The sequence below is a fragment of the Petaurus breviceps genome, unplaced genomic scaffold (assembly GCF_028583685.1).
Source record: "Petaurus breviceps papuanus isolate PSGF00001 unplaced genomic scaffold, PetGlider_PUasm1.0 47, whole genome shotgun sequence".
Lineage (NCBI taxonomy): Eukaryota > Metazoa > Chordata > Mammalia > Diprotodontia > Petauridae > Petaurus > Petaurus breviceps.
In genome coordinates, this window is record NW_027186349.1 from 13992962 (window position 1) to 14065050 (window position 72089).

Consider the following 72089-nt stretch of genomic DNA (forward strand, 5'->3'; position numbering starts at 1 on the left):
TTGTTTTTAATTATTGCAATTCAATTTCTTTTATTATTTTTCATTTACATTTTAAATTACTGTGTATGTTGTTTTAACTACAGAAGTTGATATGTCTTCCCAACTGTAATGTAATGCTAAGCAAAGGCAACTTCCCAAGGTTCAGAATACCAGCATAGGTGCTCTCCATTTTATTCAGTGACAAATTAAGAACAGAGAAGATCAAAATATGACATCATTCAAAATACAGCATTGACTAAGTATGATTAAATAATCTCCAAGTACTACTCCACCCCAGGACCTTACATTCATTCAATCAATTACAAAGTCCCTGTTCTAAATACTACTCCACCCCTAGGCTGTACCTTCATTTGGTCCATCACAAAGCCCCTCCTCTCAAATGGAGATTAGTTTGCAAACATAAGTAAAGTACATTCATTTGTTCAACCATAGAACACAAAAAGGTCAAAAGTTCCCCACCCTTGGATCACAATTGAATCTACCCCAGAGTTACATAAAGTTTAAGGACAGCACTTAATACCCAAATGGAAGTCTTTTCTTCATCTTGACATGAGGCAAGTTCTCAGCAATCTTTGTTCCTGGGGAGACAAAGCTTAGGAAGGCCACAAGATACATTGCCATTCCCTTCATTAATTCATCCTCTGTCTGCAGAACAGTCCTAGGACCCCTGAAAACATTAGCAAAACCCTCTACCAGGATTTCTGTAAACATACAACAAGAAAATTCTTCTTCAGGGCTTCTGAACCAACAGAAAGGTTCCCAGACCCCTGCAACAACAGCACTGTCCTTCACCAGTGGACAGTTTTCACTCTCTATCTGCAGGACAGTCTCAGGAGCTCTTAGCCAACAGCCAGGTTCCAGGACTTCTGCAACAACAGGACTGTCTTTCCCCAGTGGACAAATCTGGCAAAACAACATCAAAACAGACAAAGTACCAGCAAAACAGCCATGTCTCCTCAGTCCTTGGCAGCTCCAGGGGCAGGTCTCAAAAGTCCAGGGCAATTCAAAGTGGCCCTTAGCAATCCTCTCAGTCTCTCTCTGCCTCCACGAGGGTGCTGCTTCCAAAAAGTTCTTCTGCCTCTCTCTTGTCTCTCCAAATCTACATCACCAGCTCCTCCCAGTTCGTGTCTCTCTTTTCAAGTCAATCCCACAGGTGGGAATAACAAGCTCTGGGTTTTAACACAATCAATTTGAAAACCAAGCCAATACAGGGGAATCTTTATATTCCATTACTATCACACCAACCTTCTCCAAATTCTTCCTATCCATCCTATAAATGATTAGTCTTTCTAATTCTCCACATTACCTTCTAAGACAGCACAATTCTATAGGGACATAGCTCCTTTCTGATATTAGAATATAAGTCCTCTATCATTATTTAACTTCTCCCCATTGCTCAAATCTATTGCTATTTCTAGGTATTGTTTTCCCCTGGTTTTTATATTTCTCAAATCTATTCAGATATTGTTGTTTTTGTCCTCAGGAATAAATCAATGTCCTGTTTTCCATGAAAAATTTCTCCCTCTCTGTCTCTCTGTTTCTGTATGTCTCTGTCTCTCCCACTCTTACATGCATTAAAATTCTATTTTTCTTATAAGATCATATTCATTTTTTACAGATATATTATTTTTGGTGTAAGACTTTATCTTTTATATCACCTTTTCAAATATCCTGTCACAATAAATTCATTCTTTTATAGTAATCTATGGCATAGAACTTGTATTATCCCAGCAGTAATACCTTGGTGTTTTATTGCTTTCCTCCTGGGCTTTATGCAGTAATTTCTTCTTTGAGCTGAATTATCTGGATCTAAGATTTTTCAATCTGTGATTACTTTTACAATATAACTTCTTTCTATCATTCACTTCATTCTCTCCAATAATTCTGGGTAAATTAATTTTGTGATTTCTTGAAATACTGTCTTGCATTATTTGACCAAGATTTTTAGGAATTCTAATAAATTCATTCTCCTCAAACTGTTTTCTACTTAAACATTTTTAATACTAGATACACAACATTTTTATATTTTGTTCAATATTTAGTCTTTATTTTAATGTTGCTTATTGTATCATGGAATCTTTAAGCTTTTTTTGCTTCATTTTATTTATTTATTTATTTTGGGGGAAAGATCTTCTAAGTAAATATTCTTTTCAATCTCCTGTTCTGATCTATTCATTCTCCTTCTATATATTTTCCCAAAATCTCTAATTCCTTTATCCCATCTTAAGAAAATATCTGACTTCATTTTCTTCACTGACTCTTAGAGTCTTTGTAGCCAAGGACGTTTCTTTACTTGTGACTTCTCTTAAACCATAGGATTTTAACAAATCATTTTCAGTTTTCTTTTTACTCATATTTCCAGTCATATTAACTAGACTGGGAGTTTGTCCTTGTCACAGACTCTTCTCCCTTCTGCTTTATCAGATAAGATAGGAAGAACCTATTTTGACCTGTCCACTCTGTTGAAAGAAATTTTCTGGTGCTAGAATTCTTGAAATGCATATCTGAGAGCAACACTTGACCATAATCCCTAGAACCTGTATATTTTTTCCTTGTGGGCAAGTATAGGTACTGGTCTAAGTTCAACCTATGTCTCCTTTTTCCTATACAGTCCCCACTCAAGAGTTGATTTGATTGTACCACATGACTCTTATTAGCCTTGATTGATTAGATGGTTTCCACATTATAGATCTTCCCCTCTTTTTGACTTCCCAAATGCTATGTTTGCAGTGTTTTCTTCTGTGTCTCTGGCAGAAGGGCTGAACGTTTTGAAGAAGACACTTAAATGATTTTTGAGGTCTGTGTTTTATGAGATTTGATTTGTTGTATAATAGCAAAACAGAGACAGACTCTGTCCTCTTCTCCTGCCTCAACAGACTAAAAACATTCTTCTGGTGTCAGCCTCCTTTTAGCAGAAATTATCTTAACTTCTAATGTCACCTCACACACTCCCCCATTTATAGTTCCATTCTGAAAACATACAGCCTTTATGATGTCTTTTTGTGCAATCTTGTTACTTTTGGTCTAGTCCTAGAAAAGATTTTTTTTTTCTTTTTGATCGTATGAGAAGTGGTATAGAGTTGGTGTCAAATCCAATAATACTTTTTTTTGTAATTAAATTCTTTATTTAGTTTTAGTTTACATCATTCACTTCCTCAAGATATTGAGCTATAAATATTCTCTCCAACTTTCCCCTACCCAACACCCCAAAACAGTGCTCCCACTGAATATCCCCTACCCCAATCTGCTCTCTTCTGTATCTTCCCACATTGCCCCTCTGACTTTCCAGTAGGGCACAGTGGATCTGTATGCCCCAGTGCCTGTATATCTTATTTCCCAGGTACATGTAAAATAATAATAATAAATTTTTAAACATTTTATTTTAAAATTTTGAATTCCAGATTCTTTCCCTTCCTCCTTTGTCACCCATACATACTGGGAAGATAAACACTTCAATATAGGTTGTACATGTGTAGCTGTGCAAAACTTTTCCATGGTGGATATATTGTGAAAGACTGACTATATTTTCCTCCATTGTATCCCAACCCCTACTTGGTCTACTCTCTACTTTGTTTTGTTTTTATCAAATGCTTTACTAAATTCTAATTTACATAATTCATTTCCACAAGATTTTGAGTTACAAATTTACTCCCATTTTTCTCCCTGCCTACCACCCCAAAATAGCAATCCCACTGGATATCCACTCCTCCAATCTGCTCTCTCCTATATCTTCTCCCATACAACCTATGACTTTCCAGTGGGGCACAGTGGATTTCTATGCCCCTGTACCTGTATATCTTATTTCCTAGTTATATGTAAAATAATATTAATAATAGTACATACATACATATATATGTAGATTTTAAAGCTTTGAATTCCATATTAATTCCCTTCCTCCATTGTCACCCACCCTTACTGGGAAGATAAGCAATTCAGTATAGATTGTATATGTGTAGCTATGCAAAACAATTCCATAGTGTATATGTTGTAAAAGACGTACCATAATTTGCTCTCTCCTATCCCACCTCCCACTTGTTCTATTCTCTCCTTTGATCCCATCCCTTTTCAAAAATGGGTGCTTCCAAATTCCCTCCCCCCCAGCCTGCCCTCCCTTCCATCATCCCCACTCAAATCCCCTTCCCCCTACTCTCCTGTAGGGTGAGATAGCATATTTAGTGTGTATGACATTCTGTCCCTAAGTCAAATTCAATGCGAATAAGGTTGACCCATTCCCTTTTGCCTTCCTCTTCTTCCCCTCCATTGTAACTATTTTTCCTTGTCTCTTCTGTATGAGATAGTTTACCCCATTCTGTCTCTCCCGATCATCTCTCATTATATTCCTCTCTCACCTCTGAATTTTACCTTTAAAGTATCATCCCTTCCTATTAAATTGGTCCTGTGCCCTCTATCTATGTATACCCATATACATATAAACACATTCACATATGTATTCATATGCTCATATAACCTCCTATATTGACATATATATATATATATATATGTATGTACATACACACACATTTGTATTCCCTTCAACTATTCTCATACTAAGAAAAGTTTCCTAAGTTACAACTATCATTTTTCCATGTAGTATTATAAATATTTCAACTTTGATAAGTTCCTTATGATTTTTTTTCCCTGTTTACCTTCTCATGCTTCTCTTGCTTCTTGTATCGGAATGGCAAATTTTCTATTCTACTCTTGTTTTTTCATCAAGAATGCTTGAAAGTCCTCTTTTCCATTGAATGACCATATTTTCCCTTGAAATATTATACTCAGTTGTGCTTGGTAGGTGATTCTTTGTTTTAATCCCAGCTCCTTTGACCTCTGGGATATCATATTCCAAGCCCTTCATTCCCTCATTGTACAAGCTCCCAGATCCCGTGTTTTCCTTGATATGCTACAGTCTGCAGACCAGGAACTCTGAAGCAGCCACACGGTGGTGGCTGCATGGCAACCATGCCTCAGACACTTCTCCTTCTAGGTGTCAAAAGGCCAGACCACACTCCCGAACTCCATGTTCCCAAAGTGTCCACACTTCAATGACCTCTCACTTTGTCCTTAGCATCTATGGGTTGATAATTCTGGAAACTGCCACAGCTCTTGGTGATATGAAGTCCCTCCAGCTGTCAGCTGGTTTTGGCCACTCTGAGGCTAAAACCTCTGGCTCACACGGAGCTGGGCTAGGCTCCCAGGATGCTGTGCTTGCCCCTTCCTGTCAGCCTGCCAGACTGTCATCAGCATCAGGTTTGCTTTCTGTGTCATTTTCTGGGTTCTGCAACTCCAAAGTTTGTTTAGAGTCATTTTTTTACATGAATTGGAGGAGGTGGAAATAGGAGCCGTGCAGAAGCCCTGCTTCTACCCTGCTATCTTCCAATAATACTTTTTTCTAGGTCTACTTTGGAAACATCCTGTTTGCATAGCCCTGTGCAAGTCAGTTAGATAGTCAGTTTTTTGCACCTGGTATGGTACTTTGGAGAGAAGATGCTCACCTGAATTAGTAAAAGGATTTTCATTCTCCATTAGTTCCCTATAACAATATATTATGGGACTAGTCCTGATCTCCTTTTTTAAATGAATGTTTCTTCTGGTGTTCTGTTAAATTTAATTCTGCTTTTTTGTTGTAACTACCATTTTTGGGAACTCTACCCCAACCCCCTTCCCTCTCAAGCTCCCCTAAGAAATCAGCCTGTACCCCTGATAACCTAGGAAACTCAACAACAAAACAGAACTAGACTACCAGAAAGGCCTGCCAAGTCAAGCCTTTCCAAGCCTACCACAAAAACACACCAAGCAGAGCAACAAAGCCCCTCAGCCTTACCAAGGAACCAATCAAGGGATTTTAACTATTTGGGTAACTGATGTGTCATTAAGCAACACTATCCTTTGGCTTCTGTATTTTCCCTGCTTGTTCCCCTTGGCAACAGTTATGTTGTGGCTTTTGTCTATAAAAAACCTGAGAATATGCATCTCAGGGCTGCCTGATTTGGGTACATGACCCTAGGCAGTCTCTGGGTTCATTATGCTCCACTATTAAAACTTTACTTTAAATGATTAATGTTCTCACATGCAATTTCTCATTACAATGTTTTGAAGGGGAGATGGCAGGGCAGTCGGGGATAAGTGACTTGCCCAAAGTCACATGGCTAGGAAGTGTTACATGCTTGAGGTCAGATTTGAAGTCAGGTCCTCCTGACTCAAATGCCAGTCTTGTCACCACCTCTGCTAAATCTTAACTGGGAATTTATTTGGAGGTGGGGGAGAGCTTGACCTTTATAGGATATTTCATATCATTAAACTAATCATAAGTTGATGACAGTGTCCTCTTTCAACATTGAATTCTCAAGTTCCAGGATGGGGCAGAGTCAAGATAGAGGAGTAGAAACAGGACCTCCACACAACTCTGGCTCCCACCACCTCCAATCCATGTAAAAGAGAATTCTGTAATAACTTTGGAGCTAAAAACCCCACAAAATGACAAAGAGAAGCTAACCTCCTGCTGAAGACAGCCTGGCAGGCTGACAGGAATAGGCCAGCACAGTACTCTGGAAGCTGAGCCCAGGCCTACACCAAGGTTTTAGCCGTAGAGTGGGCCTGAACAGCTGCTGACTGGAGGGACTCCAAATCACCAGCAACTGTGGTGGTCCAGAATTATCAACACATAGATGCTGAGGACAAAGTGAGAGGTCAAAGCAGTGTGGACTTTGGGATCTAGTAGTTGAAACGAAGTGTGTCATCTTTTGCCCCTGGGGCAAGAAGCTGGTGAGCACTGTGGCCCAGCTGCCACCATGTGGAAGCTTCACCTCCTGCCATGAAGAGTGTACGGGGAACAAGCAACCATTCAGAGGGGTAATTACTCTTGTTTTAAGCTCCTTGTATCTGGATTGCCATCGAGGATGGAGGTGCTGGAATGTGTAACCAGCTTGCCAGAGCATGTGGAGGATTATAGAGGGCACTCAACTAAATTCTCCAGCAGCTGAGAAAAACGCATCATTTGGAACAAAGCTCTCCTGTCTGGTGGCAGAGTCATACTGTGGCAAAAAGCCCAAAAGTCAAGTAATTAAGTGGCAACATGACCAGGCAAAGGAAGCAAAACAAGCAAAGCAATCCAAAAGTAGACTCCGATTTGGGGGACAAAAAGGATCAAAGTATGGAACAGGAGGAATACAGTGAAGTCCAAACTCCTGAACCAAATGCTTCAAATAAAATATGATCTAGTTACAGGACATAGAGAACTTTAAGAAGCAGATAAGAGAAGTGGAGGAAAAACTGGGAAGAGAAGTGAGAATGATGCAAGAAAATTATGAAATGAGAGTCAACAGCCTGACTGAGAAAAATACTACCTTAAAAAATAGACTAAATCAAATGACAAAAGAGGCTCAAAAAGGCAATGAGGAGAAGAATGCCTTAAAAAGGTGATTTTTCCAGATGGAAAAAGTATCTCCAAAGCACACTGAGGCGAATCATTTCTTCAGAATTAGATTGGAGCAAATGGAAGCCAATGACTTTATGAGAAATCAAGATGCTTTTAAACAGATTGAAAAAATAAAAGAATAGAAGGCAGTGTGAAATATCTCATTGGAAAAACCACTGACTTGGAAAATAGGTCCAGGAGAGATAATTTAAAAATTATTGGACTATCTGAAAGCCACGATCAAAGAAAGAACCTAGAAATCATCCTCCAAGAAATTCTCAAGGAAAACTGCCCTGATGTTTTAGAACCAGAGGGCAAAACAGAGGTTGAAAGAATCCACCAATCACCTCCTGAAAAATATCCCAAAAAGAAAACTTCTAGGAGTTTTGTAGCCAGGTTCCAAATTTCCCAAATCAAGGAGAGAATATTATAAGCAGGCAGGAAGAAACAATTTGAATATTGTGGAAACACAATAAGGATAACTCAAGATCTGGCAGCTTCTACACTGAGGGATTGAGGGGCTTGGAATATGATATTCTGGAGGGCAAAGGAGCTGGGATTAAAAGCAAGAATCATCTACCCAGCAAAACTGATTATCATGTTTCAGGGGAAAACATGGTAAGTCAGTGAAATAGAGAACTTTCAAGCATTCTTTTTTTTTTTAAGCAATCGGGGTTAAGTAACTTGCTCAAGGTTACACGGCCAGTTATTTCTGGGTGTGGTGCTAAGAATCTGAGCTCAGATTCGATCCCCAGGTTATCCCAACACTGGAGCTCGTGCTCTTACTCGCTGTGCTACCTGGCGGCCCAATTTCAAGCATTCTTGATGGAAAAAGCAGAGTTGAATAGAAAATTTGCCATTCACATACAAGAAGCAAGAGAAACTGAGAAGGTAAACTGGGAAAATAAATTATAAGGAACTTATCAAAGTTGAACTATTAACATTCCTTCATGGGAAAATGTTCGTTGTAATTGATGAAACTTTTCTCAGTATCAAAATAGTTGAAGGGAATATATATATATATATATATATATATATGTGTGTGTGTGTGTGTGTAGGAGGGTATATGGGCATATGAATACATATATGAATGTGTGTATATATGTTTATAGGTATACATAGATAGAGGGCACAGAACCAATTTAATAGGAAGGGATGATACTTAAAAGGTGAAATTAAGAGGTGAGAGAGGAAGATAAGGAGAGAAGATGGGGAGAGAAAGAATGTGTAAACTATTTCATATAGAAGAGGCAAGGGAAAATGGTTACAATGGAGGGAAAGAATAGGAAGGTGAAAAGGAATGGGTCAACCTTATTGTCATTGAATTTGGCTCTGGGAGGGAATAAAATACACACTAAATAGGGTATGTCATCCTGCAGAAGAGTAGGAGGGAAGGGGATGAGAGGGGGTATAATGGAAGGGAGGGCAGCCTGGGGCGGAGGGAATTTGGAAACACCTACTTTTGAAAAGGGATGGCATCAAAGTAGAGAAAAGAATAAGTGGGAGGTGGTATAGGAGGGAGGGAAATATAATCAGTCTTTTACAATATATCTATTATGTTAATGTTTTGCATTAGCTACACATGTACAACCTATAATGAACTGCTTATTTTCCCAGTAAGGGTGGGTGACAAAGGATGAAGGGAATTAATTTGGAATTCAAAGTTTTAAAATAAAATGTTTATATATATAATATGTTATATGTTACACACACACACACACACACACACACACACACACACACACACACATATATATATGCTATTATTTAAAAAAAGAATTGGAAAATTTCAGAAAAAGTGTATACTACATTCAAGTGCTGAAAAAGTGTACTATTAGAGCTTATATTCTAGAAGATCTTGTCAGTCTAGAATATTGGGTCAGTTCTAGTGATATACAGTTTAAAATGGTAGTAAATGTACATGTAATAATTTAGACTTGGCTTAAAATCATCATAAATTCAGTATGGTCATATTATAACTCACCATAAATTCATCTGAAAATGCATGGGTTTTTGAAAGGATTATAAACACATTCATTCAAAAATGTGATATGTAATCCATGAAAGCCAAGGGAAAATGTTTCTAGAACTAATTTTTGGATAAAATTGCTGTATTCCCTGGATTCCCTCCCATGAAATGAAAGAATTTATTTAAAGTATTCTAAATATTCCTTCTATAGTTAAAGCCTATTGTTTTTATTGTTCTAGTGGTTGAAACAGAAATTTACTTACATTGGAAACCCTCCTTTTATAATTCCTCATTGAAAGACTTAGGGTTTTTATTTTTAAATATAAATGAGTTATTATTATTTTCTTCCTAGGTGTCTCCTGTCTGTTCAAAAAGAAAACATTGGAGAAGCATTCTTCTGGAAGGTTTCCTAATGTTTCTCAACAGAGTTATAACTGGCTTTCATGAAAAAGTCCTAGGATCCAAAGGTAATTCAATAATTGGCAGCAATATTTTGCAGGTGTAAGTTAGCAGAGAAGAAGAATAGCAGTGGATCACAGCAGCAGGTTTTCATACAAAAGGGATCAACAGCTATTAAGCTCAATCATAGACCAACAATGAGGCATATCTAGTGCTGAGAGATGACATGATGAAAGGTGTTCTAGATTGTTCTAATCCCAGGGAGGTCAAGTTGTTTTCTGAGTTTTCTCTCTTACATCAACAGTGTAATGACATCTAAGTGATTATATCTGTTCAGGAATGGAAAGACTTTCTTTTGTCATTTATTTTATTATCGTGTTTTAAAATCAACCCTTCATATATGATATATAATTTGTTGTTGAAGAATGAACTGGAAATATATGATCAACACTAGCATAATCATGCTTAACCAAACAGCTGTTACTTTCCACTTGAGTAGAGACATGATCTAGAGTTGTTTAAAAGCTATGCTACATAATAGTATGGCATTTGATTTTACAAGCACACTATGAAATCATGTTATATTCAGTTTTCCAGTGGAAGAAAGGAAAGGAGGAAGGATGGATGGAAGGAAGGTGTATTTGTGTGTGTATAGCAAATCTATACATTTTATGCATAATTATGGTTATGTAATATATATACTATTTTCTTTTATTGTATTGGTGTCTATTTAATTAGTGTAATTTTCCTTGTACAATGAACACCATGATATTTCTTGAATTTCATAAGATTCCCAATCCATCACTGGGTCATAAGGAAGAGGTTTGCATTCATTTATGACAGATATTATTTTGGGAGGCAACCACACAGTAAATATATGATTAGTATGGGGGATTAGTCTGAGTAATAACATTTTTATAAAGATATTGTAGCCTCTCCACATCAGTGCCACTATATATTCATGATGAAAACTCTGTAGGGCAATGTGACTATACGTTTTGACTGTAATAAAACCAAGTTAATTTTCTTAAAGTGTAAAAAAAATACTATAAAACAACTAATCTCCCACCCCCAAATCATTCAAATGATAATTGGAATATCTTGAATAATGAACATATTATTGAAATTAATGTTTCCTAAGGTGTTTAATTTGAAATCTAATATCCATTACTTGAATATATATATTCCCTTACACTGGCTCCAAGAAATCAGGTCTATCCCTCTATATCTATAATCTGTCTCTCTGTCTCTCTCTCTTTCTTTCTCCATACACACACACACACACATAATGTATATATAATATATGTATACATACACATGCATATAAATAGTATGTGCACTTTGCACATGTGTGTATGTATATATCTATATATGTCTCTATCCCTATCTATTAATCAAGAACCACACCTTCACTAAAATATACATTTTCTGGTAGATATTTATCTATCACTTTTCCCCCTCCTAGTGAAATTAGCATATTTGAAATACTTGATTAACACTTTTTCCCACTTTATAATGATTATAATTATCAATAGGAGTGATTATGGTATTAATTATTTTATTTTTTTCTGTGTAAGCATACTTCCCAGTATTACAAATGAGAATAAAGACATTAGTAGGAAGAATTCCCAGCTTGTACCTCCCTCTTCCTTATATCTAGTACTTTTTTTAAATTTCTATAGAATCAATAAGATAATTAAACACACACTCACACCCACACACACACAAAGGAATATATGTCTTTTTTTTCCCTGCTTTGGAATGAATTGGTTGTTGCTACTGATATTGTGAGAAGAATTAAAAATGAAAAGAAGAAAAGAATTAATTCCCCAAATGCATGTAGGACCAAGAACTAGTAGTTTGTAACCTGGAATGGACTAGTCAGAGAAGTATCATAATTGCCCTAGATGTCCTTTTATGTCCCTTTAAGTCAGCTTAACAATAGAATTAAAAATATATTGACAAAACTGAAGTATCTGATACAGTTATTCTCAGTAAAATAGCAATGACATTGCTTTGAAGCAGCAATGATGGACATTAGGTCATGACACTAGTGTGTGGTCTCAGTATATGGAAACTGATGAGTCAAATCAAGTCAAGATGAAAAAGACCTTTCCTTGGGTATTTAATGCAAACTGAAAAATCATGACTTACTATGGCTTAGGAGTGGAGAACTCTGACTTTTATATTTAGATGATTGAGTTCAGGACTTCTCCAAGTAAGAAGAAAGAGGAATTTTTGATTGAAGAGATTGACAATGTGACCTCAGGGTGAATGACTTTGACCTTTGTACTTTGTGTCAATTAAGGAGGCTTGCCTCCTTAAAGATGAATTAAGGACTTACTAAATTATTTAGTTTTTATTAAATGAATGTTATCTTTTGCTTAAAGCTATGTGACCACTTTGGTGAGAACTATGTGTCTATTTTAGTGATAAGTTGTTAAACCATAATATTGTGAATGCTGTTTTTTAATATCTGTGAACATTTTGTCTTAGTTTGCTACTGAATAAATAGAGAGTTCACTATACTGTGTAATCAGAACCTTGAAAGCTGTTCACAGCAGCAGTCTTCTGGAAAGCTGCTCATGCTTGGCTTTTAGTACCAAGGTTAGAGTCAGGAAGATTCACCTTCTTGAGTTAAAATCTGCTCTCGGACACTAGTTATGAGATTTTAGGCAAGTTTAAAATTTTAAAAAAAGTTTAAAAACAAATTTAAAATTGTTGCCTTAGTTTCCTCATTGGTAAAATGAGATGGAGAGAGAAATTGGAAACCACTCTAGTATTTTTGCCAATAAAGCCCCAAATACGTTATAAAGAGTTGGACATGACTGAAAAAAAAATGACGGGACAACAACACACTTAAATACATTGCTATTTGCTCTATGGTTTTAGGTAGACATATTGATAGATAATTTTATCAATTGCTAATTAAAAGGCAGACCCCATCAATGGTCTTCTGGAGCTGTTATATGAAGTATTGAAGAAACCTTCTGGATAGAAATTTTTCTACACCATGGCAAATTAAATCCATTCTAGAAGTGTGCAGTCACAAAACAAATAGCTTACCTGGTTTTGCCATTAATAAACTCACATTTATACCTCTATGCCTGAAACATCAACTCATAAAATGTTAATCATGCCAGTGACTTTGGAGTTCATCCAATCCAATGTCCTAATTTAATATTTTTAAATAGGTTAAATCTGGTGTCATTTTAATATTGAGTGAAATTTTGTGTAACTGGTTTACATCATCAAATCTATTCATCTTTTGTTATTTAAAAGACAGCATTATTATCTATCTGATATCCATATAGCTAATAATGTACCCATCTGATTCTCCCTCAATCATCCACCGCATGGAAGCAATCTATCCCCACTTTTCACTCCTTATTCCCTCATCAGTGCTCTACTCTAAGCTACTCCTATCCTGACCACTCTTTCCCCAGTGCCTTTGGTAATTTGCTTCCCAGAGTGAGTAAACTTTTTTTCTTGGATGTTGTTATCTCAAATTTATTCTATTTATTTGGCTTAACTGAGACCTAGCTTCTCCCAGACCTCTATAATCTGGCATCTCTAGACATCATCTGCAGCATCAGATATTGATTCATTTGTAAGCTTGCTTCATTGGTTAAGGAGATGAAGTTGAAATTATCTTTTCTCCCTATTGTCACTTCAGAGTCTCTCTTTGTTCCCTTCACTCTGCAAGTTTTGAAATGAATTAAAATTTTGTGCCCTATTCAAATCATTGTAGTTGTTGTATTTCCAATACAATCATTCTTCCTCCTTTCTCAAAGAATCAGCTGCCTATCTCACTGCTTTCTTTTAACTCAGGAAAACAACAACAACAAAGTTATGGTGCTAATGTTTTCTGTTTGAAATGTTGAGTGAATTTATACAAAGTCACATATGGAAAATTAATACATAAAAAGACATTAATTATGTTGGTGTAAGCTGCACCAGAACGTACAAACTTCTATCCATTTTTTTAAATTTTTTTTTTTTTTGCTTTTTGGAGGGCAATTGGGGTTATGTGATTTGCCCACGATCACATGGATACTTTGTGTGTATGTGTTATGTGTCTAAGGCCAGATCTGAACCCAGGTCCTCCTGACTCCAGGGCCAGTGCTCTATTTACTGTGCCACCTAACCACCCCTATCCATTTTCTTGCCTTTTGTTTTGCTCCCTTTTAGGTCAAACCAAGTAACATAATGAATGGAGTGCTAGATTTTAAGTCAATAATTTAGTGATTTTAGTTCAAATGCTATTTCACAGACTCACTAACTGTGTAACCATCATCAAGTTCCTTAATCTCTGCTGCCTAAATTTACTTCTTTATATATAAGGAATAATAATTATATTTCCCTCACAAAGTTCTTCTGAGGGTCGAATGAGACAATAACACAAAGTACTTTGAACAATTTAAAAGGCATTATACACTTTAGTCATAATAATAATGATATATTACTTAATGTCATAATATATATGATATGTGTGCCATTTGTTATTATTATTATTTGACATTGTGTGAGGGGCAGGCATGAGAATATGGAATATGCATAAATGAGGTTGGTAGAAAAATATACTGAAGAAATACAGTCATGGAAAAATCAACTTCCAGGGATCATAATGGTTAGGGAACATAAATTCACCCCATGTAGGAATTACTTTTATATGCACCCTACTATGTGGTGATGTATTCTCTACTTACACATCCCTAATATCAGAGACTTAATTAACATTTTGGTTAAGCCTCCTATGTGTATTTTTACATGTACAGGTAAATAAATGGGTGTGCATGTATATATAATAAGCATATATTTAAATGAATATATTAGATTTATATCATATACACATGCAATATATATTTCAAACAATAAATACACAAATAAAAAACACCATCTTGATGAAAGCATTCACATATACGTTGTACAGCAGAAGGAAAGGATCATACATGAAGATAAAGAATTTGGTCTTCTTTTCAAGCATATAATAATTTCACCACTGAGCATGCAGTTTACAAAGACTTACTCTTTCTTTGTGATTCCTTCTGGACTTTTTTGTTTCCAATTTGTTGTTGTTCTTTTCAAATCATATACCTAACCACTGCTGCCCCACTTTGAATAAAAATTGAATAAATAAAAAAATAAAAGCAAATCACTTATAATAAATATTAATATTTAAGCTAAGTGAATACATGCATTGACAATATAAAAAAGTATGTCTTTTCTGCATTCTGAGCCCATCATTATTATTTTTTAGTGCTTTATTAACTTCTGATTTACATCATTCTTTTCCACGAGATTTTGAGTTATAAATTTTCTCCCAGATTTTTTGCTACCCACCACCCCAAAATAGCAATCCCACGGATATCCCCTCCTCCAATCTGCTCTCTCCCATATTTTCTCCCATACCCCTTTAGACTTTTGCAGTGGATCTCTATGCCTCAGTGCCTGTATATCTTATTTCCCAGTTACATGTAAGATGGTATTAATCATAGTGTATATATATGTGTGTATATATATATATATATATATATATATATAATTTGAATATTTGATTTTAAAACTATCAATTCCAGATTCATTCCCTTCCTTCCTTGTCACCCACCCTTACTGGGAAGAAAAGCAGTTCAGTATAGGTTGTGCATGTGTGGCTAATGCAAAACAACCTGGTAGATATATTGTAAAAGACGGACTATATTTCCCTCCCTCCTATCCCATCTCCCACTTGTTCTATTCTCTACTTTGATCCTGTCCCTTTTCAAAAGTGGGTGCTTCCAACTTCCCTCCCCCCTGCCACCTACCCTCCCTTCCATCATCCCCCCTCTCATCCCCTTCCCCCCTATTCTCCTGGAGGGTGAGATACCCTATTTAGTGTGTATTTCATTCCCTCCTGAAGCCAAATTCAATGGGAATAAGGTTGACCCATTCCATTTTGCCTTCGTATTCTTCCCCTCCATTGTAACCATTTTCCCTTGCCTCTTCTGTATGAGATAGTTTACCCCAATCTATCTCTCCCCATCTCCTCTCATTATATTCCTCTAGCCTCTTAATTTCACCTTTTAAGTATCATCCTTTCCTGTTAATATGGTCCTGTGCCCTCTATCTATGTATACCTGTAAACATATATACACACATTCACATATGTATTCATATGCCCATATACCCTCATATATATATTTCTAATCCCTTCAACTACTGAAAAAAGTTTCATAAGTTACAATTATTGTTTTTCCATGTAGGAATGTTAATAGTTCAACTTTGATAAGTTCCTTATGATTTATTTTCCCTGTTTAGGGATTTTTCCCATGCTTCTCTTGCTTCTTGTATCTGAATGTCAAATTTTCTATTCAACTAGGGTTTTTCAGCAAGAATGCTTGAAAGTCCTCTATTCCACTGAATGACCATATTTTCCACTGAAACATGTAACTCAGTTTTGCTGGGTAGGTGATTCTTGCTTTTAATCCCAGCTCCTTCGATCTCTGGAATATCATATTCCAATCCCTTTGATCCCTCGGTGTAGAAGCTGACAGATCCTAGGTTTTCCTGATTGTGTTTCCACAATATTCAAATTGTTTCTTCCTGGCTGCTTGTGATATTCTCTCCTTAATCTGGGAATTCCAGAATCTGGCTATAATATTCCTAGGAGTTTTCTTTTTGGGATCTTTTTCAGCAGGTGATTGGTGGATTCTTTCAACCTCTGTTTTGCCCTCTATTTCTAAAACATCAGGGAAGTTTTCTTTGAGAACTTCCTGGAGGATGATTTCTAGGTTCTTACTTTGGTCATGGCTTTCAAGTAGTCCAATGATTTTTAAATTATCTCTCCTGGATCTATTTTCTAGGTCAGTGGTTTTTCCCATGAGATATTTCACATTGCCTTTTATTCTTTCATTTGTTTGGATCCGTTTAACAGCATCTTGATTTCTCATAAAGTCATTAGCTTCCATTTGCTCCAATCTAATTCTGAAGCAGTGATTCTCCTCATTGAGCTTCTGAGATTCTTTTTCCATTGGGAAAATTTGGCTTTTTAAGGCATTCTTCTCCTCATTGCCTTTTTGAGCCTCCTTTGCCATTTGAGTCAGTCTGTTTTTTAAAGTATTATTTTCCTCAGTCAGCCTGTTAACTCTCATTTCATAATTTTCTTGCATCATTCTCATTTCTCTTCCCAATTATTCCTCCACTTCTGTAATTTGCTTCTTAACGTCCTCTATGACCTGTAACTAGCTTGTATTTTCCTTTGAAGCTTTTGGTGCAGGAGTTCCGACTTCACTGTTATTCTCCTGTTCCATGCTTTGCTCCTTTTTGTCCCGAAAATAGGACACTAATGTTACAATCTTCTTTCTGCTTTGTTTCCTTTGGCTGCTCATTTTGCCACTCAATTACTTGACTTTTGGGCTTTTTGCCACAGTAGGACTCTGCCTCCAGAGAGGGGAGCTTTCATCCCAAATGCTGGGGTTTTCTCAACTGCCAGAGGTATTAGATGGGTGCCCTCTCTGAGGTCTTCACACGCTCTGGCAAGCTGGACACACCCCAGGACCTCCACCCTAGACTGCAATCCAGATCCAAGCAGGTTAAAGCAAGAGTGATTACCCCTCAGACTGGAGCTTGGTCCCCCTACACTCTGCAGGCCAGGAGATGAAGCTGCCAAGTGGAACTGGCAGGCTCTGTGCTGTCTCAGCTGCTTCTTACCCCGGGGGGAAAAGCCATGCACTCCCACTTACTGGTCCCAAAGTCGAGACTGCACTGACCTCTCACTTTGTCCTTCACATCTATGACAAAGCTGGAAACAGCCACAGCTGCTGCTCATCTCGAGTCCCTCTGGCTGAAGGCTGGTCAGGCTCACCCTGGGGCTAAAGCCTTGTCGAGTGGCTGGGCTCTGCTCCCAGAGCACTGAGTTCTCAGTTGGAGGTTAACTTCTCTGTGTCATTTTGTGGATTCTGCAGGTCCAAAGTTTGTTTAGAGTCCCCATTTTACATGTATTGAGAAAGGTGGAAGCAGGAGCAGCGGAAAGGTCACGCTTCTACTCCGCCATCTTGGCTCCACCCCACCACCATTATTCTTTTAGGACACAGGCAGTTTACTTTTTTCTTGTACTCTGGAAGCCAGAATGGTCTTTAGGTTGATGGAAACATATTTAAGGTTTTCAAAGTTTCACCTTTTATGCTATTGTATAAAGATTTTACAGATTTGTTAGAGATTTTATCTTATATATTGAAAAAAGTCACCCATCTATTGATATTATTATATCTTCAAGGGGGAAAAAGACAGTCTCCTTTTCTGTAGTACCTTGCTCAATCAATCACCTCTCTAACAATCATGCTTTCTCTTCAAACTAAAGTCTGTCTTTACTACTTAGTTTCTTTGTCTTCAGTTACAAGCATGATCATTTGTCCTATCTTATAAAAATTAAACCGTAATAATTACTTGGACCTCCTCAAGATGTTATACATTTTTTATTTAATTACACAATGTTTAGAAGACATAATATGAGTCACATACAAACTACATGTATGAATTGGAAAGTTATTTAATCTCTATTAGTTTTCTTATCTGTAATATTTATAAATAATAATAATATAATGTTGCTGTTTTATAACATCTTCCAGCACAAGAACATGCCACTCACAAACTCTATGCAGCATCTGACACTCTGGGCAGCTCCTTCCTGCTGTGTCATATACTATCTCATAATTTTTATTTTGTCTTATCTTCTTTCTGAAAACACCATACCTATATTTCTCACTGCAAACTTTATTTCTTATTTTCCCTCTAGTAGACAAATTTTCTCTGCTTTTGTTTTTGACTCCCTTCTCTTGAGATGAAACTAAAATAATTATTCTTTCGTTTCCATTTGTAATCACAATCATTTTCATGGATGCTTCCATCCCTTCTTTTTTAAGTACTCCAAAATCTATATCTCTATTATGATCATATCTTTTGCCCTATAATTCCAACTGATATTTGCACTTTGTAGCCTGCATATTCACCTATGTCTTTAATACAGACTAAAAAAAAATGAATTTATTGCTTTTTTTTTTTCCAGGCGAAGCACCTTTACCTGAATCATTTTCATTGCTAATTCTATTTTTTGCCATTGCCATGATTCAAAAATCTATAAAATATTTTCTTAACCAACATCTGACAAAGTTTGATCTAATAAAGTTAAATTCAGTTGGTTTGAATGTGAAGTCAATTGCTTGAGTATTTAAAAAATCCATTCCACAAACATAAAAGAGAAAAGATGAATTGGCAGAAAATTCTCATAATTTCACTGTATTTGGACTTTATTAGACTACATTTATGAGATACCATTCAATTTTAGTTTACCTGTTTTAAGAAGGATATTAATAAAATGGAGAATGGCAAAATGAGGTCAGCCAGAATGGTAAAAGAGCTTGAATTCTAAAATATGAATATTGGTTGAAAAAACTGAGTACATTTTGGGGTGGGTGAGAAAAGATTGATGGATGCAATAACATAGCTCAAGTATTGTAAGAACCCTCAGGTAAATGAGGAGTTGAATAAAGAAGCTGGAACAATGGGTGGAAGTTTCAAAGCTTTTTGAACCTAGGAAAATCTTCTTAATGATTAAATCTGTCTAGTAGTGGAACAGATTTATGGAAGGGGTCTTTCCCTTGAAGTCTTGAAGCACAAGGTGGATGACCACTTGCCAAGTGTGTTATAGTCATCATCTGACTATGGACCACTTGGTTTCTGTAAGCAAATTTACTTGACTTAGGTTCATTGATACTTTTTTTTTCCCTCAAGATATTTTTTGTTGAACTTATCTGAACTCACTTAGGAAGATTTTTTTTTTTTGGTTCCTTTGTTAAAGCTGTGCCATATCATGGGGTCCATTCAGTGGTAAACTGTTATCAATTGATATTAGTAAATCCATTAACATATATCTACTATCATTCTTCCTCATTGCTTCATGAAATTGTGTATATTCAAGAAGTATTTCTACACACTTTAATTTATTTGAGCTTCTACAAGTACTTCAAACTTTTTGAAAAGAATTCTTAATCTATCTATCTATTTATCTATCTATCTATCTATCTATCTATCTATCTATCTATCTATCTATCTAGTTGCTCTGGCGTGGTGGGCTTTGTGCTTTTTAAGTATTATAAATAGCTCCCAAATCCATTGATAGTATATATTGATTGGGACTGTAAAAATTTTGTGATCATACTATTGCCATATAGCTTTGACTTACAGATGCTGGTGACTATCTTGATGTTAGTGATTAATACTTGGTACATAGTCTTTTCTTTCCTCCTTGATAACTTTATTAGGTATTCTATAGGAAAAAAAATAAGCTTACCAACTTTACTTTTTACATTTTTCCTTGCAATAGCTGCCATGTTTAATAAATCTTGGGTCCTTAAGAATAAGCTGTTTTGGAAGCAATAACTTGAATTGACACCATAAATCCTTTTCTTTCTATTAACAACACTCTATGATGTTGACATGATTATTTTCCTTTTAAATTTTACTTATTGAGTTCTAAAACATGACACCCATGGGAGGTATTTTTAATTCTCTTTTTTATTTCAGTTGTTTCATAAACACCATCCTTAGAAAAACGAAGTTTTTTTTACAATAAAAAAATTCAATGGTATTATAAACTGTCAGCTTATACTTTCACTAATCTATATCTATAATCCATAAAGTTATTTCTGTACATATTAAACCTATTACCACACCCTTTCAGTATATCTGCCAATAATCTTGCTCCTTTTTGGTAAGGAATTATTGATATTTCAATTTCTAGCTTGGGTCATAAACTCTACATATTATGCCCATTATACTGCTTTTTGTTAGGATAATACAAACCTATTGTTAAGACAAATCAAACAGTTCAGAAAGGATAAGTTAAGATTAATATTGTATAGATGTTAGTTGTCTTAAACTAGGTCTTTCCAAATAGTTTGATTTTAGGACAAACCAAATCTCTTGGCACACATAGAACCATGAATTTCTTCCATATATATTTATGTGTATTTATCCCCTAAACATTTTGGTGTCAATTATCCAAGTAATTATTTTTTTGTCTTTTGGAGGGGGGAAGGCAGGGAAATTGGCTTGCCCAATGCCATACAGTTAGTAGGGGTTAAGTGTCTGAGGTAGGATTTGAATGGCAGATCCTCCTGACTCCAGGAACAGTGCTTTATTAACTGCACCACCTAGCAGTCCCCAATCCAAGTAATTCTTAAACACACTTCTGAAAGTAGGAAATGGACTTTTAGAGCAGGACAATAACTTTCATAATATTTGTACTTTGGAGATAAAATAATGTATATACACATATACAATAGAATCTCAGCTTTAGTGAACTCACACAAAGCATATTTTACTCCAGTTCTTTGAGAGAAAAATTAAGTGGAGATTTTACTGTGTTTATGTTTCTCTACCTCAGAAACCAAATCTATAAACACATCTATCACCTTAAATCTTTACTACCTTTATACAGGGTTTAGAACAATTTTATAGATGAAAAGCCTAAGGAAGATATAATTACTGTACAAGTTCTAACAGACAAAACAGCTTCCCCAAAGTATCACTTCCCCAAATTCTACCCTTAACTCACAGAGACCTAGTGTTGCTTATTTGTCAAATCAATAATTCTGATACACTTACTCCCAGTCTAAAGCCTGCCAATGAGTGCTTATGTCTATAAATTCTGTTAATAAGATATCGACACTGTATTTTTCCTTCTGGTTCTTACCGTTCTCAGTCGTAAATAATGTGCCATTTTCTAATGGAATACCACATCTGTGGCAGATATAAATTCAAAGTGATGTCAACCTTTTGGAGCTTAAGTGAAGATCTAAAGCACAGCACTCTGACCTATTATCTCCAATCTACTTGTTTACACATTTATTTGGCCTATTCCTTGGGATCTTCCCACCCCAATTCTTTGAGTTCAATACAGAGGAGAAGAAAATGGTGGATAGCAGATTTAATGGGGTGATGGTGCTTTAATTGTTGATTTAGAGCAGAAGCTGATACCATTAGTGCAAGAGGGATCCTTAGAGTACATATAGCAAAAATCCTATCTTTCTGTAGTTGAAGAAACTGGAGATTTACTGCAATTGAGCTGCCTAACATAAATGTAGCAAATGGCAAAGGCAGAATGCCACTGAAAGTCCAAGATTTGTCTAATACACTGATGATCTGATTTATTTTACTTATATCCACTATATATTAATATAAAAACAAAACTACCTGGCAACTATTTTGTTATGTTATGTTGATACAAAATCATTCATTAAAATATTTTCTTTTTGGGAGACAGATATTTCCTTTTTCAGGGAAGAAAATTCATATCCTGCAAAATGGAAGTGGAGAGTAAAAATAATCACTATGAAGTGATCATTGTATTACTGGAGAGCATCATGTATTTACCAAGGACAATTTTTTTTTGTAATTTCATCCCATACATACACACATGCACAAGCACACAAAACACACACGTATTAATATAATGTAATATGTTCATACATCACATATCTGTATACATAATGCATTGTGTATGTTGCAGTTTAAATCCAGGGATGCCAAAAACTATTGAGGTGGGGGCTCTGCCCACCGTAAAAATGTTGGGGTTTCATGATATGCTGTGGTGGAACTATCTGAGAGAATTCAGAGTCAGACCACCTCTAATCTCAGTATAGGCATTTATTGAAATTGAAACCTCTCATGAAGTGGGTTAAGTTCCATGAAGAACCAGAAACTTCAGAGAACACAAGATGAATTTTTATAGGCTAAAGATATAATTGTATAACAGAAATCATGAATATTAAAAAGACAGGAGGGGTTTGTTAAGGGATTAGGTAATGGAGGAAGGATCCCATCTATGGTTCAGTGGTTAAACATTCTGGTCATACTGCTCTCCAATTGACTAACAATTGTTCTCCTGTCCGGTCAAGACAGATAGTTTGCTATTGTGGTCCAGTCTTGTGCTAGATGGATGATGTGATTGTGATTGACTACAAGAATGCACCAATTTCTGGGGGAATGGGTCTGGTAGTAGAGACTACAAAAAAATACCTCTTTCTGTGGGAATAGGTCTGGGAGCACTGACTAGGTAGAGGCAGTAGCTTGGTTCCCAACACTGTAATGTAATGCCAAGCAAAGGCAACTTCCCAAGGTTCAGAATACCAGCATAGGTGCTCTCCATTTTATTCAGTGACCAACCAAGAACAGAGAAGATCAAAACATGACATCATTCCAAATACAGCATTTACTAAATGTGATTAAATAATCTCCAAGGACTACCCCACCCCAGGACCTTCCAATCATTCAATTAATTACAAAGTCTCTGTTCTGAATACTTCTCCACCCCTAGGCTATACCTTAATTAAGTCCACCACAAAGCCCCTCTTCTCAAATGGAGATTAGTTTCCAAACATAAGGTCAAAAGTTCCCCACCCCTGGATCACAATTGAATCTACCCCAGAGTTACATCAAGTTTAAACACAGTACTTAATACCCAAATGGAGGTCTTTTCTTCATCTTGACATGAGGCAAGTTCTCAGCAATCTTAGTTCCTGGGGAGACAAGGCTTAGCAAGGCCATAAGATACATTGCCAGTCCCTTCATGAATTCATCCTCTGTCTGTAGAACAGTCCTAGAACCCCTGAACACATTAGCAAAGCCCTCTCCCAGGATTTCTGTAAACATACAACAAGAAAATCCTTCTTCAGGGCTTCTGGTGGGAAGTTAGGTAGGTACAGTGGGGCCTATAATGAAGTTAGAATATTGGGATTGGGGACAGATTTATTAGGATTTCATCATATATCCAATACATTTATGAAATATAAAGAATATAATATATGTATATATATGATTATGCATATTATTTACAGAGAATGCATATATGAGAGAGACAGAAATACAGAGACAAAGACAGAAAGATATATAGAATATGTACTCTTTGGTGAGAGGCAGTGTGGTTTAGTAGGTAGAGAGTTGGCCTGAAACAGGGAACTTCTTTAGTTATACCTGACATATATTGGCTGAGATTCCCTGGACAAGCCATTTAACTGCTCAGGGCTCTAGGAAAATCTTTTACAAATTGCAGAGAAGGTTCCATTTTTCCCCAAGGAGTTCACTGCATTAATGAAATCATGAGTTCATTCACTGTCCTTGACACAGTGCCTAACATATTGTAGATGGTTAATAAATACTTATTAACTTGTTGACTTGACTATAGCAACTACAACTCTGATAGTTTGATTGGGATTTTCCCCTACAATAGACACATGGAGCAAAAGTGGAATATTTGGATAAGATATTTAATGGGTACTTCACTTCAATTTTACTCCTCAAAGGGAAAAACCATGGGCTGTCTGGTATTTGAAGGGGTTGGGGAGTGGGCTCCTTAGTTGTGGTCTAGGGCTGATCTATGGACAGTAACAAGAATGGAAGAATGGAGGCAAAGTCAACTTCCATTATTTCTTCAGGCCTACCAGAGATAAGCAAGATTGAAGTTATGGCACAACCTTAGAATTCGTAGTAATCAAGTCAAGAAACACTGATCTAAAATGCAATGCTGAAAGCAATGTCCAAGGGCCACTTTGCCTTGCAGTATACCTTTCCATGAGGAAAGTGACACAAAATCCACATGAAGAGAGGAGCAACCTTTAGGGAGGGGAAGGGATAGAACATCTCTGTATCTGCATGACAGTTGTCCTGGGAATATATCTGATGCCATGAGCCCTTCCCAAAATATCAAATTTCAACAACATGGCAGAAAGTTCAATACTGATTGTCAGGACAGCTAGCAGCTCCTGATCTGCTCTGACACTAAATCTAGATTTCTCTTTTTTCTTTAAAATTAGACAGTTAAACAGATTGTTCTATATTGTGTCACTTTGCTGTTTCTGAACCCATGAGATTTGGGTTCCATTTCCCTTCAACTTCATTTCAGCTTCAGTTTCAGTAAAGAATGAAATTTTGGACCTATTTCCTATTCTAATAAATCAAGGAGTTGGATGAACAAAATAATCCACAAATTCACTTCCAGATCTTATACTATGCATTGAGAGGTTTTTAAAAAATTATTTTTAGAGGAAGGAAGATTCAAATACAACTGTCCCAATTCCCAAAAGCATCTATCAATTCAGTAAAGAGTTGCCAAACAGCACCTCCCCCCTCAATCAGGCTTCTGGATGTCTAGTATGAACAAACAGTTATATTATTGTTTATATATATATATATATATATGTATAAATATATGTATATACACACACATGTATACATATAAACACACACATATATTATATATAATAAATATATTATTTGGTATATATGTTATATAACAAATATATGAAGTCTGAGTTTAGAAGAAGAGTTTAAGTAGTAAGCTACCATATATGCTTATTCTTGTAAATTGAGGGTGGGGTGTGCATATGGGAAATCTACCCAGCAGAACTCTTATTTTAAATGTTTGTGAGTTTCTTGCTCCTTGTATGAGGGAGTCATACAAGGAGGTGACTAAATAGTCACCCGATCCGCTAAGTAATTGAGGTTTCTTAATGCTTATTGTCCCAGGTATAGTTTGTGATGCTTGCTCCAAGTGCAATATACATTTCTGGGTTCCTTCTCTGGTTTCATATCTATAATGAAAAATCAAGATGATGTCTATTTCATCCATAAGTTTCTGCCCTTTTTAAGTCTACCTTAGGAATTCTGCCTTGTAGTTAGTTTAATAAGTAAGGCACTATGTTAAATTCCTCATCTGACATTATCCCTATAGCCCTAGAATTATGGGCTCTTCATGGTTCCTACCCTCTTCCATCCATCTCCTCAAAAGCAATTGTAAAGCCATGCACAAACAACTTTCCATAGGACTGCTGCTGTGAATAGCTTTAAGTTCTGATCACATAGTGTAGTGAACTCTCTATTTATTCAGCAGTAAACTAAAGCAAAACATTCACAGAAACCAAAGTACAGCATTCACAATGATATAACATTGTGACTTATAACATATAACATATAATTTATCACTAAAGTGGCAACATAGTTTTCACTAAAGCAGGCACATAATTTTAAACAAAAGATATCATTCAGTAAGGCCTTAACTCAATCATCCTTAAGGAGCAAGCCTCCTTAAGGGGCACAAACTACAAGGTAAAAGCTCTTCACTCCTAGGTCACATTGTCTTAATCTCTCATTCAAAAAGTCTTTCTTCTTGATTGGAGATTAGGTTCCAATCATCCTTAACTCAATCTTCCTTAAGAGGTATGAGGTACAAAGTACAAAGTCCTCCCACTCCTAGGCCACAGTAAATCACTATCTTCTCAGTCAGCACTAAGTATCCAAAGAGAGGTCTTTTCATCTTGACTCGAGGCTAGCTTTCAGATTCCATGGTTCCTCTTCCATGGTCCCAGGTTTTGCCTGAATTTACCCAACTGTCACCTGGATTCAAAAGTAGTCAACTCTCAGCTCCTCATCCAGTTCCTCGTCAGTCCCTCATCCAGTTCCTGTTCCACAATGAAGCTCACAGTGTGCAGTCCACCTCAAGACCTTCACATTTTTCATTTTTGGGAAGACAAAACAGCATTCACTCACATTGCCAGCACCATCATCAGTTCACTTTCTGCCTGTGAAATCAACACAGACACACAAATAATGTCTGAGAACTCAACACAAATCTTCAGTATAGTCCCAAGACCTCTGAACCCCTCCTCCAGGACTTCTGTAAACAGAAACGAAAATCCTTTTTCAGGGTTTCCAGAAAGGTCCCAGGGTTCCTTTACAAAGTATTGCAAACACAAATCAACACAGACAAACAGAGTACCAGGATGCCACATGTTTTCTCCTTCTCGACTCTGCCACCACAATTGTTCCCTTCTCAGTTCTGCGGTCTCCCAGCTTGTGCTCAGCTTTTTTTTCCAGTCATTAGCTCCTTCATGTCCTGCATGCCTCTTATGTCATTTCTCTTCCTGTCTTTGACAAATGCCTCCTGCTTTGGGTTTCACAAGTTCTGTTTCTTGACAAAGACTTGATATAATCATGGCCACCAAAGCTCAAATGAAACAATGTGCTAAGTACTTGTTTGCTGGCCATTACAGCAATATGAAATATCGGCATAAGACAGGGAGGTTCTTAATTAAGAGAAAGTATTAACTCAGTATATAAGCTGTGATTTGATTATGAATCTGATATCAAGGTTATGAAGCATCTTGAACAGCAGTAGGGGATAACAGAAATAAGAAGTTCTGAGCTCCTATATTATATCGTTACATACCTGTGAACTATAATTTATTGTTTTTCATTGTATTTAGGGTTAGAGTCTTTGATAGTCTTATTTAGGGTCAGTTATTTTGAGTACATATAGTCCATATCATCTTTGAAAAAAATGTAGATATAAAACCCTCAACTGACTTTGTTTATTTTCTTGTGTTTTTATGTAGAATCATGAACCCATCTAGGTCTGTATGAACTTGTGCATGAATGAATTTAAGGAATCAAGTGAAGAAGAATTAGTTCTATCATGCACACATGTCCACTGACAGAGTTTTGTTCATGGATATTCTGGGAGCATGATTTTGTTATACTTTTAATTTATTGTTGTCCAGTAGACTAGAGTAGACCATCAATGAAAAGGAATACTCAGAATGATAGTGCATCCCCTAGTCACCATACCCACCCATATTTCTTTAAAAAAATAATTTTTTGGATCATGTTTGCCACATCTTTGCTATAGGTTATTAAGCTCTGGTAGAGTACAAGCTTATAATTCTTTACTCACAGTTAATGTTGAAATCATGAGTAAGTCTGAGGCAAGAAACAATGGTTGATCTTTTTTTTTTTTCTATTCCAAACTAAGAGTTCTTCAGTATAGGAAAGGCCCAAAGTGGAAATTATAACAATTCAGAATATTAATTCAACTATAATTTACAGACTCAGGTAACTGCCCAATGCCTTAAGAGGCAATGTATACAAATATCAATAAATTTGTCAACTATCATAAAGCTGCTTTGTGTCAGTCAGAATTTGAACTTGGGTCTTCTTGACTTAAAGTTCAGCCCTTAAATTACTGCCCCACACACAATGGTTAGGATCTTTTAATGTGTCCTAAGATATGAGAAAACATTACCTTTTTTCTTTACAGCCAAAAAAGGGAATAAAAATGGAACACATTGCCACGACAGGTATTTGTAGGGGGAAAAGGGTTTTGTACATGGGGTATAATATTATAAACTCAAGACAAGTCATAGATAAAAAGGTGACCTCACACAGCTACCACCTGTTTCTGCAAAAATTTTATATGGAAGATTTGTCCCCTGCCTTGCTCTGTCCTCCAGGTTTTTATAAGACATCTGCAGTCTGCTCGTGTGTCTTAGGATGTCCTTGGAAGACTCCATCAGTGATTAGACAGGTTAAAACCCCAGAGTCCATTCACATGGCAGCGGAAAAGAGAAGGCAGCAAGCTATTCAAACTTCATCTTTTTTATTTGTGGCTTTTTGTTACCTCCTACACCTCAGCCTCCTCCCAAAACCCCCTGGACCAAAGTTGTCATGGCCTGAAAGTAACTAGGCTTGCCCCAGTCCAGAGCTACTTTGTTTCCATCAATTTCCCCATCCTCCCTGGCTTCTTTTGCAGCATTTGTATCTTCCTCTGAGTTGAAGTCCACTAAATCAAACCCTTTGAAAGACCCCATCTCTTGTCTGTGACTATCCTAGCATCTATAGAGTCCTGAATCAAATCTTTCAAAATTTCTTCCATCGTTTCTTCACACAGGTCTTTGACAGAAAAGGTTTTATAGTGCTGCTTCCTTGGGGCTGCACTGGTAGACTTCTGTTCTTTCAGCTCCACCTAGATGACCCCTGACTTCAGTCTCTACATTGTTACAATAATTCGAAGTTTCTTTTGCATCTTCCATAGAGACAAATTCAATGAATGGGTACTCTTTGGGTTGGCTTTGGTTATTGTAATAACAATTCAGAATATTAATTTGCTTATTGTAATAACAATTCAGAATATTAATTCAACTGTAATTTACAGACTCAAGCAAGTGGGGCAAGCTGATGGACCTTACCTTCTCAAACACTTCCTGCAGGCCAAGATGGTGGCGTGGAAGCGTGAAAATTCTGCTCCCCCCATAATTGCCTCAGATACCTATAAAAATGTCTCTAAACAAACTGTAAGGCTAGAGAACCCACAAAGTGACAGAGAAAAAAACATCTCCTACTGAAGACAGCCCAGCAGCCAGACAGGAAGGGTTCATCCCTGGGATCAGAGCCCAGCCCCACCTGAGCCTCCAGTTTTAGCCTCAGGGTGGCCCAACTAGCCACTGCCAGAGGAAAAGCAAGTCAACAACGTGACTAAAGAAAATAATACCTTAAGAAATATGAAATGGCAAAAGTGGCTCAAAAAGCCAATGAGGAGAAGAATGACTTGAAAAGCCAAATTTGACAGATGGAAAAAAGAATCTCAAAATCTCACTGAAGAGAATAATTCCTTCAGAATTAGATTGGAGCAAATGGAAGCTAATTACTTTATGAGAAACCAAGACAATATTAAACATATCTAAACAAATGAAAAAAGAGAAACCAATGTGAAATATCTCATTGGAAAACCACAGACCTGGAAACTAGAACCAGGAGAGATAATTTAAAAACTATTGGACTACCTGAAAGCCATGATCAAAAAAAGAACCTAGAAATCATCCTTCAAGAAATTCTCAAGGAAAATTGCCCTGATGTTTTAGAACCAGAGAGCAAAATAGAGGTTGAAAGAATCCACCGATCACCTCTTGAAAAAGATCACAAAAAGAAAATGCCTAGGAATATTATAGCCAGGTTGTGGAGCTTCCAGATCAAGGAGAAAATATTACAAGCAGCCAAGAAGAAACAATTTAAATATTGTGGAAACACAATCAGGACAACACAGGATCTAGCTGCATCTGTATTAAGAAATCGAAGGGCTTGGAATATGATATTCTGGAGGTCAAAGGAGCTGGGATTAAAACCAAGAATCACCTACCCAGCAACACTGAATATCATGTTTCAGGGGGAAATGTGGTCATTCAATGAAATAGAGAACTTTCAAGCATTCTTAATGAAAAAATCAGAGTTGAATATAAAATCTGACATTCAGATACAAGAAGCAAAAGAAGCATGAGAAGGTAAACAAGGAAAAGAAATAATAAGGAACTTATCAAAATTGAACTATTTACATTACTACATGGAAAAACAATAATTGTAAGTTATGAAACTTTGCTCAGTATGAGAATAGTTGAAGGGAATATAAATGTATACTATATATATTTACATACATATATGTATCTATAGGAGGGTATATGGGCATATGAATACATATGTGAGTGTATGTATATATGTGTACAGGCATACATAGACAGAGGGAACAGGATCAATTGAATAGGAAGGAATGATACTTAAAAAGTGAAATTGAGAGGTGAGAGAGGAATATAATGAGAGGAGATGGGGAGAGACAGAATGGGGTAAATTATCTCATATAGAAGAGGTAAGGGAAAACTATTACAATGGAGTGGAGGAATATAAAGGCAAAAGGTAATGGGCCAACCTACTCTCATTGAATTTGGCTTGGGGAGGGAATGACACATACTAAATAGGGTATTTCACCCTACAGGAGAGTAGGGAGGAAGGGGATGAGAGGGGACATGATGAAGGGGAGGGCAGGTTGGGGGCGGAGGGAATTTAGATACTCACACTTTTGAAACAGGACAGCATCAAATTAGAGAATTGAACAAGTGGGAGGTAATATAGGATGAAGGGAAATATAGTCAGTCTTTCACAATATATCCACTCTGGAAATGTTTTGCATAGCTACACATGTACAACCTATATTGAATTGCCTATCTTCTCAGTAAGAGTGTGTGACAAGGAAGGAAGGGAAAGAATCTGGAATTCAAAGTTCTAAAATCAAATTTTTAATATGTATACACATATATATATATATAATTATATTATATATATCATAACTATATATATATAATATAATTATATTTTTACATGCAACTGGAAAATAAGTTATACAGGCACTGGAGTATAGAGATCCATCTTTCCCTACTGAAAAGTCACAGGGGGAATGGGGTAGGATATAGGAAAGAGCAGATTGGTGGAGGCGGTATACAGTGGCATCACTATTTTGGTGTGGTGGGTAGGGGAAAGATGGGGACAAACTTTGTAACTCAAAATCTTGTGGAAATAAATGATGTAAATTAAAAATAAACATAAATTTCAATTTAAAAAATTAAAAAAATCAAAAACTTCCCACAGACTCTCCTTGGTAATTCTCTAGGTGAGGTTATTCAGCGGGAGGGAATTGGAGTCTGAGGACTTACTGTTACCCCTCCCCCAGAAATTATTCTTCCCTCTTGATTTCTTTTGTCTTTGGTTTTTCTCCCCTGTGTAGTCCAGATGGAGCACTGGGCTCCTGGCACTCAGTGCCCTGCTTTTCTTCCAAGGCCTTATGCACTTGTACTTCAGTCTTATATTCAACGTAAACAATTCTTTTACGAGTCCTGTCCTTGTTTCAGACCAGTGTGACCTCAATAGCATCTTCAAACACTTCTTTGAATTCCTCTTGAATTACTTTAAAGGGCAGATTCTTGCTGAAGGGCATCCTTGCATTGCGATCTTTCTTGTTTTCTTTTTCTTTTGCCAGATTAATTTCAGAGTCAAGCCCTTTGGAGCCACTGAGGTAGAGATCCTTTTATATGTCTTCAGCAGATTCACATTCCACATAGCCAAACTTCCTGGTGGCACCAATGTGGACCACAATGGTAAGGTCCTTTTCTACAAAGAAGTTGGTGATGCCAGTTTTGAGTTCAGAAGCAGTTTTGTTGAAATTCAGGTTCCCAGTGAAGAGACTGAAATTTGCAGACACTTCAGCATCCAGTTTCTGTTTCTTGGCTTCAGGGGCCTTCTGTTTACCCATTTCCTTTTTCCTCTTTTCAGATGCTTCTTTCATGGGTACCTCCTACTCCTCTTCCTCTTCCCCTCCTCCTCCAAATCCCTTGGCCTTCCCAAGTTTCCTCATGGTCGCTTCCATGGCAGCAGCCTTCCCTTTGTCATGCATAGCTTCTTCTTTAGAGTCATCCTCATCTTCTCCAATCTCATCACTGTCCTCCTCCTCATCTTCTTCATCCTCCTTATTCTCAGAGTGTTGTTTGAAGGGAACCATCTTTGTGGTTTTTGGAGGATCCAATTCTTCATCCTCATCTTCACTGTCATCCTCTTCAGACTCATTCTCCTTTTTGGAGTTCTTTCCATTTTTTGCCCCTTTGGGGGCACTGCCACTTTTGCAGAGGTAGTGGCTGATTTAACTAGAGGTGCTTCCTTCCTGCCTGGAGTGACAGGGGCTTTGGTGGGGGGGAACTTTCTTGGGGGTGGGGGTTGGTGGCTAGGGTGGCCTCCTTCTTATAAGAAATCACAAATGTTTTCTTGGCTGGTGTTGTGGCAACAACACCTTTTTTGGTTGGTGATACCTTCTTTACTGGTGTTGCCTCAGCCTTTGGTCTTTTTCCCAAGGAGGCAACAGGGAGTATGCTTAAGTAGTCTTGAGTGTCCTCGAAGTGTTCTAAATTTAAATGGCCAAGAGAAATAAAAGTTCCCTTTACTTACTCACAGAGAGGTTTTTGAGGGTCAGTGCTCCTGTGACACAGGCTTGTATTTGGGAGGTGTACAGGGTTGGAATTCTAGTTCCTGAATAAAGGCTGACTTTTCCCCCTGGGATGTTGACTTGGCATGTTTAGTCACATTGAATTCACTTAAATGTGAAATAAAGAGGAGAGGAAGCTTCTATTTCCTGTACATTCAGCAGCACTGAGGGATTTAAGAGCTTACAATTTCACTCCTGACAGGACTCGGATGTGGAAGAAGGTACTCAGCAAGGATCAAGGTTTTAAAAGATACAGGATGCAATCCCATAAAAAGCATCAATGAGTACTAGAAAATGAAATACAGAAAAAAAAGAATTGAGAGGTGGGGCAGAGAGGCACTTTGTAGCATGAATCTGGAGAAGAATAGAAATTCTTTAGCTAATTTATAACATTCACTTCTGCAAGCTTTTGAGTTCCAAATTTTCTTCTCCTCCCTCTCCTTTTCTCTTGTTCCCCATAGTGGCATGAAATATGATGTGGGTTCTACAAATAACTTCATATTAAAAATTAGTCAAGTTGTAAAGTATGATTATAACCAATGTAATGAAAAATGAGAAAGAAGTTACAAACAAAACTAGGGAGAGAGAGACAGAGAGAGAGACAGAGAGACAGAGAGAGAGACAGAGAGAGACACAGAGAGAGACACAGAGAGAGTAGTTTGTTTCAATCTGTGTTCATGCTCTAAATCTTTCTCTGGATGAGGATGGATTCCTTTTGTTTTGAGTCTATCAAAATGGAAACTCTCACTGTGTTACAGCACAGAATATGATAAAAAATCATATTGAACCTTTCAAGTAACTGACTGAACAAATCATACTTGTTTCTACTCTCACTAAAGATATCAACAATGCATTATTCACAATGCCTAAGGTAACTATAAATATGCTGATATGGTTATTAATCATAAAATGTAATAAGCTCTCTATACAGGGAAGATAGCTAGAACACTTAGTCAGCCTGTCCAAGCCTGCCACAAAAACCCTCCAAGCAGAACACCACAGCCACTCACCCTTACCTAGGAACCAATCGGGGATTTTTACTGTTTGGGTAACTGATGAGTCATTAAGCAATTCTATCCTTTTGCTGCTGTGTTTTTCCTGCTTTCTCACCTTGTCAACAGTTATGTTGTGGCCTTTGTCTATATAAACCTCAAGATATATATGCTTGGGGCTGCTTGATTTGGGTACATGACCCCTGGAAGTCACCAGCAATTATGCTCAACAACTAAAACTTCACTTAAAATGATTAATGGTATCATGTCTCAATTTCTCCTTACAAAAATTTTATACACCAAAATTTTAAATTTTGAGCTGGTCCTTGAACCTTTGCAGGGTTAATTTCCCACCCTTTACTTTTCATATGCTCAATTAGAAGGATCATTCTCCTCTCTACTTCTTTTGCATCTTTTCCCTGTATCATGATATCATCAATGTAGTGGGTAAGCTGTACACCAGATTGCTTTTAATTCATCCAACTGTTCAGCCACAATCCTGTGACAAATAGTAGGGTTATGCAGGTGTCCTTGTGGAAAGTGGGTGAAACTATATTGTCTACCTTGACAAGTGAAAATGAACTGGTCCCATTGTATAGGGGCTATTGGGATGGTGAAAAAGGCATTCACTAAGCCAGTAACAACAAACCAAGTCCCATCATATTTCTGGATCCTTTCTATTAAGGAGATGGTATCTGGAACAGCAGCATACAAAGGAGGAGTCACCTTATTCAATTGTCTATAGTCCATGGTCATTCTCCACATCTCATATGATTTTCATACTGGCCATATAGGACTATTCCATCATGTGGTTGTAGGGACTAACACTCCTGCTTCAACATATTCCTTTATAGTAGTGGTAATTTCGTTTTGCCCACCTGGAACATGATACTGCTCTAAAGCAGTTACTTCAGAAGGTTCAGGTAAAGGAATTGGGTCCATTTTTATTTTCCTACTAAATCTGTATTAATTCCTATTGATGAGGGTCACCATAAAATGATGAGGTTAGGGTTAGGGGTGCCCAATACCCCCAAATTCCAACATGCTGAGTCCTGCTGAATGAATTCAATTCAAGTGTTCTCTCACTCAAAGAAAAGCAAAGGATTATTAAAAGTTCACTTGTACTGGACACAGAATAAGTCTGTGCTAGAAAATTCTATGATACTCTCACACCACATGGAGGCAAGATGGGGTCTTATACGCAGAAAGGTTGTGGAAGGAATCTAGGGGTGGTCTAGGGGAGGAGTTTGGAGAGGGTTTTCAGGAGGAGTCACATAAAGTCAGACTGCAATAATTAGTTTGAGTAGGATCTTCAAGAGGAATTAATGAGGTCAGGTAATAGTTTATTTGGGTATAGATATTTTGATAGGCTCAAGGGTGGGAAGTAGATGGACAATGGATGGTCAAGGTAGTAACAAAGGTTTGGACAGAGCCACAATGAAAAGCTTATGACCTCATGCAAAGGACTCATTAAATGGGAGGATTCAATCAATTCAAGGGGGTTCCCAGAGCCTGTACCTCAAATATTCAAGGAGAGTTCAAGGGGATTCCTAGAGCTTGCACCTCATTATCATCTTCCTTACAGCAAATTGGTATCTTCCTTCAGTCAAATACAGAGTCATGCCTTTCAATATATCTATTCCAATGATGTATTCAGGAATGGGTGCAGCAACAATAGCATATTCTTTCTTAGGTAATTACCCAATTTTCATTATTTTAAGTCATCTGGCTGATATGTCAGCCACTTAGCTCCATACTATACTTATCAGGGTTTCCAAAGATAAGTGTGGCCTCAGCCCTCTACTCCCCCACCCCAGCAATGGTCTAGTTACAGTAGTTGGGCCATTCTTTCAATATTTTTTCAAACCAATAGAGGGCTACAATTTCCTCTGTATATTTCTTTAGTCTGAGTTTGGGCTTGGCCTATTTCCTACTCTCCCTAAAGCTGCAGCAAACCTGGATACAATAATTCAGATTCTCCCTGAAGATGTGGCAAACTTGGATACCAAGAGTCAGGAGTAACTGTAAGAGTGGTTCCTGCTTCCCTATTCATTCTAATGTTAAGTACTTTTTCTTGCTACATTTTATGCAGCTCTTCCATTGGAATACCATCTATTCTTCTAAAATCTACCCCTCCTCTCAATAGAGCAGTAAACAATTCTCTTCTTGTTGATTTATTTTGTCTTTGAATTCTCTGGCTATTTACTCTTCCCTTGAGGAAATTAATCTTTTTCCCATTCCCTTAAATCACTTAATTGTGAAATCTTGTCCAGCATCTCTGAAAGAGGGTGCCTTATTTACCAATTAAGAGAACTAGGTGCTTAGAAGCAGGAGGAGCTATCTTCACTACAATATTTCTCTGAGTAATTCCTAGGGGTGTATCATGATATGCATTTGCATCTCCAACCATGATAGTAGCTTTCATTACTTCTTCCTTTAATTTTCTCATTCACTCTCTCTCTCTCTCAGTGAGAACCAGGGTCTGTCTCTACCAGGCCACATAGAGTTAGTAGGATATTGCTTTTTGCATCCATCTGCAGCTAAAGCTAACAGATGATTTCTGTTGCTGCCTCATTGCATATGGTGATCCGTAAAAGCTTGGTGTACAAAATGATTCTGACTGATGCTTATGAATTTTAAGCATTCCACCCTATCCAGTGCTATTCCTCCAGCTCCTCCATCAGTGTTTCTTACTTTCCAAGACACTAAAGACTCTCCCATTCTTTGGGTGAATCTACTCAATATATCAGTAATCTCCTGTTGAGTGAAATCCTCAATTATCTCCCTGGACTCTCTTTGACCCTGGCTATTCTCCTGCTTTCTTCCTCATATGGGAAGAATTTATGCATTAGAAGACTCCTCATCTAACCTTGTTCCATTCTTGAAACACACATTCTCCTGGCAGCTGTCAGGGCAACTCTGCCCAGCCCTTACAAAAGCTTCATGCATTTTCCTTCTGCTAGCTTTTTGCTTCCTTTTAGCTACATGAACAGTAGCTTGTTCTACAACCTGAGACTCTCCAGCTTCCTCTTCTGAATGCTGTAGCACAGAAGATTCCTCACACAAACCAGCTGAATACCTTCCCATCTGAGCTTTTTCCTCCAGAAGCTTAACTCTACTTTTATACATAAGACAATAACTTGTTGGAAGGACCCAGCCTCTCCTGAATACTCCTGCCAGTTCTTTGCCTATTTCTATGGGTATTCCTTGCAAACATTTTTCCAAATCTCCATGTTCTCCCTCTTGAAACCTTGGTTCCCAGTTACAACAGGGTCCTATGCTTTTGGCACATTTTCTGGCTGGAGATATATTAGGCAAATCCTCCCATCCTGGGATAGCAATTTCTCCCTCTAAAGTCCTCCTGCTTCCAAATAGAGGCCTGACATTTTGTGATCCCACCCTCATCACCAAATGTATCAACAATGCAGTATTCACAATGCCTATGTTAACTATAAATATGCTCATATGGTTATTAATCACAAAATGTAACAGTCTCTATATGGGGGACATTGCTAGAACATTTATTCAAATACCAGAAAATTGAGTCCCAGAATCAAAGCCATCCCAGTAGCCACAGAGGTGGCACACATAGGGAAAACACCCACATTCTCAAGCCTTCAAAACAGAACAGACAACTTTAGGCAAAGATTCTCCTCTCCTCACTCACGGTAATCACTTGGCCTTCACACAGCTAACTCCCAGCATGCCCAGCCCCTCACAGTTCCCTTCCTTAGCAGGATTCCTTAGCAAAAGTTCTGGCTGGCTCAAAAAAAGGAGTTCACGCTGCCACTGCCACTTCCAGTCACCACACTGGCTCCAGCCTGGCTCCTACGCAGCTCAGGCTCCTTCCTGACCTACCCCTTCCTGCTATATCAGCAATTTCAAGGGGAATGGAAGATCTTCAAATCCCATTGCCATAACCCTGAACATTCTTTGATCTGAATTCCTATGTTGAGCTTATTATACCAATCTATTTTGTTTTGGGGACCATATTTATAATAATTTGGTACAGCAATCTCCCTATGAGAAACTTCTTCACCTTCTCTACAATGGATAGCTTTAAGGAGTTGTCTAGGTTAAATCATTTTGCCGTAGTCCAACATGCATGGGACTTGATGCAGGACTTGATCCTATGTCAGGAGAAAATTAAGCTTGCTTCACTCTGAAGACTTTCTTCAACAGCTGAAATGTCAGAGGTCTAGAAACTAATCACTAGGGAATATAACCATTTAAAACTGATAACCTTTATCCAGGGTCACTGCCTCCTAATAATTAGTCCCCACAGTCAATTATTAAATGTAGATCTGATTCCAGACACAATTCATTTCACTCTCCAAAATTTTTCTTGCCTATAGTTACCAACACCCTTCCCTACCCCCAACAGTGAAAGATTAATAAATTCTTTGCTCTAAATGTGAGCAACTTTTGAATGATAGAGGTGTTGCAAGAATGTAGGGTCATCTTCACTGCAGTCAATATTGGTATCATAGCTCTCAGTTCTCATAAAATTGAATCACCTCACAAAGCATTCCAGTTTTTCTGATCTATATACTCAAAAACTATATTATATTTCTCCAATCTACTACTTGGGTGATTTATCAGGAAACTCTGGTTCATCCATGATATTCCCAGTTTCTTCAGGCAGATGAGAACTTTGGAACTTTAGAGGGGTCTGGCATGGTCACAATTACATGCAGATTTCTGGAAAAAGAGGAGAAAACTCATGGTAATTCTAAATTTAAGTTGAGCTATTTTATGTTTATTGGGAAAACCCATAGTATAAATAATTATTAGACTTTTTAAATGTGTAAATGAATTATTAGTCTGGATGAAGACAGTGAATTTTTCTTACTGAGGGACCATTTTTTCCCTGTAATTGTAGAAATTTTGGAGTCAGTTTTAGTTGCCAGATTTCTTGCTTTGCAAGGAATCAGCTTATGAGGGAACTCACCAGTCACAAGCTGGTTCTGCCATGGACTGGTAGGATTTTTGCTGATCTCTGTACTCTTGATTCCAAAATATGAGAAAGAGGTTGAAAAGTGCTTTTTGGACATGCCCAGTCACAGTGATAGAAGGTAGCTAAAATTCTTTGATGGTTCCAGTCTTTAAAAAAAGCGAATTTTTACTTCTGAAAAGTATACAATATTGTACTTAAATAGGTACCTGGAAGTACAGAATAACCAAACTTCAATCTTCATAGCTATAAAGTCCAAATAGTGAATCAGAGGAGGTTAGGTGAAAGGCAATGTACTTATTGATAGTGACAAGGCCTCATTATGAATCCAGGCTCCACAGCCAATTAAATACATGTTCCTGGACCAGTAACACAGTTTGTCTGATTTTCATTTTCTTAATTTGTAAAATGAGGAGGTTGGACTGGTTTCTAGTTAAAATGTCAATGAGATCTATTATATTAAAATTTAAGTACAGTCTAAATCTCTTTTCTGTGCTAGAATTAGGTAATAATGAATACTGTCTGAGATAAGCTATCACTGTTACATATTTTTTCTTGTTACTGTCTATTTATAATGAATTTTGATTTGCATTAAACTAAATTGTAATCTTTTCATATCATATGTGGTGATTTAGAGGTCTAAATGCAATTGTTTTTTATTTTAATTTTGCATTTATCACATTAAAAAGAATATTTTCATATAAAAAGTAGAGGAGAAATAGGATCACATGTGAATCTATTTTATTAAGTTTTCTTTGTGTATGTTTATATATATACCTATGCATATATTACATATAGACATATATGTATATATAAACATGTGTGAATATATGCTCATGAAACCAAACCAAAAAGCTAATATTTATAAATTTATAATATGATATGAATTTATAATATAATCTCAGAGGAAAGGCACTAGCAGGGGAGGTTGTAAGGAGTTCTAAGAGGAAAACTTTTAAGACCTCCTATAAAAGGTGAGATATGAACTAAGGCTTCAAATCACAGAATCCAAGAAGTGGAGATAAGTAGCTCCCAATCATGGGAAATAGACAGTAGAAAGACATGGGATGAGGAAATGAAGTAGAATGTGTGAGGAATAAGAAGAATGTCTGCTAGTCCATCATTGATTATGTAAAGGAAAGTAAAATGAAAAACCAAAACAGCAAAGACAGGAAGGGACTATGTTGTGAAAAGGTAGTAGGTACAATACACACTTTTGGAAAATCTTTGGTCTGTTGAGGGGAAGATAAATTTGAATACAAAGAGACTTCAGGCATGCGGACCAAATAGAAAATTATTGAAATATTCCAGTAAAGTGATAAATGCACAAATTAGGATGGTGGCTTTGGGGTTGGAACAATAGGGAGAACATTCCAGATATGTTGTCAAGACAGAAATCATAGGAATTGGCAACTGGTATGATATATGGGGTGAGTGTGAGTGAGGAATTGATGATAATAGAAAGGAAATGTACCCAGTGCCTGGGAGAATAATACCTAAAAAAATACCTAAGGGAACTATGAAAGTAGGAGAGTTTGGGGGAGAAGATAATGAGTTTTGTGAATTTTGATTTTGAAATTTCTACAATGTAAGCAATTTTAAATGTTCAAAATAAAGATGATAATGAGTGCAATAGAGAACTGAACATATGTATTTTGAAATCATCTTTATGAAGATAGTCATTGAACCCAAAGAAATTATGAGGTAACTAAATGAGAGAGTATAGAGGAAAAAGGGAATATAGTCTAGCATTAAACGTAGAGCACCCCCCCTATTGTAAGTTGGGTATAATCCAGATCAAGATCTAACAAAGAACAATGAGAAAGGTTAATGATAGATAGGAGAATAAACATAGAGCATTGCCATGAAAATCTAAAGCATAGAGAATGTGCAGAAGAAGAAGATGAATAACAGCTTCAAAGACTATCCTTCGATAAGGATAAAGATTGAGTAATCTCATTATATTTGGCAATTACACACAAACACGTGTGGTGTTTATAACTGTATGCTCATTTATATGGATATGCACAGACTAACTCTGACTTCTATCCAAGAATATGAAAATGACCCCCAAATCTCTAGGCCCATACGGAGTTGCACAATAGGATATAGCTTGTTTGTATTTTTGTTGACTTACTTTATATACTTTCTTTCTATGCTGGAAAGATTGGGAAGGATGTAAGGTAGACTAATATGGAAACTTTTTCTCACTTCTGAATGGACTAAGGTAGATTTTTCATTACATGGTACTTAGTTCTTTTGGGATTTCTTTTATTTTTTTTTTCTTGTATGTATATAAAAAAAGACAAACAAAAGTCTAGGCCATTGAACTGCTTTCTTTTCTGTGCTAATGGATTGATCTGAACAAAGCCCCTTTCTTTATGTTTTCCTCTGATCTAAAGACTTCAAATAGGGCAGCTGAATCCCTCAGATTACTTATTTTATTTGCCAATACAGGTTATCAGTTCCTCCTTTTCCTTTTTTATATCTTTTTCTTCTGTTCTTTACTAAGTGCTTTGTGGCATGTCTTTTTTAGTGTAAACTTGTACTGTCTTGCTAGAAGCTTCAGATATATCATATGTATGTGTGTATGTGTGTGTATATTTGTGTATGTATATATGTGTGTATATATATTTGCATATGCAAACATGCACACACATATATACTATCATAAATGTTAGTAACGACAACATGTTCTTTATACAGATATACAGCATTTATTTGGGGAACTGAGTCTGCTCATATAACTATTGATAAGAAAATTAAATTTTGTTCTAGGCCAGCTTACCACAGGATGGTAGAAATTTGTAATCATTTATATGTGTCCTCTTAAGATCCCCTATCTATTTTGTAAAGTGTGATACTTGTCGTCCGTTTGTTTTTCAGCCAAGTGCATTGCTTCATGGAACCTTTGGGGTTTTTTTGGGCAGAGATACTAAAGTGGTTTGACATTAACTTTTCTAACTCATTTTACTGATGAGGAAGGTGAAGCAAACTGGTTTAAGTGAATTTCCCAGGATCACATAGCTAGTATGTGTGTATGAGACCAGATTTTCACTCAGGAAGATCAGTCTTCCTGAATCCAGGCCCAACACTCTTTTCCACTGTGCCACCTAGTTTCAATGATTCTTGATTAGGAGAAAAGTAGGCAAATGACTTAAAGGAACTAGCTCTTATTGACACCTTAAAAAGTGGTTACTATCAGAGAAGTGACATGAGGGAGTCAGTGCGGTGTGTGGCTTCAAGATGGCAGTGGCTTAGGCCCTGTGCAAGAGGTGAAGGTGAAGGCCTGAGCAAGGAGGGCACGTGAACCACCACAGTGCACTGCCCTGAGGTCCTTGCTGGCTTCAGCGAGCAGCTGAAAGGTGGATGTTACACAGTTTGTTGAAAAAATCTGAGTCATCTAAACTCCTGCTGATAGTAGTTTTGGTGTATTGCTTTGAATGAAAAAAAATTTCCACCCTTAACTGACTAAAACATATAACCTGGTAAAATAAAGTGGAGATCTACATCATCCACTAAGAGTGGGAAGTTCATGAATCCCACTGACCAGGCTCCAAAAGAAGCCTGGAAGAGGGAATTAAAAAAGAGCAAGAAACAACGAATGATGATACGAGCTGCAGTACTAAAGATGAAGGATCCCAGACAGATTATTTGGGGACATGGAGAAATTGGATGAGATGGATTTCTATGAAGACAGCAGTCACAGCTAAATGAAATGTGCTAAAAGATAAGGGGAAAAAAAACATGAAGTTTGAACCTCATTCTCCGACTCTATGAAATGGAAAATCGAGATATCTACAAAGAATGTTGAAAGTTAGAGGTAGAATATGAGCAGAAGAGGGCCCAGCTCAGCCAGTGCTTTGATGCTGTAAAGAATGCTCAGCATGTGGAAGTGGAAAGCATCCTATTGCCAGATATGCCTCATGCTCCTTCTAACATCTTGATCCAAGACATCCCATTGCCTGGTGCACAGCCACTCTCTATTCTCAAAAAAACCCTGTGCCTATGGACCTCCCACCAGGGTCATTTCTTTCTTTCTTTTTTTTTAAAGCAAGTGAGGTTAAGTAACTTGCTCAAGGTTACACAGCCAGTTATTTCTGGGTGTGGTGCTAAGTATCAGATCCCAGGTATCCCAACTCTGGGGCCGGTGTGGGGCCGGTGCTCTTACTCGCTGTGCTACCTGGCTGCCCCTCAGGGCAATTTCTATACTTCCTCTTCTTGGACATGGTGTTCCTCCTTTACCTCTGGAAGAAAGCCTCCTGGCCCACCCCCTGGGCCACGTCCTCCCCAAGTTCTGCAGATGTATGGTCTAAAGTGAGGTTTATACTAGAACTTACCCCTTGGCAAGAGGAAGATATTTTATGTAGTCCAGAACTTGCTCATTGAGGCCATGATGATGATGCTGCCAGTACCAGCAAAGATGAAGGTTATCCTGAAGACATGGACCAAGATAAGCACGATGACAGCAGTGATGACAGTGACACTGACAGATCAGATGCTGACAGCAAAGGAGAGGAATTCATGTATTGTGATGATGAGGAGAGAGAACAATGAGGTCAAAAAGGGAGGTCTCAGTGTATGATTTGCTGATGTTCCTGGAAAAGCACAAAAGAAAATGAAGAACATGAAGGAATTAACACCTCATCAAGCTATGATGCTTAGAAGGGCAGGTCAGGAAACTCCTGAAGAGGTATGAGAAGTGAAGGAACTTTCAGAAGATGATGAAGAGGAGGATTCTGGTGACACTGAGTCAGAAAATACTGCACAGCAGCAGTACAAAGAAGAATCTCTTCCTGATGGGGCATCATCATCTCCTGCTTCCAAACAATAGCAACCACCTCCACAGTCTGTTCCTCCTACTCAGATACAGCCACCTCCCATTCCAGGACCACCCCCTCTTGGACCACCACCTGCTCCACCATTACAACCACTTGGGCCATCTATTGGCCTTCCTCCTGGTCCACCTCCAGGAGCGCCTCCATTCTTAAGACCACATGACTTTGAGGGCCTTTACCCTGGCTTTTACCTCCTAGTACTCCACAAGGCCCACCTCCTGGTCTTCCTCCTAGTCCTCCTCCACGAAGATCCCTACCAAAGCCACTGACCTCAGAACCTTCAGGTATCCCTTGCCCTCATCCTGTTATAATGAAACCACCTTTGGTGCCTCCACTTGGATCTGCTCCACCTGGGCTCTTTCCACCAGCTCCCTGGCCAAATCCAGGGGTTTTAAGTGCCCTACCTACTTTGATCCAGATACCCAAAGTGGATGACACCAGTGCAGCCACTATTTAGAAGAAAGCCACAGCAACCATCAGTGCCAACCCACAGATCACCAATACGAATGCAGAAATTACCAGATTTGTGTCCACTGCACTGAGGGTTCAACAAGAAACAAAGGAGCTACTGCTTGCTGCTTCCCAAAGAAAATCAGAAGAGGATTGTTTTACACCTTGCCAAAGCAGTACCTAAATCTGGGCCTTGTGCTCCTGTTTCAGTACAAACCAAGGAAGATATGTATGAAGCCTTCATGAAAGAGATGGAGAGTATACTGTGACAGCTTATGATGACAGGGGAGGTTTTTAATCTCAAAAATTCATATTAGAAAACATGGTTCATAGAGGAAGGAGTTCTTATATATTGGACACAAGTGCAGAGGAGTTTTACTCTGTCAAAGTATTTCTTAATTCCAGTGCAGGAATTGTTCTTAATGTTATTTAGCTTTGGTCAGAATTCACTGCACAGAAGAAAAGATGTTTCATTCAGAGGAGACTGATAAGCTTCTATAACAATGTCCCTTCCCATCTCTCCTATACCCATCACCATCACCATTTCATTTTTTCTTTGCAGGCATGAGATAAAGAGAGATGAGAAATCCTTTTCTTAAGTGGGTTTGTTAAGCCACTGGCATAGATATTTGTTAGAAACAAATGTATTTCATCCAGTGTTTTTTTTTGTGTTTTTGCTCCTGGTTTTGTTTGTTTTTTTAACTTTCCTTGTAAATATTTTGTAACATTTTACTTGTAGTAAAATGGATTACAGCTTCATTTCCTTACTATGAAGCAAGATGTTAAGGGAGGACTATACATATTTATTAATTGAAATGACTTCTCAATGAAAAAAAATTAAATGTCTCTCATGAAAGAAATAAATATTCTATAAATATAAAAATAAATAATTAAATTTGAGTTACTATTCAAAAGGAACCAGGTGGGCCAGACCTATTATGACGGAGAGAAATATTTGCACATTACACTTGTATATGAATAATAATGCAAAGAAATAAAAATGTTTTATATTTAGAACATTTGGTACTAATATTTTTGCTTGTATTATGTGATATTATAAAGGCATCTTTACCTTATTAGTATCTATATTGTTCTGCTCTGTGGTAGCTATTTGTTTTCTATTAGACAGATATATCTTTTCTTTTATTTGATAACTTTTACTGTTGGGAAACTAAAAGGAACATTTTTGTTTTTAGATACTAGTAGGTGTAATAAGATGAATTATTTAATAAACCACAATATGGTAGTCACTTTTTTCATTCATTTTGTTCTGCAGAGAAAATTACAAAAATAAAACAATATTTACTTATTTCCCCTGTGGTGATCCTGCACTTTGAATTTATTTCAGAGATCTTCAAGGGTGACTAATGCATTGCGGTTTATAACCAAATTCTGTTTTATTTTAACTTTGCTTCAAGGCAGAGTTCACTTTGATAGCTACTGCCAATAAGTTAATGTCTGGTCATTTTGGGGAGTTTTTAAGGATATGTCTTTATTTATTTAGATTAAAAGAAAATAAGGTTCAAGGTCACTTTGAAATGGAGACTCTTCACTTCCAAAATTTATGCAGTGTGAATACCAAAACCCACCTCTGATTCCCTGAATGCCCTTCTATGTCTTGCAGATGGCAGGAATGAAAGTCAATAGAAATACTGAATGACAAATATTCTTTACCTTTAATGTATATTTCAGAAGCTTAAAAAGTGGAAAATGCATCGGTTATATTAGTTTGCCATTTTAATATAACTATGACTTAGACTATCCTTTCTTTAGGATCTGCCTGGCTATCAGCAATGGGGTCTAGAATTGTTGTTGTTTGGTAAAAATCTCCTGCATTGGATGATTTATATTTTTTTTATCCTTAGAGCCTTATTCAAACACAAAGACCTGGTCTTCTCTTTCTTGACCAGTGGATTCCCAACTTTTTTTTTTTCATTTGTGAAGGTCTTTTTTATTATAATAATTTTATAGTTACCCACATGATAGTAGTATTCCTATACATATTCACTGATCATAAAACTTCACAATAGCAAAAAGCTCCTGTGAATTCCATGATACTTTTAAATTGATTTGAATTTTACTAATCACAACAATATACAGATGTGTGTATATGGGTGTATAAGTATACACACACAAACTTGCATATATATGTATATTCACACACACACACACACACACACACACATATATATATATATATATGTTTTTAAGCAATAAATATACCTGCAACATGGGATGTATACGCTTGCAGTTGATGAATATGAACCCTGCTAATAAAGCCAATACTAAACTACAAAGGCAAAAGTTAAGCAGAGATGAGACTCAGTAACAAAGGGTGAAATGGGATTGAGACAGACTGAGAAGGGGTAGGCAAAAAAATAATAGGCAGGTAGAAGAGACGTTATCTTCCCTGGGTCCTTTCATTGAGTCATATCCCCTGCTCCAAGAGAGATTAAACAGCTGCAAAAAAATGGAAACAGTTAAAGATCCCTATTAGTCATTGAACACTGAGCAGAAAAGTATAATCTTGGTAGCTAGGAAGACCCAAATAGCACTGAGGTTAACTCACATTGGAGCTGCAGAAGAATCATTGGATGAATCCTCAACACCATAAGCTGACTGGACAATGGTGAATATCCCCCTTGAACAGTAAAATGTCATTGTGGTAAAGACTGGAATTGAGCTGACATATCTTGGACTGTGAATTAAATTTAGGATAAACTACATACCCAAACCTTTCTTGATTGTTGTTTAAATGTAATATTGATTTTATTTGTATATGTACATGTCAAGCTGTAAGGACCTCAGAGGGGATCAATCTCCTCCAACTATCTCATTTCTAATCTGATTTCCTCATATTAAAGGTGAGTAAAGTGAGGCTGAAGAAAGTTGCAACTTAAGCTCTCTGAATTAGTGTCAGAAGGACTAAGTATACATTTTAGTCCCTTGACTGAATAAATACAAATTCAAAACTCTATACAATATTAAAGCCTATGGATCTTTTTTTAGCATATTCATAGTATAATAATAGCATGGGGGCTTGGAAACATTTTGATTATATGAAGCCAAACTGATCACACTCCTGAAAGTAATTACTTTAGCAACCCAGAAAGAGAATTCATAAAAAGTGAGTGCTCTTTCCTTGTGAACTACAGAGATCTTAGTATTTGCATATATCTCATGATAGTGTTGGATTGAATGCCACCAAGTTGAATATAGTATGTTGCAGAGAATTATTCTAGTGATGAAAAGGATGAAGTGATTGGTTTGCAATTCCAAATTATCAAGAAACATTTATGAGACATGTTATTTACTCAGTCTGTTGATATTTATAGAAATTGGCTCACTTGTATATTTGTAGGTGGATTCGTTGAAATATTACCATAATACCAGAGACAATATCCCTTGTCCTCTCAGGGATCTGCAGGTGTAAGGAAGCAACAACTCAAAAAATGTTTTTTTTCAGATTGTTGGTCTCCATTGTTTATTGCATGTCCTGTATAATATTGATAAATAGATGGGTGGAGTGCACTTATTTTTGTGCATATTGTATACCAGACATAGTATAGTGAGAAGCACTGAGGATTCAAATATAAATAAGAAATAAAATCTCTATCCTTAAAGAGGTTAAATAGAAGTAAATCTATAAAAAGAAAATTAAAATGTAATGAAGAGTCAAAGAATGCACATTTGGGGATAAGATATATTGCCAGGAGGAGGAGAAATATGGTCTACTTAATTTCAGCATAAGTGCTACCTTCCCTGGTCTCAACATTTTCTTCCCCTTCTCTGAAGTCCTATACACTGTACTGGGTTATAAAATTTTCAGTTTTCATTGTAAGAGAGCAAATAAAACCAGGACATAGTATACATTTAACATTAATATTTTATTATTTATTTGTTAATATTGGATTAAATCAGCTCCTTTAATCTAGGATAGATAACCCTATGAAAATCAGAAAGAACAAATGTATTTTTAAAGGTTCAAAGAAGATAGATTACCTCAAAATTAACAAAAGTTTAAAGCAAAGTGCTATGGGGAATAATGACAATTCAAAAAATATTCATTTGAGATTTTGAAAAATAGAAACTTTCTAAAAATTTTACTCTTACCTCATTCTTATTTCTTCTAGTCTCATTATAATTTAGGAAATTTTCCTTTCTACACAAACACAAACACATGCATGGGTGTACACTTGGCTCTTAAATTGAGACATTTGAGAAATCATAAAATTGAAACTCTAGAACTTTTTACTGTTTTGAAGTTTTCTGAAAGTATAAGACAAAAATGAGCATCACTGACATTCAATTGTGTATTCTCACTGAACAGTATTGTGCTAACACAAAATTTTTATGTAGAGTTATTATGGAGTTTCTTTCCTGTGACCGTGGAAATTATAACTATTTTAAAAGTACAGAAAGAACAGAGCAATTTCTTTCTTTCTTAATGCAAAAAGGTTTGAGACCTGACCAGCATTTGAGGATTTGTAGTTCAGATGGAAAAGGATTCCCCTCTTAGCCCTGGCAGTGACAGGACTGTCAATAATTTAGAGCTGGAAGGTGTAGTTGAATATTAGGAAGTTTTAAAATAGAAAAACATAGAAAGAACAGACAGAGAGGTGTGATTGTGATCCAAGGTCTTTCCTAACTTAACTTGTCAACCCAGAAAGCATAGGCAGCAGTGGGTCAACAGTCAATGGAAGGAAGCAAAGAAGAAAAGAAAGTGGAAGAAAGTATAGCAGAGAAGGGAGAGATAAAGATGAGCCATTGAAGCTCAGAAGACATCTCAAATCAAAGTACTTTGAATCAACCTATGGATTTCTCTTTTCTCTTCAAGAACTGAGGGGCATTTAAATACAATGAAAGATGTTCCTTTGGTCAGACCTGAGTGGGCCAGAGTGAGCTCTGGCAAGTGGATTTACCCACCATAGGGGTGATTTGCAGACCTCTTACTGCAGGAGGGATGATCTGTCAGAACTATGTAAGAGATAAACCCAGGGTCTGCCTGGGGCTATCAATCCACAGCCTGGATGATTAAAAATCACCTATCTGAACTTCTTGGAACTGACACGGCGGAGTAAACCCTAGCTGCTTTAATCTACCACTCTGAGCCTGAAAACATAGAGATTATTGCTCCATTGTAAAATCCAGAAATAATGGAACCAGCAGCAGACTTGGAAGTCCTAGAGGGAGAGTGTGACTGAGGCTGTGCAGAACCTGACATTAAGGGCAGGAGGCATCATAACATGCCCCACTTAAGCTGAACAGACAATGATCCTGAAGCTCAGTGGGGAGGGACCAGCAAGTGCTAACATCAGAAACCCAGGTACACCTTAGCACAATAAGGAGAATTGGAAGACACTGGCACTGCATGGTCACGAGCTGCTGAGCCTGCCTGAACTCTAGGCCAGGGGAACAGAGGCAGAAAGCAGAAGTGACCAAACCACCATTCTCACAAACCTTACTCTTTGAGCCTCAGTGTAACCCAGGGTTAACACTGAAAGTTCTGGCACCCAAAGACTACAGAACAAAAAGTAAACAAACAGACCCATAGCTCCCAGCTTAAAAAGTGTTGGGTCAGAGCCCTCTGTTCCCCAGAAGCAAAAATCAACTTTAAAAGCCATGAAATGGGCAATCACAATCAAGAGAAACAAGTTGGAAAAAGAAAACCAAAGATTATTGAACTGTATTATTGTGAGAAAGAATAACCAATTTCAGAAGGGGGAAGCATTGACTTTATATCCACACCTCAGAAGACAGAAGGAAATATTAACTGGTCTCAAACCCAGAAAGCATACATGGAAGAGATCAAGAAGGATTTTAAAGTCAAATTAGAGAGGAAGAAGATAAATTGACCAACTCTTAAAATTACACTTGTTAAAATCAGGAAAAAAATCTCAGAAGAAAACAAAACCTTAAAAAGTAAAGTTTGGGAATTGGGAAGGGAGTTTCAAAATCTAACTGGAGAACACACCTACATAAAAATGACATCTGAACATAAAAAAAAGGAGCTTCAAAAACTAACTGAGGAAAATAATTTGCTAAAATTTTGAATCAGTCAATTCAAAGCTAATGACTCTATGAGGTATCAAGAATCAGTCAAACAAAACCTAAAGATGGAAAATTAGAAGAAAATGCAAAATAACACTTTGGAAAACAAAGTGAACTGGAGATCAGATCCAGGAGAGATAATCTAAGAGTTTTTGTTTTACCAGAAAGCCATGACAAAAAAAAAGCCTGTACAACATCCTCCAAGAAATTATCAAAGAAAACTGCCCTGAGGTCCTAGAACCAGAGGGTCAAATAATTATTGAACGAATATGCTGGATGTCTCCTGAAAGAGATCCTAAATTGAAAATTTCAAGAAATATTTTAGCCAAATTCCAGAATTACCAGGTCAAAGGGAAAATATGACAGACAGACAGAAAGAAACAAATCAAATATTATGGAACTACACTCAGGATCACACAGGTCCTAAAAACTTCTACATTAAAAGACCAGAGGAATTGGAATATGAGATTTTGTAAGGCAAAAATAGCTTGGACTACAACCAAGTATGAACTATTCTCCAAAACTGAGCATTATCTTTCAGGCAAGGAACTGGTCATTCATTGAAATAAGGGACTTCTGGACCTTCTGTACCGGAGGGAAAATGTGGTCTCCAAATACAAGGCTCAAGAGAGACATAAAAAGGTAAACAAGGAAAACACAAACACACACACACACACACATACACACTCACATAACTTGTGATTCAATAAAAGCTATTTGCATCCCTATATGGAAGCTGATACCTGTCAATGTTTAGAATTTTATAACTATCATGACATTTAAAAGGGATATATAGATAGAGGATATGGGTATAAATGAACTAATCTGATAATAAAAAAAATCTTTATTAAGGGGTGCAAAGGGATTCTAATGGGAGAAAAGGAAAGAAGGAGGCAGAAAAGATAAATTATGTCAAATGAAGAGGCATAAAACACACTATATTAGAAGGAGATAAGGGATGGAGATTAATATTATTTGAACTTTAATCTCATTGGTTTTGGTTTAAGGAGGGAAAAATATAATCAGTTAAGTATGGGATTCTAAGGTGAAGAGACATAAAACCTCCTTATAGTAGAGGAAAAGGAGAGAGGGAGAGGATCACTCTATGAAATTTACTCTCTTTGGATTGGGTTCAAGGAGACAATAACATACTTCATTAAGTATAAAAATCTATTGTGCCATGCAGGCAGTAGGAGTTGAAAAGGGGAAAAGGAGAGGGTGGTTAGAAGGTACTAAAGAAGTAGGAAGTGGAAAGTGTATGTAAAGGGAGGGGACCAATTAGGGAGGGAATACTGAGGGAGCCAGTGGTCAAAAGAAAATCTCTTAAGTAGGGGGAGGAAGAAGGAAGAAATAAAAGCATCAATAGGGGAAGGAATAGGATGGAAGGAAAGGCACAGACAGTAATTAAAACTGTGAATGTGAATGAGATGAACTCTCCCATAAAATGGAAGCAGATAGGAGAATGGATTAAAAACTATAATCCTACAATATGCTTTCTACAAGAAACACATTTGAAACAAGGGGATACATATAGGGTAAAGGTAAAAGGCTGGAGAAAAATATATCATGCTTCAGTTAGTTAAAAAAAAAAAGCAGGGGTAGCAATCCTTATCTCAGATAAAGCAAAAGCAAAAATAGATCTAATTTTAATATATAAGGAACAAACAATATCCTGCTAAAAGATACCATTGAAAATGAAGCCATACCATTATTAAACAAATGCACCAAGCAGTATAGCATCCAGATTCATAAAGGAGTAGTTAAGGGAGTTAGAGGAAGAAATAGATAACAAAACTATATTAGTGGGGGATCTCAATCTCCTCCTCTCTGAACTTGATAAATCTAATCTCAGAATAAACAAGAAATTAAAGAGGTGAATAGAATTTTAGAGAATGTAGATATGATTGACCTCTGGAGAAAAATGAATGCTGATAAAAAGGAATATACCTTCTTCTCAGTGGTAGATAGCACATATACAAAAATTGACCATGTTCTGGGGTATAAAAACTTCACACTTCAGTGTAGAAATTCAGAACTGTGAAATTCATCCTTCTCAGATCATGATGCCATAAAAATTACATGCAATGAAGGACCATGGAAAGATAGACTAAAAACTAATTGGAAAGTAAATAACTTAATGATAAAGAATGAGAGAGTCAAAAACGAAATTATAGAAGGAATCAGTAACTTCATTCAAGAGAATGATAATAATGAGATACCATACCAAAACTTGTGAGATTGAGGAAAAGCAGTTCTTAGGGGAAGTTTTATATCCCTTAATGCATACATGAATAAAATAGAGAAAATAGAGATCAATAAATTGAGCATGCAACTGAAAAAGCTATAAAAAGAACAAATTTAAAATCCCCAATATAACACTAAATTAGAAATACTGAAAACCAAAGGAGAGATTAATAATTTTGAATTTAAGAAAACTGTTTAATTATTAAATAAACCTAAAAGCTGCTTTTATGAGAAAAAACAATAAAATTAATAGACCTTTAGGCAATATGATAAAAAAAAGGAAAGAAGAAAACCAAATTATGAGTAACAAAAATGTAAAGGGTGAATCTACCTCCAATGAAGAAGAAATGAAAACAAAACTTAGGAATTATTTTGCCTAACTGTTTGCTCACAAATTTGACAATCTTACTCAAATTGTTGAAAATTTACAAAAATAAAAGTTGACCAGATTAACTGAAGAGGACGTACATTACTTTAAAAAAAAGTCCACCTCATAAAATGAACTTGAACATGCTATCAATGAACTACCTAAGAAAAAAAAAATCTTCTGGGCCAGATGGATTTATGAGTGAATTCTATCAAACATTTAAAGAACAATTGATTCCAATATTTTATGAACTATTTCAGAAAACTGGAGAAGAAAAAGACCTACGAAATTCTTTTTATGACATAAATATGGTACTGATACCTAAATTGGGAAGAAATAAAAAAGGAGAAAGAAAATTATAAACCAATTTCCCTTATGAATATAGATGCACAGTGGCAGGCCAGGAGGCTGTCGCTGTAGCACACAGAGAGAGGCAAGGCAGGCCGCTGTGCCACCATGGCAAGCAGAGGCAGGCCAGATCAAAGCCTGATTAATGTGATGGCAAGTCATCCCACCAACCACAAGGGTCATTACCAGGCCTATCAACTAAGGGTTGGGACTGGACAGAGCAAGGTAAGAATCAAATTCAGGGTCCTTGACAGGGACAGCAAATACTCCTGGCACTACCAATCCATAGCCCAGAAATTTAAAAAGCCCCTATTGTGACCTCCAGGGACAGGATGGCAGAGTGTACTCCAGCTGCTCCAACCACACTCCCACCCTAAAAACATAGTAATTATTACCCCAGTGCAAAACCCAAAAGAGTAAAGGCTTGGGAACCCTAGAGGGAGGGCATGGATAGGGCCCTGCCTCAAAATGGGTAGAAAGCAGACTGCAAAGACAAAGACTCTGGAGTCCTACTATCCTCAGATGGAGGAACCAAATTCAGAGGGAGACAGTGTTAACTCCACACCCACAGCTGAAGCATCAACAGGTAACCGGTCTCAAGCACAGAAAGCTTTCCTAGGAACTTTGAAAACCAAATGAGAAGGGCAGCTAGGTGGCACAGTGAGCAAAAGTGACAGCACCAGAGTCAGGAAGAATGGAGTTCGCTTCCGGCCTCAGTCATTTCACACACACACACCCCCACACCCCTCCCCCCACACACAAACTAGCCATGTAACCTTGGGCAAGTAACTTAACCCCAATTGCCATCCAAAAGGCAAAAAAAAAAGAATTAAAAGAAAACCAAATGAGAGTGAAAGAAGACAAAATGAACAATTCTTTTCAAATCAAAATTGTAAAATTAGAAAAAAACATTACTATGAAGAAAACAGCTCCTTAAAAATAAAAATGTGTGATATGGAAAAGGAGCTCCAAAAACAGAGGAAAATAATTCACTAAAAACTAGAATCAACCAAGTTGAAGCAAATAACTCTATGAAGAACCAAGAATTAGTCAAACAAAACATCAAGAATGAAAAATTAGTAAAAGTGGTAAAAATATCTCAATGGAAAAATGAATATAGATGCAAAACTTTTAAATAAAATATTAGCAAAAAGATTACAGCAACTTATCATGAGAATAATATGCTTTGATCAAGTAGGATTTATTCCAGGAATGCAAGGGTTGTTCAATATAAGAAAAACTATCAGTATAATTGATCATATCAACAACAAAACTAGTAGAATCCATATGATTATCTCAATAGATGCAGAAAAGACTTTTGACAAAATACAACATCCATTCCTATTAAAAACACTAGAAAGTGCAGGATTAAGTGGAGTCTTCCTTAAAATGATAAGTAGCATCTATGTAAAACAATCAGCAAGTATTATATGTAATGGGTATGAGCCAGAGCCATTTCCAACATAATCAGGGGTGAAACAAGGATGTCTACTCTCAGCGCTCTTTTTTTTTCTTTAAAGCAATTGGGGTTAAGTTACTTGCTCAAGGTAACATGGCCAGTTATTCTGTGTGAGTGCCAAGTATCTGAGGCCGGAACCATTCCCAGGTTTCCCAATGCTGGGGCCGGAACTCTTACTCACTGCACCATCTGGCCACCCCCCCACACCTTTTTTTTAAGCAATTGGGGTTAAGTAACTTGCTCAAGGTTGCACAGCAAGTTATTTTTGTGTGGGTGCTGAGTATCTGAGTCTAGAACCGATCCCAGGTCTCCCGAGGCCAGGGCCAGGGCTCTTACTCACCGCGCCACCCGGCCGCCCCTTACTCTCAGACCTCTTATTCAGTTGGGTACTAGAAATGTTAACAGTGTCAATAAGAGAAGAAAAAGAAATTGAAGGAATAAAATTAGGTGAAGAGCACAATAAGTTATCACTCTTTGCAGATGATATGATGACATATTTAGGGAATCCTAGCTAATCAATGAAAAAAAAAGATTTGAGATAATAAATTTGGCAAAGGTGCAGGATATAAAAATACACCCACATAAATACTTGGCATTCCTATATATTTGTAATGAAGTCTAACAGTTAAGAGATAGAAAGAGAAATGCCATTCAAAGTTTCTGAAGACATTATAAAATATTTGGGAATCTACCTGTCTAAACAAACCCAGGACCTATATGAACATAATTGCAAAACACTTTTCACACAAATATAGTCAGATCTAAATAATTGGAAGAGCATCAGTTGGTCATTGTTAGGTTGAGCCAATATAAAAAATAATAGTTTTACCTAAATTAATTTATATATTTAGTAGCATGCCAATAAATCTATCAAAAATTATTTTATAGTCCTAGAAAAAATAGTAACAAAATTCATCTGGAAGAACAAAAGATCCAGAATATCAAGGGACTTAATGAAAAGAAATGCTAGGGAAAGTGGCCTAGCCATGCCAGATTTTAATCTGTATTATAAAGCTGCAGTCATCAAAATTATGTGGTATTGCCTGAGGAATACAGTAGTGTATCAATGGAACAGATTAGGTACATGAGACACTGCAGTCAATGACTCTAGTAATATACCATTTGATAAACACAAAGACCCCAACTTTTGGGATAAGATCTTCCTAATTTAGAAAAACTGTTGGGAGAAATAGAAAATAGTATGGCAGAAACTGGGCATAGACCAATATCCTACACCATATACCAAAAGAAACTTTAAATGGGTGCATGATCTGGGTATAAATGCTGATACTTTAAGTTATCTGAGAGAGCAGGAAATAATTTATCTGTCAGCTTTATGGAGAAAGAATGATTTTATGACCAAACAAGAGTTAGTGAGCATTATGAAATGCAAAATGGATAATTTTGATTACATTTAATTGATATGATCCTGTACAAATAAAGTCAATGCAACCAAGATTAAGAGGGAAGTGGAAAATTGGGAAAGAATTTTTATAGCCAGTGTCTCTGACAAACGACTCATTTCTAACATATACAGAGAACTTAGTCAAATGTATAAGAATACAAGTCATACTCCAATTGATAAATGGTCAAAAGTTATTAACAGGAAGTTTTCAGAGGAAGAAATTAAAGATATCTATAAGCATATGAAAAAAATGCTCTAAATCACTATTGATTAGAGAAATGTAAATCAAACAACTCTGAGGTACCACATCTCACCTGTCAGATTGGCTAAGATGACAAAACAGGAAAAAGATAAATGTTGTAGAGGATGTGGAAAAATTAGAACACTAATGCATTGTTGGTTGAGTTGTGAATTGATTCAACCATTCTGGAGAGCAATCTGGACCTATGCCCAAAGGGGTATAAATAAGGGCATACCCTTTGACAATACCACTTCTAGGGCTGTATCAAAAGAAACCATAGAAGTGGGAAAAGGAAGCATTTGTACAAAAGTATTTATGGCAGCTCATTTTGTGGTGACAAAGAATTGGAAATCAAGGGGATTCCCATCATTTGGGGAATGGCTAAACAAGTTGTGCAATATGAATGTAATGGAATACTATTGTGATATAAGAAATGAGGAGCAGACGGACTTTGTAATAACATGGAGAGATTTATATAAACTGATGCTGAATGAGGAGAGCAGAACAAGGACAACTTTGTACACACTTACAGACACATCACATGTGTGATGACTAACTTTGATACTGTTCTCCTCTCAGCAATGCTAGGTATAAGACAACTCCAATGACTCATGATGGAAAGGGGTATCCACATCCAGAGAAAGAACTACAGATTTTGAAAGCAGATTGAAGCAAGCTACTTGCAACTTCTTTTATTTTTTGTTTTATTTTGTTTCTTCTTTCTCATTGTTCACCCTGTTGTTTATAATCCTTCTTTACAACTTGACTAATGTTTAATGTCAGGGTATTTTTAGATGTTATATTTGATTGCTTGTAGCCCTGGAGGGAATAGGGAAGGAGTGGAAGTGGGAGAAACTTTGAAACTCAAGCGATTGTGGAACTGAATATTATAAACTAAAACTAAATAAATTAAAAAATAAAAAGATCTTCCCTTTCCTCAATTTTCCTTCCATTGTCTTTTAAGTAATAAACACTGTATTATATACTTTGTCTGCCTCTTTTCCCTAAATTATTTCTTAATTCAAATATAAAGTGACAAAAGCTTAGGTGGAGATACACACACACACACACAAATTTACATATGGACAGAGACAATTCTCTCCATGAATTTTAAGACTTTTCAGGCTATGGGATCTGGGATATTAAGATTTCTATCATTACTGATATTCAGTTGTTTGACATGTGTTCAGTTCTTCAGACCCTCATTTGGGGTTTTCTTTGCAGAGATCCTGAAGTCATTCACCATTTCCTTCTTCAGATCATTTTACAGATGAGGAAACTGAGGCAACAGGGTTAAATGACCTGCCTGGGGTCACACAGTATAGAAAGCCAGATTTAACCTCAGGTCTTCCTTATCCCAGCCTGGCACTACTGTTATGTCTAGCTATGTCAGTTTGACTAATACCTACCATCTATAAAGTACCTTAAGATTTGGAAAATAATTTAGAAATGTTATCTCATTTGATTCTCACAGACATCCAATGAGTTGGATCATATTAATATCACTATTTTACATGTGACAAAATTGATATTTAAAAAAGTTTATTGATTTTCTAGTAAATATCTGAGGCAAGATTCTAATTTGGATCTTCTATACTCCAATTTAAGTACTCAACTAATTTTTCATCTAATATAAACTCCATAAAACAATCTAACAGGGAACCATTTGAATCCGAAGGCCATTGTAGTGCTCCTAGTCTAAAAAGCAAGGTCATTGCTTTAATTGAGTATAACTGAGCAAATCTTCAGGGAGAAGTGGGCTAAGGAGGAGAGGGCATAACTTTCCTGGCCTTTCTTTCCCTTCCAGGAAGAAAAAAATTCAGACAGGTGAAATTCCAGTCAATCCAGCATGAAGGAAGAAATAGAAAATATCATGTAACACCTGCCAAAATTTATACTCTACTGTGAAATACAATGTGCTACAGTAATTAAATAACAATATATTTTAAAGAAAATATTTAGGGACAGCTAGGTAGTACAGTAAATGGAACACTGACCTTGGAGTCAGAAGGACCCAAGTTCAAATACAGCCTCAGACACATAACACAAAAAAACTAGTCTGTGACCTTGAGCAAGTCACTTAACCCCAATTGCCCCATCTTCTTCCTTCAAAAAATCAAAATAAAAAAGTGTATTTATTTAAAACATAGAACTCTCAAAAAGTAAGAAAAGGAAATTAATCTTAATTCTCATAAGTCTATCATATACATGTCTGTGCGTGCACATGGGTGCACTTATGTATGCATGCTATAAGATTCAGATTTTTATTTTTGTAATTGCACACAGATAAACTAGTACATAAAATAGCTACCCTTGTCCTGGTGAGTAAAGCAATAGGTAATAGTTAGAAAATGCAATGTGCCTTTTAAGTGTGCCCACCATCTTGAGAACCCCTTAATGAGATATTTTTTAAGTCATTAAGCTGAGAAACCTGACCGTTGAGAGACTATTACAGTTTTACTTAAGCAATAGTCATAATATTACACTGTTTTATGAAGCAATATCCTGGTTACTAAGTGGACAAACTGAATTTTGAAGCCATGGAGTTTATTCTAAGAAATAGCCTAGGAATCACATTGTAGTATGACTCTCTGACAATGCTATTACTGTTAAGATGATACAAGTCATTAAAAATACTTTAAAAAACATCCTGAACAAATTGTTAGAATGATCACATGGGACCATAGTAAAGCAAATTTGGGTGATATAAAGGTTATAGAGTGATTGGATACTGGTGTGACCAAATGTGATGTTCAAGGAATTAATGAATCAGAAATGAAGATCATGATACTTACAGAATTGTTTAATGGTCTAACTCCATGAAATAAATATTTGGAGGGCATATTTTTGTTACAACTCATTTATCAGGATATTTAAATATAAGCAGTATATAGAGCAAACTTAGCTTCATTAAAACAGTGATAGGAATAGGAATGGCTTCCAGAAATAGGAAAATGGTAATCTTCATCTTAAAATTTCATCTAGAATACCGTGTTCAACTAAGGGTGCTACAGATTAAGAAGACTGTTGGTAAACTAGGAAGTATTCAAGGGCAATAGTAACTACAGGTCAGGATTCTGAGTCCCTTGAAAAGTGGATTGATTGGAAGAATTGAGGATCTTTATATTAGAAATGAAGATTTAGGCGGGACATGCTACCTGTCTTCAAGTTTGTGATGGACTATGTAGAAAATATCCAATGTCAGGGGAAAACAGCAAAGCAAAAACTCTATAATACTAAGCTCTGTCCAAAGTGGAAAGGGCTACCCTTATATGTGGTGGATTTTTTTCAATTAGAATAATAACAATAACACTGATAATAATAATTATTATAACAATAATAAGCATTTATATAGCCCATACTATTCCAGAAACTATGCTAAACACTTTACATATATTGTCTCATTAGAGCCTCACAAGAACTATGGAAAGTAAGTTTACTTACCCATCCCAATTTTTCAGTTGAGGAAACTGAGGCCAAAAAGGTTAAGTGAATTACTCAGTGTTACACACCTAATAAGTATCTAAAGACTAGGTTGATGTTGGGAATATTTAAGGGTATGTTTGTGCTGGCATCTTTTGTGTCTATCTTTTCTTCTCAGTTTCATTTTAAAGTCCTATAAGGAATTTCCCCTATATCAGAATAACAAAGCACATTAAGCAAGATCTCAGTAATTACTTTTTAAATTTTGACTGTCTTAGAGATTATATTTTTCCAGTTGTTCAGTTTTGTTTTCTCAGTCATATCTGACACCCAATGTTCTCAATTGGGGTTTTCTTGTCAGAGATATTGGAGTGGTTTGCATTTCCTTAGCCAACTCATTCTATAGATGAGCAAACTGAGGGAAATAGGGTTGAAACTTGCCCAGAGTCACCCAGCTAGTAAGTGTCTGAGGGCAAATTTGAATTCAGGAAGATGAGTTTTCCTGACTCTAGACCTGGGACTTTATCCACTACTCCACCCACCTGCTCAGAGCTTATTTTAAAGTGCTATTTAGATTCAATAGGAAATACATTAAAGACAAAAGTTTTTTTTTTTTAATAGAACAGTGAAATCCCTTCCACAGCACCCTTGTGATCTGGAAAATCTGCAAAAAATGTTTGATCCCTTGCTTCATACCAGAGAAGAAGTCTTGATTATTGTGGCATTACTACTATACATATATTGAATGCATTTTTGAATTTCCAAACTTTTTCTTTATTGTCTGCTGGCCTTTGCATATCGCCTGAAGCTTCAGCAAAACTCCCCCATCCTCCCAACACCAGTTTAATTTCTTATGTTGGTCCACAATATATCAAATCTGTGATGTAGAAGAAATAACAATAGAGTGTTATATATACCATGCCAGATATTAGGCATTATCAATTGTCTCAGCAGCTAGGTGATTCAGAGGATGAAGCCCTGTTTCTAGAGACAAGAAAATTTGAATTCAAATTTGACCTAAAACATTTATGAGCAGTGTGACCTGGACAAGTCTTAACCTCTGTCTCATTCAGTTTCTTAATCTGTAAAATAAGATAAAAATAGCATCTACCTCTTAGAATTGTTATGAGGACAAAATTAAATATTATTTGTAAAGTACCTTGCAAATCTAAAAGCAATATACAAATGCTAGCTGTCACACTACTTATGATAATCTTTGAAACACGTCACAGGAATATCTCTGATGTCTCTGTCATCATTTCTACATCTCTAATTTTGTGCTAATGGCAAGGTGCAAGTAATTTTCCTTAAAGAAATACCCCGCTCAGAAAGCTCATTTTCAAAGTTTTCAACATATAGCTACTCCCACAGATGTAGAGAAACATTGTTTAAGAAACACAAAATGACAAAATAATGCTTTCCCAGAAAACCAATCATCTCATTATAACATCTGACAATTATAAAAATTTATGATTTTCAGTATTTAGAGATGAAGGGATAATCAGAGAATTGTGAGTATAGCTCCCTCATTTTAAAGACTAGGAAAAAAGTTCAGAGGAGTAAGCTGACTCAGCCCAAATCAAACATTAAGTTAATGGAATCGTGAAGACTCAAACCTAGACTACTAGGCCACTAACCATTACACATCACAGATTTCTTTATTTCACTTTTTCAACCCTACAATAAGGTATAAATATTACCATTCCCATTTTACAGATGACCAAAATAAGGCTCATAATAGGGTTTGAGTCATTTGTCAAAGATCTCAGAGAAAGTCAATGTGAAAGGCAGACTCAAATTCATTTTTTTCTGAATACATTAATAGTCATCTTAATATTTTTCTTATATTTCTGAAAATACATTAGATTAAATGAAGATTTTAACTGACCATTTATTTATTTTTTTTATTTTTAATTTATGTAGTAATTTTGTATGGTCTTATTACCTTGAGAATTGTTTCATGAAACTTCCTTCCTTCCTTCCTTCCTTCCTTCCTTCCTTCCTTCCTTCCTTCCTTTCTTTCTTTCTTTCTTTCTTTCTTTCTTTCTTTCTTTCTTTCTTTCTTTCTTTCTTTCTTTCTTTCTTTCTTTCTTCCTTTCTTTCCATTTCCATTTTGATTTTTTTAATTAAATTTTATGTTTATTTTCAGTTTATATCATTCATTTCCACAAGATTTTGAGTTACAAATTTTCTCCCCATCTTTCCCCTAGCCACCACCCCAAAACAGTAATCCCACTGTACAACCCCTCCCCCAATCTGATATCTCCTATATCCTCCCCCATTCACCCTCCGACTTTCCAGTAAGGCAAAATGGATTTCCATACCCCAGTGCCTATATATCTTATTTCCTAGTTGCCCTTCCCTCCATTATACCTCCTCGCATCCCCTTCCCCCCTACTCTCCTGTAGGGCAAGATACACAAATTAGTATGTCTGTCATTCCCTCCCTAAGCCAAATTTAATTAGAGTAAGGTTCACTCATTCCTTTTTGCCTTTCTGTTGTTCCCCTCCATTGTTACAGTTATCCCTTGCCTCTTCTATATGAGATAATTTACACCATTCTCTCTCTCCCCATCTCCTCTCATTATATTCATCTCTCACCTCTCAATTTCACCTTTTAAATATCATCCCTTCTTATTCAATTGATCCTGTTCCCTTTGTCTAGGTATACCTGTACACATACATACACACACCCACATATGTATTCATATGCACATAAACCTTCCTACATATACATATATGTGTGTGTGTGTATTCATGCCCATTTATATTCCCTTCCACTATCCTCATACTGAGAGAAGTTCTGTAAGTTACAATTAAAATTTTCCATATAGACATGTAAATAAGTTCAACTTTGATAAGTTCCCTGTGATTTCTTTTCCCTGTTTTCCTTCTCATTCTTCTCATGCTTTTTGTATCTGAGTGTCAAATTTTATATTCAACTCTGGTTTTTTTCATCAAGAATGATTGAAAGTCCTTTATTTCATTGAATGACCATATTTTCTCTTGAAACATGATACTCAGTTTTGCTGGGTAGGTGATTCTTGGTTTTAATCCTAACTCCTTTGACCTCTGGAATATCATAGTCCAAGCCCTTTTATACCTTAATGTAGAAGCTGCTAGATCCTCTGTTATCCTGATTGTATTTCCACAATATTTGATTTGTTTCTTCTTGTCTGCTTGTAATATTTTCTCCTTAATCTGGAAACTCTGGAACCTGGCTATAATATTCCTAGGAGTTTTCTTTTTGGTATCTTTTTCAAGAGGTGATCAGTGGATTCTCTCAACCTCTACTTTGCCCTCTGGTTCTAAAATATCAGGGCAATTTTCCTTGAGACTTTCTTGAAGGATGGTTTCTAGGTTCTTTTTTTTTTTGATCATGGCTTTCAGGCAGTCCAATATTTTTAAAATTATCTTGCCTGGATATATTTTCCAGGTCAGTGGTTTTTCCAATGAGATATTTCACATTGCCTTCTACTTTTTCATTTTTTTGTATCCGTTTAATAGTATCATGCTTTCTCATAATGTCATTAGCTTGTGCTGAGCTTCCAGAATGCACTCCTCCACCCCTCCAGTGAGAAAGACCTTTACTGCCGACCTCCTAAGTTGCCTTGGGATGGAAAATTGTTTCATCTTACCTTTTGTTGGTTTTGCCATTTAAGAATGTGATTTGACCTATTAGTAGAAAGTTGTTTAGAGGGAAATTTTGGAGTGTTCAGGTGAATTCCTATTACTCCAACATCTTGACTCCACCTGTCTGCTGACTCCCCATGTACTAGCTTCCTACTTAATCTACCTGGAAGCTGTTAGTGGCTCAAGTCTTGGACCCTAGAACTTGTCTCAAAACCTTTTAAGGAAAAGCTCATTTAACCCACATGACAAATATTACTCTTCTCATAATTCATTTCTGGGCAGTTCATTATGTACAAGTGATTACTAATTAATATTTGTTCTAAAAAGTATGTACCTGTACTCCACAGTAAAAGCAGCCTTATGTGATGATCAACCATCAATGACTTAGCTCCTCTCAGCAATACAATGATTTAAGGAAATTCCAAAATACTCATGATGGGAAATGCTACCCACATCTTGAAACAGAACTGATGGACTTTGAATGATGATCAAAGCATGCTATTTTTACTCTTCTCTAGGTGTTTCCTTTTGGTCTGTTTCTTCTTCCACAACATGTTTAATATGGAAATATGTTTTCCATATTAAACATATAGCCATATAAACTTGCTTACCATTTTAAGAAGAGGAGAGGCAAAGGAGGGAGAGAGAAAATTTGAAACTCAAAATCTTATAAAATTGAATGCTAAATTTTTACATGTAATTGGAGGAAATAAAACATTAATTTAAATAATATTAAATAAAATATTACTTTAAAATGCAAAGAAAACTAGAAAAAAGAGAATGCCTATACTCACCAGGTATCAAGAGACAGGTGACTTTGGTCTTTTTCCATGAAGTGAAACAAAGCGTATTCCCCCTTTCCCCTCCCCATATAACATATCTGGTCTACCCCTCTGCAGTTAATACATTTACCCTTTCCAACCCTTTCCCTTCAAATCTTCTTATAATCTACTACTCAGTATAAGCCTGTACCACCAAAACATGAGAGTCCCCAATTAGAGCTAAAAAGACCATCAAAAGTCATCTAATACACCCTGCTCATTGAACAAATGAGAACACTGTGGCCTATACTAGTGAACACTTGTGCAAGTTTATAAAGCAGATCTATGTTTTGAAGAAAAAATCTTCCCACTCAAAATGCAGCACTGCTTCCATAGAACTAAACTGCCATTAGAACTGTAGTATGGGATGCAAACTGTATCCACCAGAGGCTTTAGTTTTCCTCCTCTAGAACTTGTATTACTTCCACTGCCAATTTCTCTTATTAAGAGTTAAGCTAAAATATAATAGAGTCCCCTATCCTCTCAAAATATCCAGTTTTGAAAAATTCCCTGTGCCCTCTGTTCCAGAAGGTGTTTGCTATTGCCATCACATATGCATTTTCCCACTGAAACAATTTGTAAATTGTTCTTAATTACAATATAGTTCAGTAACAGGCTTTTGTTAACTAGCCTGGGAAACAAAACAATATGTAAACATGCTTTTCTGAGGCCATATATTTTGAAGTATAAATAAGCAGATTTCAAGTTTTAAGAACATAACCTATTTGTAGTTTGGAGACCTTTGGGAATTTTGTGGTTAGTAATTGCGTGAATATCACATCCATAATAAGTCATTTATTTTTTTCAAAATTGAAAAACTTCTGGTTTATATAGAGGCTATATAGGATGAGGGGGAAAAGGCTCTTTGGATGTGTCTTCTTTTCTTTTAAATTAATTTTTGGAGTGGGGAAGGCAGGGCAATTGGGGTTAAATAACTTGCTCAAGGTCACACGGTTAGCAAGTTAAGTGTCTCAGGCCGAATTTGAACTCAGGTCCTCCTGACTCCAGGGCTTGTGCTCTATTTACTGTGCCACCTCACTACCACCACCTTTTCTTTAAAAGAAAGAAATATAGTGTCATCAAATCAATATAGGGCACATAAAACTTATCTAAATTCAAAATGTTGATGTTTAATAACAATATAGATAGTTGAAGTAAAAAGATATCCTTTCTTTTCTTGAAAATGCTTGAGCTGGTTTTGATATGCACATTCCAAAGAAATGGCAAAGAAAAAATAAATTCTGCAACATCCAATATGCTGCACTGAATAAATGTAAGAAAGTCAAAATACATTATTTGAGCTAAGCATGTAATGAATTAAAATGAAACCCTATGGAAGGAAAACTAGAAATGGCAAGTCTCTTATTGAAGTTGGGAATTATACTCATTTTCTAAGATACTTCTTGATAAAAATCTGATTCTTTTACCTCAGTGCACTGAACATTTGGTCTCTGGTTATTAACCTCTATACTAGGAAAATACAAGCCCCATCATTTTTTTTCATGCTAGAATTCTCAACCACAGTCCTAGGGAGAGATTGTGTTTGCTTTCTGCGTAGTATTTTGTCCAGTTTTGGATTTGGATGTAATAATTTTGAATATAAACATACTACATATTATCTAATATCATTCAATCCAATGTAAAACATATTTATAAAGTCCTTACTTGGAGAAAAATATTGTTCTATGCTAGGAAACTGTTCTATGTGTTGAGTATATAAATATAAAAGGAAGGCAGTCCCTGTCATGGAGGAGCTTATATCTGCTAGGAAATGCAATATGTAAAAAAAAAAATGATATTTGAATTGGTAGATATACCATTGATCCCTGAAGCAGAAAGATTGAATTCAAATCTGCCCTCAGACATTTATTAGCTGTCTGACCCTAGGTAAGACTTTCAATGTATGTATAATCCACATGTGTAAAAAATGTGGATAATTATACCACCCCCAAGGTTTTTGTAAGGATAAAATGAGATAACCTTTGCAAAGTATTTTATGAACTTTAAAGAATTATATAATTTATAACCACCACCAAAACACCATCACCATCACCACTATAATCATCACCAACAGCATCATCAATCATGTTATTTATGCCTTTTAATACTTATTATTGGGAGCCAAGATGGCGGAGTAGAAGCACGACCTTCCCACAGCTCCGGCTTTCACCCTCCCTAATCCATGTAAAAAGGGGACTCTAAACAAACTTTGGAGCTGCAGAACCCACAAAATGACACAGAGAAGCTAACCTCCTGCTGAGGACAGCCCGGCAGGCATCAGGAATCCAGCACAGCACTCTGGGAGTAGAGCCCAGCCCCGCACCAAGGCTTTAGCCCCAGAGTGGGCCTGACCAGCCGCTGGCCAGAGGGACTCCAGATCAACAGCAGCTGTGGCCTTTTCCAGATTTATCAACACATAGATGTGAAGGACCAAGTAAGAGGTCAGTGCAGTCCGGACTTTGGGACTAGTAAGTGGGAGTGCATGGCTTTTACCCCCAGGGCGAGAAGCCTCTGAGATGCCAGCACAACCAGCCAGCACCATGTGGCAGCTTCAGCTCCTGGCCTGGAGAGTGTAGGGGGACCAAGCACCAGTCTGAGGGGTAATCACTCTTGCTTTAACCTTCTTGGATCTGAATTGCAGTCTAGGGTGAAGGTCCTGGGGTATGTGTCCAGCTTGCCAGAGCCTGTGGAGACCTCAGAGAGGGCACCCATGTAATACTTCCAGCAGCTGAGAAAACCCCAGCATTTGGGACGAAAGCTCCCCCGTCTAGTGGTAGAGTCCTCCTGTGGCAAAAAGTCCAAAAGTCAAGTGGCAAAATGAGCAGGCAAAGGAAACAGAGCAGACGGAAGATTCCAACAATTGACTCCCATTTTGGAGACAAAAAGGAGCAAAGCATGGAACAGGAGGAAAACAGTGAAGTAAGAACTCCTGCACCAAAAGCTTCAAAGGAAAATATGAGGTGGTTACAGGCCATAGAGGACCTTAAGAAGCACATAAAAGAAGTGAAGGAAAAACTGGGAAGAGAAATGAGAACAATGAAAGAAAATTATGAAATGAGAGTCAACAGCCTGACCGAGGAAAATAATACCTTAAAAAACAGACTGACTCAAATGGCACAGGAGGCTCAAAAAGGCAATGAGGAGAAGATTTCCCTTAAAAGCTGAATTTGCCAGATGGAAAACGAATCTCAAAAGCTCAGTGAGGAGAATCATTGCTTCAGAATTAGATTGGAGCAAATGGAAGCTAATGACTTTATGAGAAATCAAGATGCTGTTAAACAGATCCAAACAAATGAAAGAATAGAAGGCAATGTGAAATATCTCATGGGAAAAACCACTGACTTGGAAAATAGATCCAGGAGAGATAATTTAAAAATTATTGGACTATCTGAAAGCCATGACCAAAGTAAGAACCTACAAATCATCCTCCAGGAAGTTCTCAAAGTAAACTGCCCTGATATTTTAGTACCAGAGGACAAAATAGAGGTTGAAAGAATCCACCGATCACCTGCTGAAAAAGATCCCAAAAAGAAAACTCCTAGGAATATTACAGGCAGGTTCCGGAATTCCCAGATTAAGGAGAGAATATTACAAGCAGCCAGGAAGAAACAATTTGAATATTGTGGAATCACTATCAGGATAACCCAGGATCTGGCAGCTTCTACACAGGGATCGAAGGGCTTGGAATATGATATTCTGGAGGGCAAAGGAGCTGGGATTAAAACCAAGAGTCATCTACCCAGCAAAACTGAGTATCATGTTTCAGGGGAAATTATGGTCATTCAGTGGAATAGAGGACTTTCAAGCATTCTTGCTGAAAAAACCCTAATTGAATAGAAAATTTGACATTCAGATACAGGAAGCAAGAGAAGCATGAGAAGGTAAACAGGGGAAAGAAATCATAAGGAATTTATCAAGGTTGATCTATTAACATTCCCTCATGGAAAAAAAAAATAATTGTAACTTATGAAACTTTTCTCAGTAGTTGAAGGGATTAGAAATATATATATATATATATAATACTGAAAAGGTGAAATTAAGGTATGAGAGGAATATAATGAGAGGAGATGGGGAGAGACAGATTTGGAAACTATCTCATACAGAAGAGGCAAGGGAAAATGGTTACAATGGAGGGGAAGAATGGGAAGGAAAAAGGGAATGGGTAAACCTTATTTCCATTGAATTTGGCTTGAGGAGGGAGTGAAATACACACTAAATAGGGTATCTCACCCTCCAGGAGAGTAAGGTGGAAAGGGGATGAGAGGGGGGATGATGGAAGGGAGGGCAGGCTGGGGGGGAGGGAAGTTGGAAGCACCCACTTTTGAAAACGACGGGATCAGAGTAGAGAATAGAACAAGTAGAAGGTGGGATAGGAGGGAGGGAAATATAGTCAGTCTTTTAGAATATATTTACCATGTCATTGTTTTGCATTAGCCACACATGTACAACCTATACTGAACTGCTTATCTTCCCAGTAAGGGTGGGTGACAAGGAAGGAAGGGAATGAATCTGGAATTGAAAGTTTTAAAATCAAATATTCAAATATATATATATATATACTATTATTAATACCATCTTACATGTAATTGGGAAATAAGATATACAGGCACTGCGGCATAGAGACCCACTGGAAAAATCAAAAAGGGTATGGGAGAAAATATGGGAGAGCAGATTGGAGGAGGGGATATCCTGTGGGACTGCTATTTTGGGGTGGTGGTTAGGGGAAAAATGGGGAGAAAATTTGTAACTCAAAAGCTGGCGGAAACTAATGATGTAAATCAGAAGTTAATAAAGCATTAAAAAAAAAAAGGACTTATCCTAGCAGTCATCCTGGATATGCCAGTGTGGTTGTTGCTACAAGGGGTATACTGCTATCAGTTTATATCATGCCAGGTGAGCTGATTGTTAAATTTTCAGTGTTAGCATTTATACCTCACACACCAGCAAAAGCTACAAATCAGAGCTTGAGTTATTATTGTGTTAATTGTCTATACTTAAAAAAGTGATGGAGAAAATGTTAATAATGCAGATATGTATATTTGGAAAGCCAGTTGTTAAACCTTTGCCAGTGTACTTATGGTCTGAGGATATATTTGAACTCACTCAGATCTATAAAATGAATATTATAATAAAAGTACTCAATTCCCTGGGGAAAAAATACTTATTATTGAATCAGAACTCCACCTTCTATACTATATTTTTATTTCTATTTGCATGTGTAGTGAAAAATATGATCATAGTTAATATGAGCATGGTGATCAACCATTTTCATAGGTATTTTAAGGTGAAAAAGGAAATAGATATATTTTGGATGCCATTATCAAGCTCAGATCTTGTAAAAATGCATGTCACTTTTGAACTATATTAATGAGGTTTACTCTATCACTGTCTTATCAAGTAACGTGTTGAAAATATTTGTTAGGTAGGCATTCCTTGTTAGTTCCAGAAGGGATTGATTCTTCTTCAAATTAATAGTCAAAAAGAAATGTGTTTAAAAGTTATTTGTACTATTCTTAAACTTAATTAGAAACAGTAAATGTTTCATTAGGATTACCTTGAATCACATTCTGCATTAGACCATTGATTAAGGAGAAAAAATAATCCATCCTTTAATTATCCTAATACATCAACTTCATTTCATCTTTAGTTAAAGTCATAGGAAACTGGAAAACAGGATATTGCATGACTTTGTGGCAACACACATTTACAATGCCAGGGTTTGATTAATTCAATACCCTAAAAGCTAAGAACTAAAACAAAAAAAGACAGGGAAAGCATGGGTAAAGACAATAGAGAAAAAAAGGCTTTGTTTTGGTGAGTCGCAGTCTGTTTCCCTCTCATTCCCCCCCCCCCTTTATTCATATCAGAATGGGAAGATCATGGTTAAAGGGGGAAAGTACATATTAATGATGCTATGATGTGTAAATTACTTAGCACCAGCTAACTTTTTGATAATATTTAACTAGTGTGTGTGTTTATGTGTGTGTGAGAGAGAAAGTCTGATGTGTTATTATTAGCAGACTAACTCAAAACATCTAACTTTGACCAGATGAAATGAGATTGAGCACCTTGGTTGGCATTCTGTAGGTTGGATGTTGGATTTCATTCATCGACGTTTCATTTTTTCTTTTGTTATATTTTTAAAAATTTTCTATTTTAAAAATGGATAACAATCCAATGAAATGAATGAGTTTTGTAGCTATTTAAGGAGCACACTCCAGTGGCTATAAGAGATTGCAGTGACTATTGCTGTGGGAAGTCAAGCATTTCAAGCATCATTAAAATCCACAACAAAATATAATCATCCACATTGGAGCACAAAGGAAAGTGAAGTTGAAAATAAAAAAGGAACACTTAGAACTAATGAACTATTGCTGATAAAATGGGATAATGAATCTTTAGAAAATAAGCAAAGCTAGGACTGATTCATCTATTGTATGGCATAGGTTTCTTGGATCTGGAATAACACTGAGAAATCTTGCTTAAAATAAAAATAGCTGCCAACTTGTGTTATGAAGAAACAATATTTGTTACAAACAAAGAAACTCAAAAATTATACTTCTAAATATCAGTCAATAACATTTATGAAGTACTAACTATGTGCCAGGCACATATATGATAGGTACTGGGAACGCAATGAAAGATAAGAGACCGTACGTACTTTCAAGGATTCCACAATCCAATGGGGGAGAGAAAATGTAAAATGTATGTACAAATAAGACATGGTATAAATTGGAAATAATCAACAGATATAAGGCATTAGGCTTAAGTGGGACACAGTAAAGTCTTCTTATAGAAAGTGGGGTTTTAACTAAGACTTGAAGGAGGACAGGGAGCCCAGGAGGTAAAGATAAGAAAATAAATAATTCCAGCACTGGGAGATAGTCTGTAAAAATGTCTGCAATCATTTGGTGAAGTATCTTGTGCAAGAAACATTGAAAAAGGCCAGGATCACTGGATTAAAGACTACATTAAGGTGAGTATTATGTAAAAAGACTAATGAATACTCTCCCTATCTTATTGCTAAGTAACTTATTTTGTTAAATATTTTATGGCCCATAATTTTCTCATTTTTTTCCAAACTCAGGCCTGAAACCAGATTGGCCTGGGTTAGATCTAGATGAGGAAATCTATGATTCCTTAAATCAAAGAGCATTGCTGTGAGTGAAAATAAATAGTGTGAACCTTTAGACTGGAGATTTGTTCCCTGTTAGGTTCCCCTCAAAACATTCAAGGCAAAAGATGATGAGGTTCTAAATTAGGGTGCTAGGTCTATATGAATGAAGAGAAATGGATGAATTCAATAATTGACATGGATGTTGAATCCAAAGGACTTAACAGCTGATTGGCTATCAGGGTGATGGAAAACTGAGGTTATAATTGCTGCCTGGAAATATGTAATGGGAATGTAAATTTTAAAGATCTTCCCTGCCCCTAGGCTAAAGTGCACCTGGAGCCTGGGGTGGGAGGCTTGTTTTTCAGTTGATACTTTTTAATTGGCCAGGGGGTCCAAAAGGTTGTTACATTCTCTGAGCCAGGAGAAGGCTATATAAGCCCTGATGTGTAGCTTTGTTTTTGGGGCTCACTTTGAGAAGTATTCTGTGATTTCATCTGGATTCTGGGAAGCCCTTGTTGAGAGCCCCGCCTCGCCTTTGACAAACCCAGATGTTGAAACCCAGATGTTGTTTGGTATGGATGTAATGGTTGGACAGTTTGGAAATCTGTCTACTTGATCTGTTTCTGTCTTGATAATTTTCTCTGTATATCTGAAGTTTGGGGTGCTGACCTTTTCCCCCTGAACTAGGTAAATGATACATATCTGACTGATTAAAGTAAGCTTGTTAACCCATTTTGAGTTGCTTTCCTTTAACAAAGCAGATCCAAGAACCCGTGGTAGCAGCAAACCCTGAGGACGCTTGAGCTGCTTGCTGCTACAAAATAAAAATAAGAATGTTGGAAAGATGAGTAGAATGGAGGAGGATGGATAATATCTTTTATTTTATACATTTTCCACTTGAGAGATCTATGGGATATCCTGGTAGATAAAAATGTATGATGTAAAGATAGATATAAGAAAGGAATTATGTTTTTCATAGAGATGGGGACAATGTAGAGATGTTACATTAAATTGCAGGGACACTTACAGGGCCCAATGCTGAGGCATTTTTATCATCATTATTGATTTCTGTTAAATGATTTGAGTTTTCAAATTCAATGATAAAGGGAGCAAAAATGGGAAAACTATGGATGGAATGGATGAAATTGATTCAGTAATTATTGTGAATGGAGAATCAACTGGATTTGGCAAGAGACTAGAAACATGGGATATGAAACGGCATGAAGAGTCTAAGATAATTCTGAGCTATTTTACCTTGAAAATGGAGAGTATGCTAGTGCTATCTATAACAATAGGGAAGCT

The 72089-nt window shown here is 36.6% G+C and overlaps 2 pseudogenes; one reads left to right on the plus strand and one right to left on the minus strand.

Moving 5' to 3' along the window:
- Window positions 1-28279: 28279 nt before the first annotated feature.
- Window positions 28280-34187, minus strand: LOC138171821 (nucleolin-like; annotated as a pseudogene).
- Window positions 34186-43948, plus strand: LOC138171822 (WW domain-binding protein 11-like; annotated as a pseudogene).
- Window positions 43949-72089: the final 28141 nt, after the last annotated feature.